The 72089-nt window shown below is 35.9% G+C and overlaps 6 protein-coding genes, 1 long non-coding RNA gene and 1 other non-coding gene across 14 annotated transcripts in view; 3 read left to right on the forward strand and 5 right to left on the reverse strand.

The window, feature by feature from the left end:
• Positions 1 to 1676, forward strand: part of LOC112286218 (uncharacterized) — a 1943-nt gene extending 267 nt beyond the window's left edge. The window contains exons 2-3 of the mRNA XM_024527902.3: positions 221 to 392; positions 583 to 1676. Coding sequence (XP_024383670.1) covers positions 221 to 392; positions 583 to 1467 — 1057 coding nt within the window. The 3' untranslated portion in view covers positions 1468 to 1676. The remainder of the gene's footprint in view (positions 1 to 220; positions 393 to 582) is intronic.
• A 13641-nt stretch (positions 1677 to 15317) lies between these two features.
• On the forward strand, positions 15318 to 18763 carry LOC112287097 (protein LYK5). Of its 5 annotated transcripts, none has more exons than XM_024529758.3 (3): positions 15318 to 15422; positions 15851 to 15935; positions 16041 to 18763. In XM_024529758.3, exon 3 carries the CDS (start codon positions 16181 to 16183, stop codon positions 18269 to 18271), a length of 2091 nt encoding a protein of 696 aa, XP_024385526.1. In that variant the 5' UTR covers positions 15318 to 15422; positions 15851 to 15935; positions 16041 to 16180; the 3' UTR covers positions 18272 to 18763. The 5 variants fall into 5 exon arrangements, with proteins under 5 accessions (XP_024385526.1, XP_024385525.1, XP_073392443.1 ...); XM_024529757.3 differs by having other exon boundaries at positions 15318 to 15350; XM_073536342.2 differs by having other exon boundaries at positions 15318 to 15935.
• Positions 18764 to 21671: 2908 nt separating this feature from the next.
• Positions 21672 to 21757, reverse strand: LOC112287166 (small nucleolar RNA U31b). The gene has a single exon (XR_002971207.1). It is a non-coding gene; the product is annotated as a small nucleolar RNA U31b (small nucleolar RNA).
• A 3981-nt stretch (positions 21758 to 25738) lies between these two features.
• LOC112287098 (calcium-dependent protein kinase 18) lies at positions 25739 to 30980 on the reverse strand. The gene is made up of 12 exons (XM_024529759.3): positions 29846 to 30980; positions 29397 to 29527; positions 28988 to 29029; positions 28562 to 28673; positions 28319 to 28397; positions 27919 to 28088; positions 27578 to 27704; positions 27320 to 27435; positions 27026 to 27133; positions 26724 to 26786; positions 26408 to 26581; positions 25739 to 26291 (listed from the first exon to the last, which is right to left on the reverse strand). The coding sequence occupies exons 1-12, from the start codon at positions 30218 to 30220 to the stop codon at positions 26139 to 26141; spliced, it is 1650 nt and encodes a 549-aa protein (XP_024385527.1). The 5' UTR covers positions 30221 to 30980; the 3' UTR covers positions 25739 to 26138.
• A 2789-nt stretch (positions 30981 to 33769) lies between these two features.
• On the reverse strand, positions 33770 to 40651 carry LOC112286648 (uncharacterized). 3 transcript variants are annotated; one of them, XM_090252947.1, is made up of 12 exons: positions 40190 to 40651; positions 39247 to 39634; positions 38783 to 39003; positions 38428 to 38516; positions 37614 to 37967; positions 37144 to 37422; positions 36809 to 36821; positions 36561 to 36694; positions 36083 to 36181; positions 35787 to 35909; positions 34981 to 35524; positions 33770 to 34664 (listed from the first exon to the last, which is right to left on the reverse strand). In XM_090252947.1, the coding sequence occupies exons 1-12, from the start codon at positions 40338 to 40340 to the stop codon at positions 34435 to 34437; spliced, it is 2625 nt and encodes an 874-aa protein (XP_090109073.1). In that variant the 5' UTR covers positions 40341 to 40651; the 3' UTR covers positions 33770 to 34434. The 3 variants fall into 3 exon arrangements, with proteins under 3 accessions (XP_090109073.1, XP_024384498.1, XP_024384502.1); XM_024528730.3 differs by having other exon boundaries at positions 36561 to 36821; XM_024528734.2 differs by lacking the exon at positions 40190 to 40651 and having other exon boundaries at positions 36561 to 36821; positions 38783 to 39033; positions 39247 to 39380.
• A 69-nt stretch (positions 40652 to 40720) lies between these two features.
• LOC149988336 (uncharacterized) lies at positions 40721 to 41631 on the forward strand. Its single transcript, XR_016504681.1, has 2 exons — positions 40721 to 40862; positions 41121 to 41631. It is a non-coding gene; the product is annotated as an uncharacterized LOC149988336 (long non-coding RNA).
• A 111-nt stretch (positions 41632 to 41742) lies between these two features.
• LOC112286649 (uncharacterized) lies at positions 41743 to 43864 on the reverse strand. Its single transcript, XM_024528735.3, has 5 exons — positions 43507 to 43864; positions 43198 to 43280; positions 42845 to 43057; positions 42501 to 42601; positions 41743 to 42319 (listed from the first exon to the last, which is right to left on the reverse strand). Exons 1-5 carry the CDS (start codon positions 43697 to 43699, stop codon positions 42118 to 42120), a joined length of 792 nt encoding a protein of 263 aa, XP_024384503.1. The 5' UTR covers positions 43700 to 43864; the 3' UTR covers positions 41743 to 42117.
• Positions 43865 to 46905: 3041 nt separating this feature from the next.
• On the reverse strand, positions 46906 to 49140 carry LOC112287036 (uncharacterized). Its single transcript, XM_024529636.3, has 3 exons — positions 48896 to 49140; positions 48543 to 48714; positions 46906 to 48366 (listed from the first exon to the last, which is right to left on the reverse strand). Exons 1-3 carry the CDS (start codon positions 48931 to 48933, stop codon positions 47173 to 47175), a joined length of 1404 nt encoding a protein of 467 aa, XP_024385404.1. The 5' UTR covers positions 48934 to 49140; the 3' UTR covers positions 46906 to 47172.
• Positions 49141 to 72089: the final 22949 nt, after the last annotated feature.

Here is a 72089-nt window from a genome sequence, read left to right on the forward strand (position 1 = left end):
ATGTTCGATGCTCGAGTTGCGATGTCGCATCGTTGTTGTAGGATTGGGCCGTAGCAGGGGATGAATATTGAGCGGGCAACGGTGTTGTGGTGTTCATTTTCCTCCTCCCGGGAACGATCGAGCTGTTGTTCCGACTGGGTTCGGAATGGTTGAAGGGTGCTGATTGGTGGGCCTGAAAGTGGTACAGCTTTTCTCAATTGTGGTCTTTCGTGTCTTGCAGGAAGGCCGATGCCCACAGGACCATGGCGGATGCTTCAAATGCTGCCGCACATGCTGGTGATGCGGGAAAGGCGAAGGCTGCTGAAGCTGCCGACGTCGCGCAGGACTACTCCAGGCAGGCCGGTGACAAAGTTGCGAACACCTACGCCAATGCCAAGGACAATGCGCAGAAGGTGAGCACGATTTCGCTATCACATTCTGGATTTGGGTTTGTCTTGTTCCCTGTTGTGCGGAAGAGCGAGGATCCTCTCCCTGTCGAAGTGCAATCTCGACATCGAGCTTGTGTGCGCTCGAGTTCTTTCCCTTTCTCGTTTTCTTCTAGGGTGGTGTGCTCACAGTTGAGATGTGTGCGGGATTTGACAGGCAGCAGCTGATGTTAGCGACTACAGTAAACAAGAGGCTTCCAAGGCAGATGGCGCAGCCAAATCCGGGTACGAGAGCGTCGCCAACTCGATCCAAGATGGTGCGCAGCAAGGGAAGAGCGCTTTGCAGAATGCGGCGGACAAAGTGGGTGCCACCGCCGAGTCCGCCACGGACACTATTGTCGACAATGCCGTCGCCGCGAAGGATTCTGCGTACTCTGGCGGTCAGCAGACGAGAGACGCGACAGAGCAAAAGGTTGGCGAGGCCCAGGAGGGTATGAGAAACATGGCAATCGCGGGACAGGAGAAGGGCGCGGAGGGTGCGCAGGCCGCCAAGGGATACGTCCAACAGGCTGTAGACACGGTGCTTCAAACTGCGTACGCTGTGAAGGATGCGGTGGTGGGTAAGACCCAGCAAGCCACCAATGCTGCAGTGGATGCCAAGGATACCACGGTGCAGAAATCTATGGAGACTTACGATGCTGCCTCGACGAAGGCTGCGGACACAACCAGTGCCACAAAGGATCAGATCTTGGCCGCCAAGGACGTCACTGTGGAAAAGGCCAACGAGGCATATAACTACGCTGCGGACACCGCCAATGCCGTTGCTCAGAAAGCTGTGGCAGCCAAAGACACGGCAGTTCAGGCAGCCGCTGATACCTACGACGCTGCTGCCACAAAGACGGTGCAAACGAAGGATGCGGCTGTCGAAGCGACAGCGAATGCACACAATGCTGCTGCACAGAAGGCTGTTGATGCCAAGGATGCGACTGTAGATGCCGCAGGGAAGACATACAACACGGTTGCTGAGAAGGCTGTAGCTGCGAAGGACGCGACCGTGAACACCGCTGCCGAGAACACTCACTCAGCCCCCAGCCAATTGTAATTGTAGGTAGAAATTGGAGATCACAACCAGCAAAAACCATGTAAAGCTTGTGTCAAAGCACGCCACTAGAACCAACTAGATGGCCAGGATCACAGATTCATCGCCATAGCTGCGGATTGCAGGCCAAACACAGTCGGTGTATATGTAAGAGACATTTGTTTTTAACAAAAAGAGGACGAGCTACATTTGGAACCTCTCTATTCGGTCGACTTCACTGTTGCCGTTGTTGCTCATCTTTCGCGTAGTATGTGTACATATTTTTCTCATCTTACTACCTGTGCCAGTTTTCTTACAAACCATGTTCTTGCATAAAAAGGCGCTGCCATGGTTAGAAAAAGTGCCCTTTGGTTGTATCCGTTCTTACTTTTTTTGTTTGCATCACCTCAAGTTTTCATTTCATTTCATCATGGGGTCTCTCTCCTCCCTCCAATTGCAATGTTGCAAAGACAATAGATGTCTTGCTTGATGGCAAAAGTAGATTTTTTACTAGCTTAATGTTAGATATGTCTTTTTTTAGTGCCATGGTGTGGGAAAGCTTTTTAATATTAATTTGCATCACCTCTTTGTCTTTAGATACTTTAGATGTCATCATCTAAGTAATCATTGTTTCTTTCTTACAACTTATTTTTTCATTAAATAAATTTAGAAATGGCCATCTGAAGGTCACAATACTGCTCTATAAATTATGGGAGTTAGGATTTTGTTTAGGAGGCGTATTGACGCTGCTTGTTGTGATAGAATTGTCCTCTCATATTATTTTGCATAGCTTCTAACACATATTTTGATACTCACTTCCTTATTCTAACTTGCATTAGTGAATTTTTTAAAAATCGCCTTCTTTTGCTATGGAGATTTAATCTTTGTTGGTATTTTTCCTCAACAAGTTTTTTAGGGTTAGAAATTAGGGTTTTAGGCCATGGCTCTTTCTTAAGCTTATGCAATTTGCACTAATAGCCGACATGTATCTATGTCTACTAGGAGAGATTTCTAAATGGTTGACAATAAGAAAGAAGATCTAGTGGACTCAATTTGCAACCAATGCAAAGGAATGTCACTTAGTCCTACTATACCAATAAAAAGGAAATGTCTTCCTAAAAGAATTACAAGTAATAATGTCAATTTTTTAATTAATTATAAAAAATTAAAAAATTAAAAATTAAAATAAAAATACATTTTGATCCTTCATGATATTGAGGCTGCTCAAATGCAATACCTCAAGGACTATATGGTGGTAGCCAACTTCATAGAAGGAAAGCTCACCTTGCCACTTTTTGTAACTTGGCTCTTCATTCTAAATTCAAGTCATGGAGGTAGATCACTAGTTGTAACTGAAAATTTAGACAGTGGATTTTTCTTGTTTGAAGACCTCTAATAAGGAAGTTGTTTATCAACTTCTAGTGCTTACTTCATATTGCTTTGGTTTTATCTTTTGTATTTTTTAGCAATGGACAATAATTTTCAACTCCACGACTTATAGAGGTATGTCAATACCAACTTGGATGACACTTAAAAAATTACCCATACAATTTGCATGTGTTGCGACAATCATTGCGGGCAACCTCAATAAAGTTTTTGCAACTGAAATGAGTAATAATCTATTTGTTGAATCAAGGTTTTATGTAATTCTTAACACAAATTATAGTTGAAAAATAAAACTTGAGATTGAAGATCAAATAAATCATTATCTAATTACCATATGGATCGACTTTTTATTTACTTATCAAATACAAATTTTGCCTTAATATGTACTATAAGGTTACATTTTGCCCACATAGACCTAGAGCAAGTTACCACATCCTTTGAGATAAGAGACCTATAAACCAAGACATTGGAGGCCCTTGCTATAATGTTGACCATTCTTTGATACACCTTGGATGATGCATATATCAAAAAAGGGTGCATATTGATGAAGAAGATTTTATAAGAGTCGGTTGGCATGGCCATAGAAAAATTTCACATGCATTACCATAAGCTATGCTTCTCTTGGAATCATCTCTTGCGATAGAAACTCGGTCCAGTTATAAGATGGATATCCACTTTATCTCATTCAATTTTATAAATATTAACTTATCTATAGAACTTGAAGCTTACAATAGCATATTGAATAAAGACATACTACCTATGGTTGCTTTGGTACATCTTATTTCTATTAATAATACTAACTAAAATTCTATATTTATTATATATGTCTCTTAGAACAAATCTCTTGACATTGTAGGTCCTACACTTATTGCAATAGCAACAACCAAAAGGCCATCTCTACCACTACTTCAAGTTCTTTTCCACCAAGTGATGAAATTGGTCATTCCATCAATAGGTTCTTACTTCCATGCTATTCTAGAACAATATCCACTTTTAGACTTAATACCACCAACTACAAACCTTGACACCAAATAATGATTAAAAGCTATAACTACTCAAGATGACAATGTCTCCTATTTTGTATCCATTAATACATCAGTCATGATAAAGCAAAACACAATACATCATTGTATACACCCGATGAGTTTAATTTTAGCATCACAAGAAGCATAAAAAATAGTATCATGGGATCAATTAACCAATATTGATTTGAATATCAACCTTGTTATTGTTGAGGAAGTGATCTCAGCTTTAACTTCTTCTTTAAGTACTACTAGGGCAATTTAAGATGATTGGCCTGAATTGAAAAGGCAATCCATTTTGAGATCCAACTCAATATACAATCAAAGCTATAGCCAAAGTCCTTCTTGAGGAATTGGCCAAATACCAAGTATGCCTCAAAATCCTTCTTCTTCATGATTTAACAAAACTTCTCAAGACTTAGGTAGTTTCTTGATTCAAGACAGTGTGTGCCATTCATGATTATTAAATTAGTAACATTCAAATTTTGAGGACTTAATGATCGGCATAAAATAGACTGACTATGGAATTACTTGCATATTGTAGATACCATTGTGTAGCTATAGAATTACTTTCATAGAGTCGATAGCATTTTTTAGCTATGGAATTACATTCATAGTATACTATAGTTAGTTACTATAGTTTAGCTATGGTATTTCATTGATAGCATAGATTCATAATAGAGTACCAAAAATCTTTATATTAGTTTTTTTTTATTGCTTTTTTAGAATGAAAAAAAGCAATAAAAAAGAGATATATAATGCTACAGTGTTTTTTTTATTGCTTTTTTTGGATATATAATGCTACAGTGTTTATATAAGAGATATATAATGCTACAGTGTTTTTTTTGTAAAAAAAAAAAAAAAAAAAAAAAAAAACTTTTATTACTCTTTTTTTATTTTGTTGAAACTTTGGAATTTTTTTGTGAATTATTTATTTTCTTTCTATATAAGTGTATATATATATAGTCTCTTGATGCATTATTGCTTTTTTAGAATGAAATGTTCTCACATGTCATTGTATTATAAGTAGTTGTTTTCAATTTTTCGTTACTGTTTATACAAACTTTCACTTTTAGTTACAAATTCTTATTCATGATTTGTATTATATTGATACATTATCTTTGAAATACTTACTAGATATATAAAGTTTTTTAGACAAAATCTCAATGTACAATGTTTAGATGCAGCCATGATTAAGTAATACCACAGTGTTGTAATATTTTGGTTTCCCCATATTCTTTTGCATTGTCATATGAAAATATTTTCACATGAGCAAAGGAATTGTATGTTGTCCTGTTGTATTATCACGTTTGTTCTTAATGAATAACGTAGAAATAAATCCATAAAATAATTCGGCTTATTGTGATTCCATTTAAGAAATGTATATTAGTCTTTCACGACATTGAAGTATGGTTCTTATTTTTATTTTGAAATATCAAAAATTTTAAATCAAGACTCATCAAAAAATATCATAATTAGTACATGTTCAAATTAAGTTGTTCAGCTTGAAATACCTTATTATATTTCATAGCCTTTCCATTTGCAAATTTTTATACATTTATTGATATAATATCGAGGCAGGAATGAATTTCCAATAATTGGAACTGAAATGTGACAGCATCAAAATTACTTGTTGTAATGCACCACTACTTGATTATTCTTCATTTTCCATTTTCAACTATTATTCGTTTATTTATTTATTTATTTATTTTCATATTAAGTTTTAATATTTAATTAACATTATTATTTGCATGTACTACAAGAAAGCTGCATGTTACGCAACAAAATCTGCAATCACTTCTACACTATAAAATAATTGCAAACACCTGTAATTTACAAAATATAGAGCACCTATTTTTATTAAATGCAATTTGGAATAAGAGGTTCGAAAAATAGATTGAAAACAATGAATCAATTCAATGCAACTATTCATTTCGGCCACTGTAATAGATTATACATTGACATGGCTATGCAGAAAAATTTTATAGATATATTTTAAACATTAAAAAATAAGCGCAAAAATCATGGATTCACCAATCTAACAATAAGAATTATGCTGCTTAAAACTTGACTTAAATCGAAACAATATCTTTTCTATTCAAAGTAATAATTATAATTATGATGATCTAAGTAAAGATTATAAATTTGTGTATTTATGTATGTTACACTTCTAAAGAAAATATTCTAAAGTTTATGTAATAATTTTAAATCATGTACGGTCAACAAATAGGCATCTGTAGTGTATGGTCTTTTACATATTTTCTGCACTGTAAGTAACAACCTCTTTTTCAAGTTGGTGGATTTTACCTTAGAGAATGGATTCAAGACAACCCTTCTTGTACTGAATAAAAGTAGAACGAATTTGATTTTGAAGAGATACATACAATCTCACATGCAAAGCTTTTGTCTTAGTCTATCATCAACCCCCTACCCACAAAGAGACTGCAACTTCCACAGCATGAAGATACTCTCCAACCATAAAATGAGACGGTAAAATAATGTATCAATATTTAGCAAAAGATTACCTCGCCTTTTTACAAAAATCTTATCAGGACTCAGATCCACAAAAGATGGAGTAAAGAAGATTTATACTCTCTTCAAAATATGACAATGTGAAATGGATTCCCACACACACATGATTAGTACAGAATTCAACATTTCAACTGTACACTTACAGACAATTCTCACACCCAAGCATGCGTCTGACCGAAGCACCCACTGACCTACGACATCTGAGCTGGTGTCTCAATCTTAAAGCAAGAGCCTCGATTGTCTAGCTGCTTCGAACACTGTGATCTCTAAGTCTCAAGCACCTCTTCTTCGCTGCCTGTTCCCATTATGCCACTACTCTGAATTATACATATTGGGCTTAGGAAAGCTGCGAATAATTTGCCATCTTTTCTTTCTTTTGATACATAGGGGATAGACCCGTCGCATTCGTTGAGAAGAGAGGCCAAACAACCCATCTTAAGCCCTAATACTGTTGTTGCAGATGGAGCTTCAGAGGACAAGAAAATTGGAAAAAATTGTACAACTTGCCTTTCGCATCCGAATGCGCTGTGTGTGCGATTAAGCCACTAGGGAACTCTAGATTTTCATCTGAATCTATTACCATCTATTTTTCCTATAAATATTACTTGATGTATTTTGCCGAAAATGTTTTCGAAATGGTGAGTTTTAAGATCTAGAATGGGACTATTCCATCCCAGTTCCACAGTCCAGTCAAGGTCTTCCAGTACTTTGTACTTGTGGGGATGTAATTAAGCGAAAGGAACATATTTTTTCCTTGCGCTGGAGATCAACTCATTGCTGATGCCTCCGAATGCAGTCAATGACTGGGACCGGTGTACTTGCATGGCACCGAAGTCTCGAGCTGAGCAGTTGTAAAAATATCCTGCAGAGAAATCATTCGCTCAGGTCCCGTACAGAGACTGCACCGGACATTGAATTTGTGTCTGCTTTACAGTCCCCGTTCATGAAACAATAGAATCTCTGACCTACCCCCACAGGGCCATTCGAACCATACCAGAACTCGTCCTACGCTAGCCCTAGCTGCGTCCGAATGAGGGATGGTCGCAAATCAGTAAGGGCCATCTGAGCGGGGCCCGAAAGTTTGTACAACCCATACTCTGCAGGCACTAGGCGCCGGAAATTCCAACGCAACAACCTTGACAAGAAGAAAAACAAAATGGGTGGCTGCCAGCAGGTTCCACGCGAGCTTCTCCCCAATGCAGAATTTCCTTGCTCCACCGAAAGTCACGCTGCAGTATTTTAGAAGCAGGTATTGACATCCCCACAACTGGCAGCGCCCCGTTTTGACCCGGCATCCACGAAGGTGTGAACCTGGACAGAGGCTGGATGGGACACTTTGGGGGCAGTTGCAGCGATCGACTGTTGTTGACCACATACGGTGGAAACCAGACGGTAAGCACTGCTAGGTCACCAGTTGCAGCGGTGGCACACATACAAGGAAGCACCGATTGCGCTTCCTAGGACCCCGCCGCAGTCGTTCCGCAGCAGTGGCCCCACCCGGACACGATCCCAAAGCACACAAACCATTGTACGATGCTCGATCCTGCACGTTTCTATGGATCAGCGCCGGCCACGGTGGCCACCCAGCGAAGAATGGATTCAGTGAGAGTGACATCGTGATGGTGGTAAAGGACGATTTCAAGTGTGCACTTCGAAGTCTCAATAATCTCTTATGCACCGTAAAACACTGAATCGTATCACCTGAACTTCGTGGACCCGTTCGATGATGCCCTTTCTTCCTCGAAGTTGGGGTGAATCCATGCGTTTTTCTCCCCTCCGATTACAATTGCTTCACCGATCCATGCTTCCATGTGGCCGGTGCTCTGGTGTGTGTTGAACGATGACTGTGTGGTCTTGTAATCGGTATGTTTCCACCAATTTCAAATCTTTGAAGAGGTAGCAAAAGAGGGCAAAATCCATGCATGTATGTAGATATATATATATATATAAATATATATATAGATGTATATCTGGATCGTTGAACAGCACGACTGCCCAAGATATGGAGGATGTCACCAGAAAATAAATAAATAAGGAATAAAGAAACAAAGTACGTGAAACAGGTTGTACACGATCCCATTTCCAAATTCCAAGGGACGTCCTTTATTGTGCCATGTGGAAGGAAAAAAAAAAAAAAAAAAAAAATCAATCTATCTATCTATCTATCTCATGTTTTCTTCTTAGAGCCATTAAATTACTTTCTATGTAAAAAGCCAACTAAATGAGGCCTTTCAATTTTAGCCAATCAAAAGATTTAATAACTATTACCTCTCACCTTCTCTTTTAAGTATAAAGATAGAGCCATTAAATAACTTTTTGTATGTAAAAGAAACCTCATTGTAATTATAAATTAAAAACTATAAAAAAATAATCAAAAAATAAAAAATCTATAGTAAAAACATTTGAAAATGAATGAAGCACATAATTAAAATAAATAAGTAACTTTCATTACATAAACAAGGATCTCAAATGAATAAATATTTGTGAAGATATCTATAGTTTTTAAAAACGATAATAATAATTTATCAACTATGGTTATATATTATCTATCTTAATACACAATTTCCTATCCCCTAATTTAATCAAAATAGATGGATGATTTTTCATCAGAAATAGACAGATATTAATAATAATAAAATGAAATAAAATATTCTTTACATTATTAATAATTTTATTCACATAAATTAAAATGTTACCATTGCATTTAAAGATATTTGTAACAATAAAGTGATGTCATTTATTTATTTTAAATTTTAAATTATTAAATTATATTTTTAAAATAAAAAAAAAATAAAATGAAATAATCTATAAAAAAATATTTACAAATAATGATATGCTAATGTATAATTTAAAATTTTAAAAGATTTTTTCAAAATAAAATTAAAATAAAATAAAATTAATACCCAATTGGTATATACATTGCAAAATGAAATAGTTAAGGATTTATATAAAATATTTTAAATTTACATATTTATATTCATTTATTTATTTATTTATTTATTTATTTATTTATTCAAAGACATAATTATAATAAAATAAATAATGTTTTTTAATTTCAAAGAATTTATGAAAAAAAAATCAGAAATTTTATGATATTGAAATATCAAACATTTTTAGATTAACAGTATAAAAAAATTCAAATAATATCTATCTTAATTTTTAATTTAAATTTTAACATACAAAATTTAATTATAAAAAAAAAAAAAAAAAAAAAAAAAAAAAAACATGTTTGCTGAAAAATTTGCATAGATTTTTAGAAAACTACTAAATTAATTTATTCGGTTGTTATCATGATATTCTTTAAAAAACTTAAAATAATTTTTTCATAAATACTCTCTTTTGGCATTACCAACAAGATATTACCATAGGTTATTAGAATTGTGGCAATATAATGCCACAAGATTGTTGATGAAATTTTGTTTCTTAGAGTACAATCTTAAACACTTCTTCTTCAAAGAAAATGGTGATCGAAATCAAATTTGTACTGAGTAGCATAGATTCAAGAAATTTATCTTTAAATTATTCTTATTATAAAATTTTCTTCACTATTCAAGATTAATCTTCAATTACCATAACTTAAATTAGGATCAAAGCTTAATGCAATCACTTCTAAAGTCTTGTGAAGGAATGATGTAAGTAGAAGTTGCCAACTAAACTTAGATTCTATTGTAGCTATTTTGACATCAAAATTGTTTTTGGATAATAGTAAGATCAAAGTGTGATGATTTGGTCTTTTTGTAGAAAAAAATCTCTATTTTACTTCTTTTGTATATGTAAAAAGGTAAATAATAATAGCTTAATCTTGACTCTAAAGAATTTGTTACAAAAGAACTTTAGAATGATGGAATCAATTTTCTTCAACTTATTCCTATTCTTGTTATCTTTGCTACAAGATTTTTCATATTAAACAACCAATTAGGTTTTTTAACTGATTCCTTTTTGCAAAATATGTGTACCAAGAATTTATTAGTAAAAACATGGACTTGGATTTAGTATTGGTGTTTTTGATGCATTTTATTTTTGTTATTTTTAGGCACATTTTATCAAACATGAAATGGTTATTATTAGGATGGACTATTATACACATTTTTACAAAATTTGTCCTTAAATTGTAAAAAAAAATTGTTTATATACATATATATATATATATATATATATATATATGTTAAATATTGAATTTTTCATCTTCTGTAGGCTTTTTATCATTTGATAGGTAATGATTCTTAGCTGTAAGTCATGTGGTGTCTTAGTTGCATTAAAAATATAACTGAAAATGATCCAACATAGATCCAAGGTTTGTATAGAATGTTTTTTATTTTATTTTATTTAATTCATATTCCAAAAAGAGTTTTAATTTATTTTTTTTTAATTTTAAAAATATTTATTGTTATAAAAAGTTATAATAGCCAAAATAAGTCATTGTTTCAAAATAAATATAAAAAATTATACTTGATATATTAAATTTTTATATTATTTTTCTAATTCTTATTGTTATATATATATATATATATATATATATATAAGATGTTACTAATGCCACCACAATTTTTGTTACTACCATCACAACTAGACATCCATCACATGCCATCACAATTTTTGTTCTTACTACCACAAGCTACTTTAAACTTGTGTTGTACTATAAAATGTATTTTATAGAATACTAAAATACACATCCATCACAAATTTGTACTTTATCCATTGTAGTGCATATCAGCAATATTCTATAAAGTGTATTGTGATATACAACATAAGTTTAGGATAGTTTGTAGTACCATTAGCAAAAATTGTAGTAGCATTAGCAATATTATATATATATATATATATATATATATATTCTTTTGTAGTGCCATTAGCAAAAATTATGATGACATGTTGTAGAGGGTAAGTTATTGAGGCAATAGCAAAAATTGTAGTGGCATTAGCAATACTATATATATGTATATGTATATATTATTTTACTAAATAAATAATTTCACAACTTTTAGTGATCAAATTTTTATTATTAGGGTTTTTAGATTGAAATAAATAAAATAAATAAGAACCATTATTTAACTTAATAGCTTCAATAATAAAAGTTATATTTATTTTAAAAAAACTACTTTGGTGCTTTCGTATAAACTAAATTTTCAAGAAAATGTTATTAAATAATTATTTTTTATTCTTAAATATTCCTCTCTTATTCAATAAATAATTTTTTTATCAAATTCACTTTCTACCTAAGTAATAGTTATAACTTAATTTAAACAAGCATGGTGCTTTAAGAATCTTTTCAATATCCTGAATTCAAACAACACAATCATGATAGCTATAATAATCCATTAAATCCTTTTCTCACATTTTGGAAAAGCATCTGTTATGAAGACTTCAAGAAAATTACATTCTTTTGTATGTAGAAAACCTACAAAGATGTATTAACTCTCAATTTATTTATTTATTTATTTTACAAAGAAAATGTAACCAAGTATAAAGAATCCATATATGAAACCACATTGTAAATATTCACTTTGGTAACAGCAAAAGAATAACAATAGAATTTCGACCTAAAGTTTGTTGGGTTCAAGAGAGGGGAACACGTACTCCACCGTCGTGGGAGGAGGGAACGCTGCGTTCCCCTGACAGGTCAGAGCAAGCATGGTCTCCAATGCCGGTGACTGACCTTCACGCTCTCACTACTTCCTCATCCCTTTGGATGAACGTATACCGAAAAACCTCCACGGACCAGGCATCCAAAACCTTATCTTCGAGGAAGTTTCCTAATAGGGCATCAATTGTCAACAGAGTAGGGGGGACAACTATACACCCACTTGGAATTCACCACGTGGCGAACCCTATCCACACCATACCCGTGAACTTGTTCCCGACGACGTTCACAAGCGTTGGGAGCAAAAGCTCTGTATACGCGTGGACCTTGGTCAGAGCAGGTCAAAGTCTGAGTCGCCAGCGTGGCCCTGTCCACGTAGATCGGGTAAAGAAGCTTCTATTCTTTCACGCCAATCGTGTCGAGTCCTTTGTACAACGGGAGACCAGGCAATCATGGGTCGGGCGCCCCAGGGACACAGGGGCGAAATAACGGGCCCTTTCTGGTCCCACGATCAACCCCCCTTTAAGAAGTGAATTATTTCCACGTGTGAAAACAATGACAAACGTTGTGTTTGCTATCTTTGTCTTGTTTATTTATTTTATTTTATTTATTTATTGTTTAAAACATATTTATCGAGAATTGTTAATGCTAAATCCCCAATTGATATTGCTACACCCCACATGATTTCTACTTTACTTAAATTGATTAAAAAGCATGCTAACATGCTTAGGACACATTTGGCACCCTAATATTTAACCCCCCCATATTGACCCAAAAGTAGTATAAATCAAAAATCAAAAATCAAAAATCATCACCTTCATTCATTTATTCATATATTTATATATATATATATATGCATATCAAAGGAAAAGTGGTACACATATGGAAAGATTTTTAGCTAGTCTTTTAGATACCCACAAAGTCTCACAAGCATGATATTCTATTTTTCACCAACTTGTGTACCATTTGTGGCTTTTGGACACAACAACACGTCATGGTTTTCACCCAACGGGAAATTTGTTTGTATCTTGAGGATTTGAAGTGTCTTTCTAATAAATGTGTTGCATTTCTAACCATACATTGCACATTCCCAATCTAAATAGATTGGCTCGGCAGACATTTTCAATAGGATGCAAAAAAAGACAAAATTACAAAATGACCAAAATTATCACAAACCATGAAACAAATTTTGTGTGTTTCAAATCGCTCTACTTGTCTTCCTCTTTATTTCTGTATATATTTTTTCAAGATAAGTATTTAATCCATTTTAAATATATATATATATATTTATATATATATATATATATATATATATTGTTTTTATTATGACATACACAATTCTGAAAATGAGACTTTATGATGTTGGTTTTTATTCTTAAATGAATCCGCCTGGAGCATTATTATTGTTATTATTAAATATAAACATAAATCTATTATTATTTTTATATAACCTCTTTCTTTAAAGTAGTATATATCTAGATAATTTATTCTAATTCGTCATGGATTGCGTCAAATAAAACACATTAAAAATATTTTTCTCAAAGTACTTCTATAATTCTGCCCAGCCTTTAGATTGTATGAACCATTGGTTGCTTGTTTTGGAAAATATATCATGGATCATGCATCATGTATTGTGAAATTTTGATTTGTACACTATGGGTCATCAGTCACATGCATTACAAAGCTGAATTGGATGAAGAGATTGAACAAAAATGAATTGAATGCTCCTAATGCTAAAGTGTGGTGGACACTTTTCTGCACATTTTCTATTGCATTTGATTTATTTTTTTGTTTAAATAACATTAGAATCTTTTTCAGATGTTTAAAATCCTACTCCACAATGTTTTTGTTCATTCTAAAGTGAGTTATGTCCGTAGTCTATTTTGAAAATGATTCATGTTTTGGCACATAAAATGATTTAAAATATTTGGAATTTAAAAGGAATTCACAAAATGGAATAAAAATGTCCCCAGATATGTATTTTTTTAAAAAGTAAAGTTATGGACATTAAAAATAGTCTAGTTAACATTATTTTATTTTATTCTTATAAAATAAAATTCCTGTTCCTATTTTATGCACATTATTGCAGTTAGGGTGGAAAACGACAAAATTTCATGCGAACTGATAATAATGAATATATGATTTTTGCTAGATAGTTGATAATGTCCTTATTGATTTTATTTGCTTCCACGTACACATCATAAAAAAATGAACAAATGATAAAATTTAGGTAATTGAACCAAAAAAAAAAAGGAATTTTATATATTCAAAATAATAAACAGCTTGGGACATGTTGTAATCTTGCAAAACTCATAATTGCAACAGAAGTAGTTACGAAGTGTGAATTAATATACAAACCATACATGTTCTATTTTCAAAAAAAAAATGTAAAAAATACATTACTAAATTTAATGACAATTTCAAAGCTAAGAAATCTCCCAACCACATTCTTCAATCATATAAACGTATAATTCCCGAAGTTTCCGTACAATTTTCTATTATTATTATTATTACAAAGAGGTCCAATGCTTTTATAATAAGAATAATAATAATGAAATGCACCACACAAGAACCAAAACTAAATTTAGCTCAAAATCAGTCTCGTCCTCATTCCAAACAAAGTGTGGGAACAACAAAAATCCACACACACGACAGTTCAAAAATAGCCGAAGTTTTGCCACAAATGAAATTCTTAGATCCCCTTAAGACCCATTCACCGTTAAAACAAAATTAAAAAAAATCCTCAGCGTGGATAATATGCTTTGCAGGGGGCCACATCAGCATGACCCAAGCTATACTAGTTCGTCAGTTAGTTCGTTAGTTAGTGAGACGATGACCCCGTATTAGTAGAATCCACATTTCCTGTCAAACGAACGACAAGCTCAAATGGACGTCCGTCCATACGTAATGGAAGACGGTCACGGACGAACGGAAAAGCTAGACGGTGGACGAAGAAAGCGGGGAGCAAAGCGGTGCAACATTGCTCAACAACAAGATATCCAAATCGGGCTGCATGGTCACCGAAATCATCCGCTTCTGTCGGTACAACTGCCCCATGAAAGAATGCACACATTGCAGCGGTGGAAGTCTTTGGAACAGACACCACACAGATGGGAGCTTTGGTGATGCCGGCGACTAGGCTGCGCCCACCGCGGCCTGTAGCGTCGCACTTTCCAGTGCCCGGTACAGGCGACCTCACAAGGCCCAGCTTCAGAAAAGGGGGGCCAGAAATGCGTGTTAGTAATTGCTTCTGGAGGTTCGACGAACTATGGGTGGGTGGGGTTTAATTCCATCTTAGGGTGAATACTATGTAGACTGTTTTGAGACCTGCAGGTTTTCCTGTTCTCGTGGTTGCAGCGACTTCCAGGCAGGGTCGGGGTTCTGAGGTGAGTGCCGGCCCTTATTTCCGAAACCGCGGAGTTTTGGGAGCTTCGAGGGTTGTCGTGACGTAGTGACTGGTAGTTTTTTGTCTAGTCTGCTGCAGAGTGGTTCTGTGTTCTGGGTTGTGTTGTTCTTTTTCGAGGTGCTGCTGTGATTTGAATAGGTTATTGCTGTGTGTTGTCATGGAGAGGTGCCGAGTTCTTTGTTTGTTTGAGATCGTGAATGAGTGTTTTTTCCTTCACGTATCCTCGACAACGCTGTAGCTAAGTGTGAAGAAAATCGTTTTAGAAGTTATGGAGATTCTTGACGAGGCGAGGGTTTGCTTAGCTTTCACAGTGCGCATGCGACCCGACGAGCCTACTACAGTTATAGAGGATGTGAGCAGTTTTGCGAAGTTGTTTGAATTAATGGGATAAAATTTGAGAAGGAACTTGAGCGATGACAGATTTGTCGAGATAATTTTTCTCCACTATAGTTCTCTTAATTTCATCCCTCGCTTGTCTAGGCAATCGAACGTTCAGATTATTCGCATTTCTTGCGTGAAAACCTTTTCGGTGTGTTCTGCAAGTGTCTCACTCAGAGACGTTGGGGTGAGATTTTTTTGCATAAGAAACTTTTACATGGCTTTTACACACTGCAGTGTCAGCGTCGACGTATGCATTGTAATCGGCAAGACAGTTTGTGTCTTTTTGCAGCTAAGAGATTGGAGTGCGGCGTCCATTTTTGAGGCGAATTCTCCATTTGATTCATCTGGTGGAGACAAGTATATTCATTAGATGAATTGATCGACTGCTATAGTGGAGCACAGAAGTCGGCAAAAGTGGGTCAGGCGAGGATGGCATACTCACGATATCGTCATGTTTTTGGCTGCTCTCCGTTACATGATATGTCGCGAACCTCCATTAAACGAGTGTTAGCAATATTGATGCTATGGGCAGCGACTATGGGCCCTTTGACGACCATGGCGCAACAGAATTACAACGACACAGAGGGATACGCATGCAATGCAGCACCGTCTTCGACGTCATGCAGCACTTTCGCCTTCTATAGGACCTTCCAGGCAGGGGAGTCACTACGAAAAGTTGGAGACTACTTCAACAAAACTGCTGCAGCCGTTGCCAATGTGAGTGGGATGAACCTACTGTCCACAACTGCTTCTCTTAAGCAGACGCAAGCCCTCTACGTCCCCTTGGACTGCAGATGCCTGAACGCAAGGTCCCAAATGCAGGTTTCCCACACTATCGTAAAGGGGGACACCTTCTGGCTGTTGTCTGTTACCGAGTATGGGGGTCTGACAAGGTACCAGGCCATGATGGCTTCGAATCCGTCCAAGGACGTGTATAACCTCACAATTGGCGACACAATAACGGTGCCGATATTCTGTGCATGTCCAACTGCGGCGCAGGTTGCGAATGGGACGAATTATTTGGTCACGACCACTGTGTACCCTTCTGAAACGCTCGACATTATCAGTGCACGGTTCGGCATCTCGACGACAGATCTCAGCAGGGCGAACAACGTGAACTCGTCGTCGATCCTGGATGTGAACACCACTCTGCTCGTCCCGCTTGCGACTTTACCGCCACTGGCAACCATGGATTGGGCTCCGGTTACCTCTCAGCCTCCGCCGAGTCCACCTGCAACTGTAGCGTCGCCGAATGCTGCACCTGCAGTGATTACGAAATCGGCATCGCAGACACCACTCTACATCGGAATCGCGGTTGGAGCGTTTGGTTTGACCTTGGCGGCGGTGTTTGCATTACTGCTTTTGTTCAAGGCATCCCGAAATTCAGGGACGAAACCCAAAGACCTGTACGAGAGCCATGAGTACTATCATCCTGCACCCACCGGCTCAACGAGAAGCACGGAAGAAATGAAGCGCCCGAACATGGTACATCTTGAGTTGCTCGCAGGCATGTCGGACATGGTCGGGTCAGAGAAGCCAGTCTTGCTTTCACATGAAGAGATTCAATCTGCCACTCAAGGCTTCAGTCCAGAGAATTTCATTCAAGGATCGGTGTACAAAGGCTGTATCAACGGTCAGCTTGTTGCAATCAAGCAGATGAAGGGGAACATGACCCAGGAGCTCAAAATCCTTTGCCAAGTCCACCACAGCAATCTAGTGAAGCTGGTGGGGCTGTGCGTGGGCGGGTCAGAAAATTTGTACCTCGTGTATGAGTATGCCAAACATGGATCCCTCAACGATTGCCTGCGGAACCAAGCCGCAATCGGCCGCACCACATTCTCTCAAAGCGCAGCTTATCTACCGTGGTGTTCACGAGTGCGAATTGCTCTCGATGTAGCTTCTGGGCTAGAGTACATCCACAACTACACAAACCCTAGCTTCGTACACAAAGACGTGAAGACCAGCAACATCCTCCTGGACGAGAACTTCCGTGCCAAAGTGGCCAATTTCGGCATGGCCAAATCCGCGGCCAGCGCCGACGCGGGGCCTTTACTGACCCGCCACATCACCGGCACGCAGGGCTACATGGCGCCCGAGTACCTGGAGCACGGTCTCGTAACCGTGAAGGCGGACGTCTATGCCTTCGGGGTGGTGGTCTTGGAGATCCTCTCCGGCAAGGAAGCAGTTGTGCGCCCGGAGAAAGATGAGGAGGAGCAGGGTGTGAAGGAACGAGCGTTATCAGACATCATCGTCGATGTCCTCAATGCAGGCACCGCGGAGCTGCAAACGGAGCAGCTCCGGAAGTTCATTGACCCGCAGCTGCACTCCGCCTACCCCATAGAGATTGCTTCCAGCATCGCCAGCCTGGCCATGACATGCATCGATCCCGATCCCGCCGTGCGACCCAGCATGAAGGACGTCACATTCGCCCTGTCGAAGATGTTAGCGGCATCACTAGAATGGGAGTCTACAGCTGAGTACGGCTCAGGCATGTCCACCGTCCCCATCGAAGCTCGGTAATCCCACAACCGACACCGTTAAACTCTACGCCGACATCGATCTGCCCCCAACTATCGGCAGTGATGGATCGGCTTCTTCCGCCGGTGGCGCACCTAAACATCACTTGGCTTGTCTTCGGTCACTGCACTGCACTGCACTGCACCGCACCAAGTCCATGACTGCTTTGTAGCTGGAGAGCTGGACTTGGGTAGGGATGCAATATCCTTCCTTATCTATCTATCTATCTATCTAGCTATCTATATACATATCTGTAGGAACTTAGATACGTTGAGGATTTGATTCGACCCCGAGCTGCGCAGTCGATGCGTGCATTCGGCGCTGTGTGTTTCATCATCTCGCAGCTGCCACTGGCGGTGAGGTCCATGACCGCGCGCGGTGATAATTCCTCTTCCTGTCTCCGTGGCTCGGTGGGTTGCAAGGGTTTCGCCGCCGCTGTCGCACGCTGTGACGTCAAAATGTATATTTAGTGTTTGGAAACGTAAAATTCCTCCACACCCCCACCCTTCTACTTCTTTTAAGAAGTAACTCGTTTTGTTGGGTTGTTTGACATTGGACTACTTTTTTTTTTTAAAGTTTTTCTTTCAAAAATCAAAAAATCAAAATTATGGATTTATTTTTTGTTTGTTGGAGGGTGAATACAAGATCTTAAAACGTTTGTGAAGTGTGTTGATTTATGGATGTTGTTAACAATGTTTTTTACATTGAAAAGATTACTATGAGAATGTTGTCAAGAATTATAATAACTAGTGTTGGGAGTACTTGCTGTACCATGGGAGTTATTAATTAAACCAGGTGTCATAGACACTCAATTAATATCATTGTAATTATTTCACCTTCTAATCCAACCAATTCTACAGGAGTGAGTTTAAAGCAAGTGTAAATGTCATATTTTAAACATTATTATGTGATGATTCTTTTAAGAATTATACCTTTATATAGAATGTGTTTTTATTTTATTTTATGTTCAAACAAGCGAGTGATTCTCAATGAAATTTATTCAGTCTTAGTCATGAAAGTGTGGCGTGAATGCAATAATTATTGTTTTTGCTTTGTAATATTTAAAGCTTGAACTCTGCACATGCTTTGTTCAAGAAATAATGCAACAGAGAAAATAAAAATTCTGATCAATAAACATGACACGACTTGGAATATGCTGCTCAATCTCATGGAAGGCTTTATCATATTGATTGGTATAGATATATTCTACAATAAAGAATTACCAATTTTTGCAAGTCTTTTGGTGTGTACTACCAAATGTTGATTTTCTCTTCTTCCACAACTTCCAAAATCTTTTCGATTTCATCTCTTATCATTATACAACATTTCTATTTATTCACAATAAAAAGTTTTATATTTTTTGGATAGTTATTTTATTTTATTTTTTATATAATATCTATAAATAGCAAAAACTCTTTGATATTACTGAATAGAGTTTTAAATTATTTCAAAAAACAATTTCTTGTATGGAACACTAAATAACTCCTTCATTGCTTCTTACACTTAATTCAAATATATCTTTCAAATGTATCAAGGAAAATTGTATTATGCATGCCCAATATATGCGCAACCAGTGTCTGGATCAATTGAGATTTTTTGCTTTTTTTTGTGGCTTAATTGAAGAGAGTAAAATATTGGAGTGGGATAAATGGGCAAAATGTTTATAACATGGTAGAAGATGGTAAGAGCAAAGATGGGTTGATTTAAGATTTACCCACATTGATTTAATATTTTAATTATATATATATATATATATATATTTAGGTGATGATTTCATTATGTTATGCAATGGGTAAACTATGTCTTGTAATGTTATAAGACAACATCTTTTGAGCGCCTCCTTTGTTGCAAATTCTCAAAGTACGCCCACCAAAAAATTAAATTGGAAACACATTTCTAGATTTCTTCACTAGATGGGTCAATTTAGTGTATATATATATATATATATATATATGATATACAACAGCTCATGGGGGACAAATACAAGCATGCCTCATTGTTTTCATCAAAAAGCTGTCATCAAAAGTGAACCAAAATTTTAATTAACTAAAATATTAACCGTTACATGTTGTTTTGGGATGTTGCATCAACATTAGATGCATTCTATGTTTTGTTTGAAATTGTTATAACAACCGGTCTAAATTGCTCATTACCTTGTGCTTTTGCATGAATATCACTGAGTTGGGGTAGGTTATTGTGGCTTGAGACTGTTGCCTGAGAGGATTGAGTGTATGGGAGCAGCAGAGAAGGGATACTGTATGATCACAACACTTATATTGATTTTTGCTGGATTTAGTAATGCGAGAACGTCACAAGGACCACTGTATTCTCGAGCAAAACTACTCAAAACTTACGGTAATTGGCTATATCTTAACCCTTTCGATTGAGAACATGTTCATCCTATCTGGCAGGAGTTTACGGTCACTGTTTTTAATAAAATTATATGTCGCTTACGGAGCCTTCCATTTAACCGATTGGTTATCTGATGAGTTCTACTAGTCCTTTCTCAATAGATGTTACATCATTTAATGTATTTTGTTAATGTTCAGCTCAGGTTTTATCGTACTGGGTTATGATCAGTACTTGTGATGACCAGATCTAATATTGCGCTCTGAGAGATAGGAACGGACAAGGAGATCCTTTGTTCACAGGTGCTCCAGAATTTGAACTAAGCCTCCCGAATTGCGCGTTCAGTAATCAAGTGTTTCTATCTTCTTTTGAATAGTTGAATCGAACTTTGCCTACAAATATGCTCTACACGTTCATTTGGTATGCTTAAGAAAATTTTGCAAGTTCTGCCTTACTAGTACTTAGTTCGAAGGGAGCTTTTTAATTACTCTAATATAATGTCGATAGCAGTTGGTCTTTAACAAGTGTTTGCCCTAACATTTTGCGGTACTTGTGAGGGATACGTGGGAGCGACTGAAGATGCAACATTCTCTCCGTTGTTTCCAAGAGTTGATCGTTTTTGATCACTGAGAGAGTAGTCGAAATGTAGTATCAATGGGAGACTCTAATTTCAACTAGTCACACTTTCAGGACAAATCCTAGCCAATTTACGGAAACTTCAGAATCACGCATGAACGGAAATACAAACGAAGAGCATTGTGGGAGTGAAATGTAGTGATCACCCCCGTACATGAACTATCAACAACAAGTCACATTCTGGGGGCCAAGCACCAGCGTCAATTTTGCACAATTTTGCACAATTTTGGAGGAGTCAATGTGAGGAGGTTAATCTCCAACCCTTGACAGTGACAGATGTGAAGTCTACATTCAGATCAAGGCAGCCGGCTTTCAATCTTCTAGAAATGTCAGCTACATGAATGACAGTGGCTCGATGCTAAAGGAGAACCACCGTTCTACGGTTCATTGAGTGAGCACCATTTCCAGGGTAGTGTAGGAATTAGACTAATAAATAGTCAATCCTCAGCAAACGCATTACGCGTCCGAGTAGGACAAGGGCGACAATTTCTCATCAACACATCCACGCTTGCACATTGCAACAAATAGAGATCAGACAATAGGACCAAGGGATCAGACTGACGTGCAAATCATGAGTCGCAACCCACATGATGAATCGCAAGGATACATTCGGGCAAGGCGAACAAAATTAACTAATTTTTCGCATATTTTTCATGACTAATGGCACAGGTTTCCACTAGTATAGATATATATATATATATATATAAGGGATTAACCTACTGGAATCAATATAATTGTCTTTATACTTCCAAAGCTTATTTTGGATAATAAAACAAACAATTGTATAATCAATAAGAACAACAAATTGTAAAATTGGTTATTATTGCTGCATTTGAAGTAATAGATTTTGCATACACATCAACATTTACATTGCCACTTAGGTATTATTAAATAATTACAGTGGATTCAGATTTATTTAATTTTTTTATTTAATCTCTTCTTTAATTCGTTACCAACTACTGAATCATTGATATTTTGAAGGAGATTTTTGAAACAAAATTTTGATTTGAGATTTGGTTACTGATATTAGATTTTAAAAAAAAAATAAAAAAAAAAAGAAGAAAAGAAAAGAAAGAAAGAAAGAAAGAAAGAAAGAAAGAAAAAATAAGCAGCAATTTAAATTAGTGTTAAATGATATTCTTGTACGAAACATTGTTACTATTAAATAAGTCTAGTGTAAAAATTTAATAAATAAAATAGTTTAGTGATTCATTAAATGATTTGTGATGTGATAATTGCTTGTGATCATATTGAAAAGCTTATGAAAAGAAAAAAAGAAAAAAAAGAAAAACATTAAATTATTAATATTTTTATATTTTGTAATTTAGAATATGTTACAATGGTATGAGAAACTATATCAGATTGCTTGTAATGAGCATTTTTACGCATTGAAAGTGCTAAAAAAAATAATTAAAATCAACAAAAAGATAATGACATAAAATAAAAACAATAATTTATCAATTATACTAAAAAATAATAAACAAAAAATAGAGACCGGGTGTATAATAGAATTGCATAGAGATTGACCTTTGTACATGAAGGTTGCAAAAAAATAATAATTGCATTTAATTGGAAAGAAAAGCATTTGTGTGAAGATCGAGCTTGTAAAATAAATAAATAAATAAATAAATAAACAAAACAAAACAAAAGGGTTAAAAACAAGTGTATGATTGTAATAGTATTAACGATTGCACAACAATAAATAAAATAAATAAAATTGAGGAGAAACATTAAGAGCTTAAGGATTCCAATTATAAAAAGTATTTTTTTAACATCATCAATACTATGGCAACTTATACAAATTAGATTGCATTGCTATGGGGGTTATCCTTCTTTGCTTCTTCTATTATTGATCAATAATTTACACTATTATTACATAAACTACTATTGCCCAATAATATGCATATTACATTGAAATTCAACATTATATATATATATATATATATATATATGTAACTTTCAGAATAAATAATGGCTTTGAGAGCAGATGCCATTAAAGACCCTTAAATACTGGACAAACATCATCATCTTAAAGGCAATCTCAGTTCCTTGTAAACAAAACCAACCAATCAACCGTTCATTCACAAAGTTTAACATTCATTTAGGGTTTGTAACCAACTATAAGCCAGCTTTTCTGACTGGTGAAAGCCAACCACATGGATAGGAAGGAAGAAGGCAATGAAGCGGCTGGTTCAGCATCGAGTTTCTTCGGCATGCTCACCGACTCCATTTCTCAATGCTCTTGCTGACAGCTCTTCCTCGCATTCACACAATTCCGCCGAGTCATGCACTCTAATCTCCTCGGTAGCCTGCACAGCTCAGCAATTTCATAGCCAAACCTGCGTGAGTCTGGCTCTCAGAGCTGAGTTGGGTGCCGTAGACCAGCGTGGAAACCTGATTGTGCTTGTAACCACTGCATGGGTGTGGTAGTGTCCTTGGGATCTCCTCCATCACTGGCTGCTCAGGATAGGTGTAAGATTTCTCAAGTTGGTCATGTAGCGACGAGACTAGAACCTGAGCAACCCCAGTTTGGTGCCAATGTGTGAGTCCACAGCGTCTCGGATGTTTCAGATGCTGCTGCAGGAGCTGCTATCGGATGTTGGCCACTGACGACCTGAAGAGCTCCCAGCATGCTTTGGAACGGCTGTGGAAGTGGCATCTCTGGGTTGCGAGCAGGCCGTTCTGGCTCTAGAATTCAGTGCATGAAGTTGATCGAATTTTCTGGAATGAGAAACTCGTTTTATTGTACTATGACCACTGCTGCGTGCGTCTACAGACCGCAGCATCGGTGGATTTCGATACCTGGTGTAAAATCTTCTTCTGGTCGAGTGCTTCTTCTTCAGCAATGGCGACGTTAGGGTGCATATGGAAGGCTCATTCGAGAATGATATGGCAGCGCACCCTATCAACTTGACGAAGTGGTAGTAGTTCCTGGCGGATCTAGCATACACCATGATATGGACCAATCTTTTCGAAATACACCTTGCACGCCCTGTTAAAGTCGAAGTTTTCGGCATATGCGTCAATTTGAGATGCCGCTCCATGATTTTGGGGCACCTTAAAAGCTCTTCTAGACAACTTGCATTGATCACATTTGTGCTGTAGTCGACATCTCCAGTTTCCATTAATCCGTTCAGACCCAAAGTCAGGACAGTTTCCACCCATTGCTGGTACTATTCTGTCGTTGCAACCGTATTCCTTCCAGCCATGATTAAGTAGAACCTTCCATGGCTCTGAACGAGAACAAGAGCTGTTATGTATTCTGACACACTTGTTCTCGTGATTCCTGCAGGCCTGCCCTTGGCTCTATACAACAGGCTGCAATGCAAATGCGTCCAAAGATGTTCGAATATTCCGGTTGTGACAGTGTTGCCTGCAGCTCGGTCACCCGCTTCTCGAACTGACTTTAGTAGAGAATTTTTTTATCACTTTCCTCGTCAAAGATCACAATTCTTCGAGTTTGCTGTCGCAAGCAGTTTACACTGTATAATGAGACTCTCTCGTGCGGTTGCTCGATGTCACAGATCCTGTGCATTTTCTCGAGACTTACTGCACAGGAAAGCGCACACACCCATCTGAAGGACCGTTCTGAGGAACTACTAAGAAGTTTATAAATGATCATCCATGATTTACCATATAGTTTCCTTCGTTGGAAGAATGACGCAGGGGAAAGGAAGATTGTAGTTGAATGAGCCAAGATACTGTGCTTTTCAAATTCAAACGGCAGCATGCTACTTTGCCTCGGTTATAGCCTCTCATTTTACTGCATACAGGGTATTTTGGAAAGCTTTAGCCCGCATGTTAAACTTTGCATTATAAAACTAGATATATTGACTAGATCGATTCTACGCCAACTGTGTGTTCTCCCCGTACATTGATCAACGGTCAATGACGTTCGATTTCTATCGAGAAGTTGCAGCATCCTGTGCAACTCAAGAGAGATCATCAGAACGGCACATGCAGGAAGAGGATTTCCCGTCTCATTATTTGGGGAGGTGATCGAGGTAGCCACTGCAACTTACCGAAGTTGTATGAAATAAATCTCCATGGTAATGATTGGAAGAAAGTTCACGGACTATTTGGGGTACATCCTCATCAACTCAGGATCAGATCCACATCAAATTCACCTGAATAGTACTTCGCTGCTAGGTAGTATTGGAATTAGAAATTAATCGTTACACAACCTACCCACACACGACATCGGTACGCAAGGGCCAATCAGAAAGTCCTTGCACAACGCCAATCGTAAATTGTGGAGGTCAGGGTAACACCAAAATGGTTCTGTTTTGGAAAACTCTACAAAAACGGGCCGATTCGACACCCTGCCACACTCTTGCACCCATTATTTTAAGCCTTGAATACCGGAAACCAAGGTCTGAAATATACTCTGACACTAAAAAGCACATTTCTCTATGTTGCAACTTGCGAGTGAGGTTCTATAAAAACATCTCGACGGTTTTGGAATACAGTGGCACGTTACATTGCTTTTACAAAGAAGTAATGGAACTATATTGAAATCCTTAAAAATATACCCAGACAAATCCCTGAGCAACTTCCACTTATGTTGGGATACAAATAGGTGGCTTTCGCCTATCATACAAGTGCATGCCTTATACACAACAAGCTGAAGCTTGCTTCTAGTGGATTAGACTTATTAGCTTCATGCGAATAATTAAAATCTCTGACCACATCTTCTTGCCTAATCCACTAGGAAGGCGGTGGAAAGACCATCACAATGCGCTTCTCTCAAACATTTTAAACATTCTGTTGTGGAGAAGGGACACATCGCCTTCATCCCCAGTTCCATTTGTGATGAAAAAAAATTAGTAACTCAAGCCCGGGTCTATTGCTTCACATTGGTGATTAGTATCCCTATTGCAGACGGTTACGTGCGATGCCGGTTGTGGTCAGTATTGGTCCGAGATCCAAAGCTGGCTTGATGCAGCAATTTCTGAAACTCAGGAAGACTAATGCGCTTATCTCCATCCACATCGGCTTCTTCTAATAACGTCTCTACTGATCCTTTGATCCCTGTAGCCTGCATATTTCCCAGGGGGTAGACAGTATGAGAGAGGTAAACGTGTGTACATGTTCGGAGATCAGGAATGATTCGGCACAGCAACGAGAGGAAAAAAATCAAAGGTGTGCACTTACGATCTTAAGTTCTTCGGCTGTGATGTATCCGTCGCCGTCTACGTCAAACTTGGAAAAAGCGGCTTTAGATCGGTGCTGCCATTTTGTAGTATTAGACTGCTCCAGTTGATGAACATGCAGAGTTGCTGCAACAAACTCATCGAAGTCCACAATACCATCCGCATTGCTATCCATCTGTAGATTCAGCGTCAATCCACTATGAAACGTAGTCTTATGATGAAGTCCAAGACTTTGGCTACTGTATGCTGAAATCTCCCGCTTGATAATATGTAAGAACAGTTAAAAGCATAAAAAACGGTTGCACCAGCGCTCTTACCGCTTGGAGGATCTCCAGCACTCGGGACTCCTTCACTGCCCAAGGCCTGTCCTTTTGAAGAGCCTGATCACAAGCCCACGAGTGAAAAATCAATATGAAGGAAACTCAGCATTTACGAATACAGCTGGGTGTAGGTTTTCCAACCGAAACCACATAAACGCAGGAGTGCATTGACTTGAATAGTATTTACGGGGGAAAAAAAAAAAAAAACAAAACAAAACAAAAAAAACAAAAAAACATAAACATCAACAAACAAACAAACAAACAAAAAAACAAACAAAAACAACAAAAAGGGAGCATACATGTCTGATTTCTTCTAGGGTGATGGTGCCGTTCCTATCCACATCCATGGCATCAAATTGATCACGCAAATCTCGAATTTCTTCTGGCTCCAAGGTACTGGCAAGTGCCTGCGAATCAGAACACAAATGTGAATACGATGAAAAGAGACATAAAAGGGTCAACAGTACTCTTGATGATACCTGTCAAGAGAGCAAAAGAATTATTTAAGCTCAGACACCAGGTAGGCATTCTTAAAGAAGAAACAACTTGCATTGAAAGTACGACGCCATATTCAAAAGGGTGGAATCACTTACCCTTAGAGCCAACTGCTTCAGACGTGAATATTTCACAAACTCACGCATATTTGAAAGTACTGAAATATCTAGAGGCATGTCGGAAGCATCACCTCCTTCCTTTACCCATGGATGAGCTGTAACCACAAATAGAGCTCTCAATTAGCCACTTGTGTTACACTGAGTGTTACGGAGGCAAGTTAACAATGTTCGTGCATAAACCATATCAACGGTTGGATGTAGAGCACAAGTCAGCATGGCAAAATGAATGTGGCGTACACAGGGCTTGAGCGGCAGTTAGCCTCATATGCGGATCCTTCACCAACAGCTTCTTAACAAAGTCCTGAGCGCTAGCAGTAATTGATGGCCATGGTTTTTCGCGGAAATCTGGTTTCTTCTTCAAAACCTGCTCACATCCCAAGTCAAGAAATAAGAAACTGGAATTCTTAGAAATGTTCAAAAGGGAAAACACGCAAACGGTCTGTAGCATCTAATACAAGTGAAATTATACTCAGACTACACACGATGACGTAGGGATAAACTGAATAGGTTGCAATCGATAATCCCGTATCCACAAGGTACTGTCTACACCAATCTAAAAAACCACCTTCTGTGGTTACCTCGTTGAATATCCCAGCTTCTGTTTTATCCCAGAATGGACGTCTTCCACACAACAAAATATAAGTGATGACTCCGATGCTCCACACATCTGATTCAGGACCAGATTTCCGGTTCAAAACCTCTGGTGCCACATAATAAGCGCTTCCCACCACATCACCAAACCGTTTCCCTGGCGTCATGACAGAGTCAGAAGGGAGAGTCAGAACCATCTGAAATTAAAACTTTGGAGGTTCGACACGTTTCTGATCACAACGAAAAATTACCGACACTTAAATAAGTAAATTTCTCCTTAAAAATCAGCTTGAGTAAAATTCGCAATGTACTCAGTAAAAGAGTTAGTGATATTGAGTTAGACAACATTCAGGTTCAGAGCTTTATCAACTAACTCAACGTGCATACCTGGCTTGATGTAATCAGACAGTCCAAAATCAGTTGCCTTCAGTGGCGAGTCTTCTTTCGGGGACTTAAATAAGAAATTCTGCATCGCCGCATTCATCAGAACGATTACTTAATACCGTCAGAAAACGTTGGAGGTCAAATGGGATTGAGAGTCACCATCAAATCAAAACAAATTACGACACCAAATCACTCATCTATGTGCAAATGTTGCAAATAAGTGAAGTTCCTCAGCAAATCAGATACCTCTGGTTTCATATCGCGATGGACAACACCATTCAGATGACATCGCGCAGCAACATTGAGCATCTGTCTCACTATTTTGGCAGCATCCTTTTCAGAATAACGGCTGTCCTTCCTGCTTGAAGGGAAATTTCAATGTAGTGACTTTAGGACAATTGCCAAAAACGGAGTGTAACAAAATTCATGACAAATATTCTGGAGCACAGCGAACTAATAAAATGCAAAATAAAGACGATAACCCCAACTGTGACTGGAACATTTGTGCTCGAGAGCATAAACCAATATGAGTACATACTAGACACATGAATATCTGATTTCTCAATTTTCCTTGTAATTTTTCAGTTACCAATAGCTTGAAAATCCCTTGCATCCTTTAATTTGCAATAAAATACTGCACACTTAATGCTATTCGATTTAGTTAGAACTTACTTGGCAAGGATTCGATCAAGAAGCTCTCCACCTTCGCACAATCTGCCCAGGTAAATTAACTCAGAAATTCCGTCTTGAATAACACCTCAAGGACTTCAAGTACATCGTTTTTAGCAGGCAGACACAGCTAATCCAGAATTAGCCAGATAGTAGGTAAGAACGCTCATCTGCTAAGACAATGCATGGGAAAGTGCAGCAAAGAGAGAAATCGAAGGCAGGCACTTCGTCATGAATACTGGTCAATCTTAATCGGGAAACTAGAATGCCGAACATTGCAATTCCCCACAGGTTACTGAATGCTTTGAAGCTTCACGATAATTTCCATAGTAATTCTGAGAACACGTATCGATTACCTCACACCCCCACTACTTCACATAGGGCATTTGGAATAGCGATACCGGTTACTTACTCCATTACAATGTAGACTAAATCGTCGTCTTCAAAGGCAGCGTAGAATTGTACAACATTCTCATGTCCGGATAAAGTCCGTAAGATCTTCACTTCCCGCTTCACATCTTCCACAGAGATTGGAAGGGTCATCTGTATTAACACAAAAAATATAATACCAGTAAGAACTTGCAATAAAAATCCTCGATTCTTGTCTATTTCTTTCTTTACTCTAGAAAACAGAAAGAACATCAATGGGTGCACGAGGAATACAGACTACCAGCTTGCACAATTTCTCTTAGGATATGATATTAAAAATTATATCGTCAGCTCACTTGCACATACATTACCCGACGACGAATGAGTCTAATTCATGGTCAATCGAAAGAGACGAAAACTGAAAATGAGCACAACGAATCCCAGTCCGTGATTACCAGAAACCAGAACCAAGCAGTGCAACGATTCTTGTACCTGTTTTTTCTCTATACACTTAGCAGCAACCTTGTTGCCAGTGCTCTTTTCAATCGCAACATAAGTGTAGCCGAACTGGCCATGACCAAGGAGCTTCCCAAGCGTATACTTCTCCTTGAAATCTCTCTCATAGCCAAAGTTTGTTCGCTTCCCGAGAGGTTGTGAATGACTTTGGTTATTCTTCAGATGCTCAGCTGGGATCCTAGATTGCTTGCGCTCGGGAACTGGCCTCTTCGCGGGATCTATTTTTTTCGCTGGCGGGTGTCTTTCTCCGTTCCCATTTGCGCCCTCTTTCTCTCTACCATTGACGTCTTTTCTGTGGGGAGCTTTCTTCCGATCCTCAACAACTGGAGTCTTCGAACAAAAACCTCCCATCTCGCGCCACTCACCAAGGCCTACGCCCCTGCGTCCACTTGATTCACCCTCTCCAATCCCCTGCACCTCTCGAACCTCACCACACCATCATACTCATCATTGTCCACTAAGAGAAGCTTGCCTCAACCCACATAAACCTCTTCACTCTCACATACCCAACTAGATGAGCGCGCAGCACTAGCCATTCCCTTCTAACCCACCCACCTGCGAACCAAATCTTATCCTCCAACACCACAAAAAAACGTTTTCCCTGCACTCCGCTCGTCGCCTTCTACCGCCCCTCAAATATCAAAATTCCGCTCAATCTGCCCCAAAACTTCCAAACTAGAATCTCCGTTACCTACACAAACTGCCCTCGCACCCGCATCCGCATCCGCATCCAGCTGCTAGAAAAACCCGAATCTCCCGACAACAAAACCTCCGAACCCACCCACAATGCTCACCAAAAACCCAAAACGCAGGTCTCAAACCTCAAACTCGTGACTTCTGACAAGAAGTCGTCCGACAGATGCCAAGCTCTACAGCTGCGCGTCGAAATTGCAGGGGACACGAACAAACGCGAATACCGAAGTGGCTACAACGACATGGACAGAGGCGGGAGACGTAGTAGAATGAGGGCATCAGGGGACGTCGACCAGAGCACGGGGGATGACGGACACCGTGCGAGCCTGCTGCCATGCACATGAGCTCGGTGGATTCAGGGCACTGGCCAAGCCAAAGCTAAAGCTCCGCCCGAAACCAACTACTTACTACGACGAGGAGGAGCAGGAAGAGCAGTAGCACCCCGCCCCCAACGTCACCTAACCCCCTCCCCGTGGCCGCCGTGCTTCCTTTAGCCCCGTCTCTCGGGCAGGGTGCCCGGGCGGGCGAGGGGGTGGATGCCTCGTCCACCCGCGCCGGGGACGTAGGGTGGGCCGAGATTAGAACGCCGACAGCAAGGGAGCCGGAGGGGAGCTGGAGGGGAACGGAATCCTCGTTCGGCCCCCAGGAGAACTTATGCTATTTACTATAATTAGTTGAGCACGCGTCCGCTTCTCCTCCGTATTAACGCGGCACCAGCCCCACTGGGGATTGGGAACCAGTTTGGGGAGAATGAATGTTCACGTTCCCATGCGTTCCCCGTCGTCTCAATTTTCTCGACACTGTCGAACAAATATTGTTTATTCTTCTCTTCATCAAAATAGCACGTAGAAATGCGACAAAAATATCAGTGCTATGAGCGAACGACAAATATAACGAAGAGATGGAGATTTTATAATGTATTCTATCAAACCGATGGAGTTTCTGTATTCTGACGACTTCGGACTCTTCATTAGTTACTTAACTACTGAAAGGCCAGGCAATGATTCTTCATGTTGTGTTTCATAGTGAGATGTTAATTCATCCCATGATCACGCATTCCATCTATAAAAACTCACAGGAACTTGTGTTTTTTCTTATAAAGATTTCATCTTTCTTCTCTTTTGGTTGGGACCGAAAAAGCTAACCGTTGTTCATATGTGTGTGTGAACACGTTGTACTTTAATTAACGACGATTCTATTTTCATAATGCACGCAACTAAGAACCAGATGCGTTGAGATCAATCAGGCTAATTTGTTGGCCACGCAAAAGGAGCAATTCTTTTGTCTCTTTTTCATAAAGTTCCAAGATTTTTCGTTGAGTTTTTCGTTTTCTTAAATGCTATAACTTTTGAGTGTGTCTACTTTGTATTGGTTTTTGACTTAATTAATAAAATTTTGACACGTTCATGAATTAATATGATTGCTGATCATGTGATATGTTTGCATGACCACGGAAGCAAATATTTTTATCCTTTTCCAATCTTCGTAAGCAGCGTATCTTAAAATTTTGAGTCTATTCTGTGCCATTCATTGTAGTGTATAACTGTGGAAATTACTTTTCATTAACACAATAAATCAAAATTTCAATACCGCACGCTTAACAACACCACCATTTTTAAAAATATTTTTCTCCTTTAGACACAACTTTACTAAGAACGTACAGGCAGTACTGTTGAGTGCATTTGTTTGTTTATTTCCCAGTATCGACCAAATAGAATTCCAGGTCCCAATTGGTCAGACCCAACAGAAACTTGTTGCCAGCTTCAGCCCATGCCATGTCATTGCTGACAGGGCAGGCGAGCCCTGCCTTGTGCCAGGTCACGTAGCTTGTGTGCCCACGTGGTTGCAAGTTTGGCCCCACCAAATGCCACCTCGGCGCACACACGCATTTGAACGTGTGATGACGTGGCATCCAGCACCTCGGTACCATAAATGGCACATGGGGAAAAAAAGTAAAAGCAGACACAAGTTGGCTTTAGCTTTGAAGCACGGGGATGGAAGACCGTGTTGGGCATGGAATCTTCTAGACCGTGGTAAGGAATGTTCCGGAGGACGTCGGATGGATTCGTCTCTTCCTGAGCACAAGACCGAGTTGTTCCAGACCACCAGAGCATTTGGCTATGGCGACAAAAGCAACGTTGCGGAGCCGCAGAGCCATCTCCACGACTCTTTCTACTCATGTGCCCTCCGTGTTCAGACTCCCTGCTGTGCTTCCGGAGGGTGACAGTGGTCCTGGTCACGAGTTATTGTGGTCACCGAGTCTGCTCCTGGCGGGGCCGGCCAAGGCTGGGAAAATGATGCTGTGCGGAATAGTGCGAGAGAGAGAGAGAGGGTGAGAGCAGCGATAGAGAGCTTCCATCTCTATGTGTGCGCAGGCGCAGGGCGGCGGATGCACGACTTTGAACCGGAGGCTGCATTGAACGGAGGTTGGGAGGGAGAGAGTATGCGGGGATGGTACATTCCCGGAGGTCGTCGATGTACGTAGTGTGAGGGCTGATGATGTAGTTGTTGCTACTTGGCCCTTGTTTCGGAGGTGCTGGCTCCCTGGATTCCCTCCCTCCTTGTGGAAGCTTCAAAGCCGCCTGTGATCCTGCTTGTTCATTCATGACGTGGTGTTATTTTTGAAAACATAAAGTTGAATTTAGATGTTAATAGGTAAAATGAAGCCAGAGCGATGTTTTGAGTATGATTTGACGAGTTGTTGTAAGTGAGAATCGGCACTACCAATTTTAATGGTATTTTTGAAAGTACATGTAATCTAATTGGTCAAGTATAGACTTCCAGGTGTGCACTTATGAGAATGCAAGGTTAAAAACTTATAAACAAGTTCATACTAATTTCTCACACAAGTTGATGCAAACAGCTAAAAACAACTTTGTAGTAACCGTGAAAATTATCATGAAACATTTGATAATCACGAGAAATAAGTTCTAACGATTTCTGGAACTTGAAAAAAATACCAACAAGAAAACGATTGCATCACAGAGCGGTGCATTGGTCGTTTAGAAATAAAGAAGCAACCCTCACAGCAAATTATATAGGTTTCAGTACAGTTGCTCAGTATGGAAAATAGAAAACTATTAGGTGCCAACGAAGATTGTTTTATTCTATTTTTCTTTATTTTATTTTGCATATATATATATATATATATTTATATATGTCATTGTTTTCTGTAACTGTTGAAAAAAATGGTTCGTTAGAAAAGAATGAATAAAGACAAACGTGGTAAAAATATATGTTTTGATGTCCACCTACATAGTTATTGAGGCCACCGTCAAAGCTAGCTATATCTGAATTTGATGGCCACTGTCAGATATGACATATCTAAATGAGCCCCAGATCTGAACCTGTCATATAAAGACAGGCATTGGGCCCACTATTTAAGCTGACAAACAGACAAGGACAGCAATGTATCAAACAGCAACTATATTATATTGTAGGCTTTGTGGTTTCCAACTCAGCTAAAAAGAACCCTTCGATGGAAAAGAGAGATTCTATTCCCTATAGATTCGCCAGTTTACTACTGACCCACAGTTCGGCCTTGGCTGTATTAAGGCTACAGGATGTTAACCAGGCAGAATCAGTCACTCATCAGAATGGTCAGAAACATACAAATCAGTACGTAGAATGATTCTGAGTCAATTTTCAAGTTGTGTATGCAACACTTTTGACGAAAGCTCAAAAAGAAAGGGGAAGCAAATTAATCCCTGCTTGGATGATGAGAAGCTGGATAGTCCATACACCAGTTTCGGGGTGAAGAAACCTGAACCGCTTGGGAATTTAAACAATTTGTGTATCCATCTGTTCTCAGGAAAAGTTCTGAGCATGTGCATTTTGTGCGAGTATCTGTGCAACGAGCGGCCATGTGAAGTTTAATTTCCTTGAGTCCGCTGTTGATTATGCTTAAAGAACTTGTGCAGTAGCTTAATAACTTCTCCGAAACTTGATGTTACAGGGACTAGTCTTTCCAAGATCCAATCTGGCAGCTTGGAAGCTGGTCCCGATGGTTTGGCGTTAGGTCCTGGAGGTCCAGATGTCGATGTATAACGTACATCAACAAGCAAAATTGCTGCATAATCTCCGATATGCCTGATCGCCCTCCCTGCACAACAACAAAATAAGGTAGCCAAACAACATAAGTTGAAAATTGCGCCAGCTTCACAAAATAGTTGATGAAATGTGTTCTGTGTTCTTCATCATTGTGTTGTTTGAGCTCAGCCAGGAAAACATAATCTGCGATACTGCACATCATCCGCAGAAAGAAAATTCCAAAAAGTACAGGAAAAGCTGAAGCTAACAACAAGCTTCTTATACTTCAGAACAGATTCCCATCTAAATCATTCAGCATATGGAAAAGTAAGATTAGAATATCTAAGCCCTAGAATGCGATGAACAAAAGTTGGTTAGTGTGAGATTACCTATGGACTGATTAACAGCTTTCATACAAAGATTTTCGTAGTATTCTCTTCCTCGTTGCCCACATCGTTGCAGTACATTATTGCCGTTCAAAGCAGCCCCGTCGTTTCCCACACCAGCCTCGGCTGCTGAAAGCTGCTCAATATACCTTATCCTTTCAATAAGCTCCGGATCAGATGGATTGGGATATGGTAGACCAACCATCACAACGCAACGACCCATCCCATCACTAAAGTTGATGCCTTCGGACATCTTCCCTCCTACGACACATAAAAGCAAGGCTCCCCTTCGATTCTCTGTGGTTATGTCGGCTTTATCTGAGGTCTTGGTAATGCTGTTTCTGTACTTTTGTAAAACGTCTTCAACTTCAGAAGCACTCCGAGGCTCTCGATACACGTGTTTTTTCATCTGGATGGAAGCCAGTATGCCTTTATCTGTCCAGGTTGCATGTACCTGACTCTCGTACTCGAAAGATGGGAAAAAAACTACAATACCCTCTGGGACTATGGATGAAACGTTGTTGATCAAGCGTCCCAACTCCTCTATCTGACCAGAGGAGGAAAGCTATTAGTAAAGGAGTGTTGTTTACAACAAACTAATACTCTAGCGTCGGCAATCTGTGAGGTGAGCAGAAATGTATTGGGTTACATACTAACTCGTGATAGCCAGTTCTGAAAATCTGGTCTAATGACAAAGCTTTCATGGGCTTTACAGATGTTCTTTTAAAACCAATGTAAACATTTCAACTCCAAATAAGTCAGCTTCTATACATGGCAGAAGGCATGCAGGCGAATAAATTAAATTATACCGTGGTCTGGCAACTACGAGACTGGTACGTGAAGTCAAATGTATGACCCCCCGGTCCTTTTGCAATAGCAATCGGCAGAATACTTTCGCGAGGTACGATGTGGCCACATGAAAATAGGTGAACCTGTGATCCCCACAGTTGCAAAGTGCTGTGGGTTAAGAAAAGAATTCCGAGCCCTAGACGAAACAATCGTTGGAGTCATTATTCGGTTGACAAAGTGCAAGGACAGAGGGATGCAATATAGATAATTCCTAAAGCATCCAGCCAAAGGAATTGGGATTCGTCTAGGAATATACCTTCTCATGTGGCAATTGGGGAAAGAGCCGATCGCGGAGCTCAGAAATAGGTTGTAGAGTTCCTCCTGCTAATATTACAGTTCTGGCTTCCTCAACGATCTGGAAGGCACGCATAACCAAGTGCTGTAACTGAAATAAATGTTCTTCCAGTCGATATCCATGACTTCAGTAGTGCTTATTAGATAGGAGAACTGTTCGCTTAGATAGAGCTCATACTGAAATTGCCCGTAAGCTACACAATCGTAATAGGAAGGGACTTTTATTCATACTATATGGAGATGAACATAAAAGCAACCGCAACATACACAATCTAAAACGCTAAAACCACACTTGAAGAGGTGGATTATGATCAGTGATTACGTGCAATCCACAGATAAGGTCATGTAAGCAGCAGATTATCAACATCTAATTCTATTGAATGACGTTCTAAGATTGATGCTATTGTACATACACGTCAACATCCGTTCACACCACTTACCTCAGTGAAGTGTTTCGTGGCATTCAGCATGATAAACTTAAGATGTCCATCCCACAACTCTAGGCCTTTTCCAACGCTGGGCACAACGAGCACACGGCCGTCCTTGTCGGCATTTGTGAGGGCAAGCACGAAATCTGCCAAAGCATGGAAGCCAGTTAAGGCATTATTGCTTTGAGGAACTGACCCTTTTGGAACACCACTTCTTGACTGCGAAGTTGATACCGTTTGTTCCAGAGTGAGTTTCTCACCGTAGCTGCTCACCTATAACGGAGAATGTTTCGAAGTATTAGCTTAACTAAGCTAGGAGGCAGGGGGGATCGACTACAAATAAAAAGAAGCAGATGATATTGACAACGTTATATCAGTCTTGGCATTGAACTAATTTTATCAGCTTTGCATAAAATAGAACAACTTCAGACGCTCAGTATGCTGGTAAGTGGGTTCCAAAAATAATCTAGAAGCGCTTTGAAGTACTGTTGATAGCTTTACGTGAATTCAGTGTTACAAATGATGAAGACCACCACATCATTAAAAAAAATGCAGAAATGAGCAAAGAGAAGGTAGTAGTGCAACCGACAGAGACCTTGTGCACTATGTTGCTCTCCTTGATGTAATGACGCAGTTTAAGTAGATTAATGCTGTCAATCTTCAGAGAGAATACGAAATCATTAATGGTGAGCATTTTAGAATCCGTTCGACCATTTTGACGTTCCTTGGATCCGCCTTGTTGAGGCACGGCAAGACAATCTAATAAGGCCTTAATGAGCAGAAGCAGAGTCTCAATGTACCGCCGGTTCGACTCAGCCAAACGGTTCTTAAATTTTTCAAGATACTCTGAAAGCTGTGAGCTTACTTGTTTTAACTGCGCACATTCGAAACACAAAGCATATAAGTGTTGCAGTTTGAGATGTGCATCTTAATCCCTGAAAGCCTCAACGCACGCAGTGTTGAGGTTGGATACAAAATACACCGGAAAGCAATGCCTCAGCGTTCAAGAGTTAAGTTAACATTAAAATTGACGAAAATATTAACATGAGTAGCGGCAGTACCCACTTGCGTAACGGAGACCTGACAGCTGTAAATATTGCTAACAGTATCAACGAGATTGTGTGCCTCGTCGATGATGATTACACAATCCTTGAGCTTCACTCCAAGAGTTTCACGAGTTGCACTGTGCAACAATGATTGATACGGAAGAACAACTACATCAGCTGCCGGTACTGCACGACGGGATCCGTAGTAAGGACATGTTCCAAGTTCTTGCCCTAATTTAACAAGGTCCTCCACATCCATGGCACCAGACAGCTCTAGCTTCTCTTTGAACTGGCGCTGAAGACGTTGTTTCTTGAGCATTGGACAGCCAGAACTCTTCACTTTTCTCTTCTGCATTTGATTGTCTTTAACAGCCTGTCGAGGGTAATGAAATCCGGATAGGTTAGACTCGTATAGTATATTTGACGTTGCGAGAAAAGCTTCTAGTCCTTTACGTCCCATCATGACACATGGAAAAATTGAAATGGTAAAAAATTAAGTCATTGTGTAATCCTACAAGACATTCTTCATATTCACTCTGTAAATTATTTTACAACAAATGTACGTCAGAGCAATTAAACTGCTGTGATGTGATAATAAGCATCTTAGTTCGTTAAGTCCAAATGACTAGTTGGGCTCTTAGATAAGCAATTTCATTTTACTGCGTTATCTAAACCCTGAACCCAAAGCCATTCACCAAGCGGGTTGTAGTATCAAGCAGCAAATGAAAGCATGTAAGAAAAAAGTTACTGAGAGAACATCCTGAAATGCCAACAATGTAGGGATTCCATCTGAGACAACAGAAAAAAAGTCTCGGTGGAGGTTGAGGAAATACCTTAGATCCTGCTTGGCCGCTGCTTTTGGCCTTGTGCAATTCTAAGCAGCGCTCATTGATGCGTTCTGAACTTTTCAGTTTCGCCACATCTGCTTACAGGTAAGCATTGCTTAACATGTATTGTAGGCATATTTTGAGACATCAAAAAATTGGCTTGGTGGAAGATTTTTGAATTAGAAAAGTGGAGATGATCATAGTCCACCTTTCCGACAGGACAACACTTTCAAAAGTCATCGAGATTACTTTGTCAAAGTTGGTCGACGTTAGATTGTTGGGAGAAATCACAGACCTCGCTGACAACTTCGCTAGAAGGGAACTGTGAGTGCATGTGAGTTTTAAACCAGTATGCGCATACCAGGATTAATGCATAAAGTCTTTCGCGATCCTAGAGAAACAGTTTGCAAGGATGTTGCAAACTTTGTGCGCTTTAATTCCCCCACAAATTGAGACAGTTGGGAATGTGTACGGCTGCAAAAGAACACCTTCAGGGGCTCTTCCTCTTCATCGTCGTCCTCCACATCTTCTTCGCTGCTACTAGAAATATCTTTCTCTGGCTTCCGCTTCATGGACTCTCCACTGAATCAGCAACTACCATATGGTAAGAACCTACGACGGAAAATTAAGTTTATTTCATAAGAGGGTAACGATCCCAAGAGGGTTTAGGCTAGAGAAAACCTTGAGAGCCAGACATCAGATCGTTAAAATATCATGCATAAGCAATATGTAAAGCGAATACACTATTAAAGCAGGGGGCAATTTGACATTCACTGCAAGCAGAAAGGGACGCATTATATGCGGCTGCAACAAATATAGAATCACCTTTTGGCATTATCATCACTACAGTAATCCTCCACAAGAAATTCGTCATCTTCGAGGGCACCAACAACTGGCTTCACCGGTTTCTTGCGATTTCCATATCGGTGTTTCGCTCCAACGTCTTCGTCTACATCTCCAAAAAATGACCGCGAGCTGTTCACCTTTTTTGCACTTGCACTCATCAACTGTATTTTCCGTTGTTGTTTCTTCTCTTCTTTTTCTTTGAGCTTCTGCTCCTCCTTGTTGACTTCAAAATCTCTCATCCAATCTGGTTCCTCATCCTCTTTGAAACATTGAGCGTCAACTTTGGGTCGGTTGGCTAGACGAAGGGTGTGTTCGTCTTGAAGCCATTGAAGAGCACTACAGATCAGACTCAAGGTCTTTCCAGTCCCTGCATGTCACCATTCCAGTGCTCAACCATCTCTGAAACATAAACTACTGACCATGAGCTTTCTCACTCCAAACTCTACTACACGGATTAAAAAATCTAAGGGTCTGTAGAAGAAGCAAAGGTCAAACAGCAGCTAAATTTTCTTAGCTACACCTATTCTTCAATCTGTATTACCCGGGATCAAAAACTCTTCAATTGACCCAAACTGAGAAAGAAAAATCATTCAAAACCAAGTACTGCGATTGGTAACACATAATGCACTATCTAGCCAGAATTAAGAGCATTGCGAAGCATTAGAGCTAGTGAGAACCACCAGATAGGACGTGATCACGAAGCACCTAAGTTAGTATCAAACCAGAGCCCATTCCTTCCAGACAGCGTTCAGGAGCCCGTGCATTTCAAAAGCATTAACGAGTCCCACTCAATCCAGCCAAATTCCTGCTCTAGAACAAAGCTAAACAACCCAAGCAAAATAATACACAATTGGCTGGAATCAACACGCTTCGCTACGTAAACCAGAAAGTAAGTCAAAGGCCGCGAGGGACTGGTGGAAACCTGTCGGGCTTTCAACAATGCACACCCCGCCCTTTTGAAGAGCGCGATACACCACATTCATAAACTGCAGTTGAATAGGATAGGGCGTAAACGGAAACGCAGGAAATTGGAGCTCTGGATCCCCCATCGCTCCAGCTTCACCCTCTGCCATGCTTTCGCTCTCGCGTATCAAATCCCCATTGATCTCCCACAACAGATTGTACTCAATAATCTGGTCGAGCTATTCCCAATAACTCAAGAAAAAAAACAGCATTGGAAACTTCACCACCCTAACTAGGTTTAAGAATGGAAATCAACAACATCCTCCTCGCCGCAACAGTAGCGGAGCTTCAGAAGAGCACACAGCCACAGCTAGAAAATGGCGGGAGAATGTGCCAGCTCGGCGATATCGCCCTGCCACCTCGGATTTATTCCGATCCTGCCAATGAGAAGGGTTCGCGGCCGTTTGGCGTGCGTCTTGACGTTGCGGATCGTGGCGTTCAAATGCATGAGTTGTGGGCCGAAAGATGGAGAGTTCAGTGGTGGTTTTTATTTGTACGTTGGAATTGCGAAGGGAATTTGAACGGTTGCAAGGATGAAGACTGCGGCAATCGGACTTCACCCAATTTCATTTGTGTCAAGGGTGTGATCGCTGCGGTGCCAACTTTAGTAAGCGAATCCGCGCGGCGCACTGGTGGATATCTCACTCAAGTCCTAATTTGTGCTTCTACATGTGAAGTTTTTCCTCTACTTTTTCAAGGATTCGAGGTCCGCTTGTCGTGATAAGTCTACACGGACACCCAAAATGTTGTAGTCCTGCCGAATACTCTTCCAGCCTGTGTTGGAAGAAGTACATTAGGTTACGAAGTTACAATCTGTGTTGAGAAATCTTTTGCGCAATTTGGGTTGTAATTGGTGCACATGTTCAGGTTTTCGCCATCTTTTGCTGCAGATTAGTCAGGTGCGGATTCCAATCGAACAATTGAAAGACCGCAGCTATTAACGAAATCAATAATCCTCCACCCTGAAACTGAGAAGGTGCAACCTGGCAACACGGTATTCAACATTCAGCTGCATGGTGGTTTCTACTCTGCATGATGGAGCGTTTTTACCCACAGAAGCATTGGTTGCCACCACAATTTCACAGATGAGCTCTCCAAAAGTGAACAATCTCGTCGGTGAATCTCGATCATATCCTTTTTGCTGCGTGAGTGTTGACTTTCAGATTGCCATCCTGAGCATGGTTTTCATTTTGGTTTACATTTTTTTTTTCAATAATAAGCCAAATAACAAAATCAGCCGACACATTCATTGCTTAAGCGAAGGGAAATAGATGCTAGGGATTCTTAATCATGACGAAGTATCAATCTCTAGCCAGGACCCCGAACTCCAAAAATATCGCCAAAATATTTAAGATTAATGTAACTTAGAAGAAATATACCGATTTACCTTATTGACTTCGACACGAAGTGCCTAAACCAGGGGAGCTAGAGATTAATCCATGCTAACAAGCTTGCTAATTGTCGACCATGCCTCAATTTCACGAGATTCACTGTGATGCAACAAACCACGGATAGAGTCTATTTTGAACAGTTGATTACAAGTACGTTTGTACACGAGATTTTCAATGCCACTCACCAGACCTAAATAACGCATCTAAGTAAACGAACAAACTACTCGTAGATTTCGCATGCCTCGTATTGCAGCTAGATCTTTGCCAACACAGCTCAAAGTAATATTTTAGAGTACTGAAAAATTCAATAAAATTAGTGCAAGGATCAAGCACATGATATAGCAAAGCTGATATACAACTCACATAACATCCGGGCTACAGATCAATGCAATTGCGAATAAATTAGAAATTCTGTGAGCTTGTAGACCCATTCGAAAAGACAACATGATAACTTGCATGCACCAATGCAAGACGGGTTGCTGGCTGCGTTCCGGCATCAATTGGTTGTTGGCTGTTGGTTTACAGCTGGCCGTTGCGCCTGAAGAGGCTCCGAAGCAGATGCTCTCGATTTTTTCTCTTGCTCTTTCTGAATCAAAGCCTCGGCGTCTCTCAAAGCTTTATTGCGCTTCTGCTCCTCTTGTTGAGCAGCAATTTTAATAGCCGAGGCGAAAGTGAACAAGGCTTTAGCTGACTTGTTCCTGGTTGGATAGGCAGACAATAGTGAACGGGTGGTTGAAAAAATAAAATGATTTAAAAAATGAACTGAAGAGTAAAACTCCCTCAATCGACCATGAGGTTGCTTGTTCAGCAAAACATAAATATCATGATTTGTGACATTTGAAGACAACAAACTTCCTCTGTGAATAGGTAAAAACTTACTGCAACTCATGATTTGCATCCGGTGCAGTCCTCATCGTTGCCACTCGCCGCACAACTTCCTTGCAAATTCCTTCAAAGCGTTGCCAGTCACCTCCCACTTCCTGAAATTGCGAGCGTATCAACCCAACAAGTTACCAATCTATCCTTGGTGCCAATTCTACATTCAAAACCCGCTTGGCATCCATTACCAAGCACAAAAGATTGCCATAAGGGAGGGTATGGATAACCCGTAATATTGGTTACAAAGCTCATAGAGGTTCCATTTGTCATACATCTCTAACATTGCTGAATTCGTGTAAACAAGTTACACTTATCAAAGCCGAATAAAAGGCAGAGGAACACACCTCTGTGCACAACAATATTGCATAATAGAATTCATGCACCATGGTATCCCTGTCATAGTGGTCCTTCCCCATCCTAGACATGTTAATGTATTCTTGCAGTCCTTGCAGTATTGAACTCTTCTGGAAGTCACCAAACCTCTGGGCTTCTTCACTCATGGAGCCTCCGAGCACCAAGACCATCTCTAGTGGCACTGAGCTCTTCTCAGGATCAAGCTGAGATAAGAAAACGTACAGATCTCAGTTAGCCATGAGCCAATTCAATCGCTACAATACAAAAGCCAGAAGAGCACGATGCCATTAAACGGTTTCTGGAAGATCGACTGAAAAATCTTAACACAATTGTACTTACTGACCAGCCTCTTTGCAGTCTGCTGCGACACAAGAGTGACTTCGTGTTTGTATCCAGCCAGAGAAAGAAAATCAAGCTTCTGCAAAGCTGCGACAACAGATTTGATAAAGTTAATCGAATGAGGTAAAAACAGAACTGAGAACAAAAAATTCACTCTCTCGTCACATCCCGAACTCAGTCAATATCAATCACTAACAAATTAGGTCATATCATGACAATTTAGAAATTGCCAGGATTTTCATCGAAAACGAGCTCGTCCACCGGGACGATCACATGCACGCCAATTGCAAGAGTCAGGGAGCCAAGAAATCACATTGAAACATTAGCTCGCTGGGAGGAACGTTCTTCTTCTTAAGCTCTGCGATCACGTCGGCCTGGTGCTTCGAGGCGTACTGCTTGCGCACCTTGTCCAAACCCCCAGACAAGGCTGCCATGCCTTGCTTGGAAGCGTTCATCATCAATCCCAGGCCCTTGAATGCAATCGCTCCGGCTCCATCCGAACTCATCTTCACTCCTACGATATCCCCTGCACAACCTCGATAGGAAAGAATGCTCACAACACAGATCGGAAAAATGCTACCAAGTTCACTCTCTCGCACTAAAGCTCTGCGGTATTCGAAATCCCGAAGAGTCTCTGACGATGAAACGCAAGATTTCTACCCAAGAGGACTAATTCAAACGCTTTCCTGCTTGCAACAGAGGCGATCTATATCGGCGCAGAAGATGCCCTTGGGAAGCTTATTCGGCGACGCGGTGAACTACGAGAACGGGGGGGGCAGTGTCCTCAATCGACATCGCAATCTCTATCGGAGCCACGTTGGCACACCGACACAGCCAAGAGGCTGAGCTGGCAGGTACTGCCCACGTGGACCGCGGGAAGTTGCGCAGAGCGCGTCATGGGTTCGAAACGTGTTACGAGATGCGCTCATGTCCAAAGAATCCAATCACCGTTTCTGAAGGCAATTTGGTAAATATCAAATAAATAAATAAGGAAATAAAAACACTGAAGTGGCAATGCGTATTATAACAAATGCACTTCACATAGTGCTTTCCGAATCTTGCTTTTCCGGGGTCCAAAAGTGTTTCATTTCCTTGCATGTTAAAATATATTGTAATGTGATTTTTAAGCTGTAATTTGGAAAACGGATGTTTGATGATTCTTTAAAGGAAATTTTACGTGATTCAATTATGCAGTTGCAGTTATTTTATTTTGCTGATATAATTCAATTTATTTTAGTAAATTACTATTTTACTATATGTGTGTGTGTGTGTGTATATATATATATATATGTGTGTGTGTGTGTGTGTGTGTACATATATATATATATATATATATATGTGTGTGTGTGTGTGTATGTAATAAAGAACTGATTGTGTTTGATTGCAATGATATTGTAAGAAAACGAGTGGTTATTAATAGTTTTTATTATTTTTTATTATTTTATTTTAAATTTAAAAAATATATATATATATATATTTATGACGTGTATTGTAAGTCAATCCTTTGTGTATTGAGGCTGCAAATAAATTATGTGGTTTTCTAAAGGTATTTTTAGAAAATTAAATATGTTTTTGTTTCAAAGGATTGAAATGAAATTTGAAACATTCTGTATTTGTGATAGATAGAATGATAGATTTTGTGAGATTTTTCAACTATTTTTTCTCTAAACCATTTTTACTAATGTTTCCACTAAAGAAATGTTCTACTACTATCTTGCTCATGAGCATTAATACTAAGTGCTAATTACTCTATTATCTGGGAAAATTGGCTTATCCATAATTGGTGAGGGATACTCAATTGATTGACAGATTCAAGTAGTATTATCATCTTCCACTTATTCTTTACATTATACTCATCAAAAAAAATCAAATCAGTTACATTGTAGTATAAGTTAATGAGTTTTTATTTAATCACAATCCTAGTTAGTCTAATAAATTTGTAAAAGCAACTTGATTTCAAAAACTATATGTTGACTGTTTACGTTTACAAGTTATATAATTTTTTATTGGCACATCATCACAATTGCTATATTTTCTATTTGATTGCTTGGTGTATAAATTTAAATACTGAGACAAAGTTAAATGATTCTCTAAGAAAAATGACTAATTTTTTAAAATATATACATTTGAATAAAATAACAACTTTGTTGATAAGATGTTGATTGATTATTTAGGTTTATTAAATAAATTTACCAACAATGTTTTTTTATTACAAAAAAAAATAGTATGTAAGGCTTATAAATATTATAAAGAAGATTTCAATGCAATTGAAATAATTTACGATTTTTTTGATGATGAAATACAAGTAAATATTTATAAGACCAATATTTAAAGTAAATATTACTGAAAATTCATTTGCATATTAAATATGTGTATATATATAACCTATGCAACAATGATTTTTAAAAACATGTTGTATCTATTAATAATTTAAAACTCGAATTTGAGATCTAAGTAGCCTTTCAAATCTATCTATCTAATGTGCTTTTACTTGTTTTTTTTGAATTTTTTATTAACATATTTTTACTTAAATAAAACATATATTTTGATATAGATAAATAATTTAGGTGTAAAAATAAAAATGTCAAAAAAATTAAATCAATATTAATGTCAAAAAAAAATTATGAAAATTAATTAACAAAAAAGATGGTTTAGATCTTGGATACAAAATTTTCATATTTTTTCAATATTCTTGTTTTGTTAAAATACAGATACAAATATGCTTAAAAATACTTATTGTTCAAACCCTACTAGAGTCATACTTGTCTTATATTAAGTAATATTAAACTTTTTTTTATTTTTTATAGACAACATTAATAAGGGACATGAAAATAGGCTTTAATTCTTGTGCATGCTAGAGTTGCATTGGAGGGGCAGCCTAATAGATAAAGCTCAATAACTACTTGATGCCTTCCTAAACTATAGTGCACTTAGAAATGAATTCTTCTATATTAGAAGGGCAATTAGATAGGACAATATCCTACTTTTTAATAAAATTTCTTACATTAGTAAGGCCTATTAATGTGTGACAAATTGGACTATTTTTATTAACATCTTTTTGTGCTTACAATTCTATTACAAATATCATTCAACATCTTGTTTTTAATACTTCTAAAAGAATTACAAGGATTGTAAAACTTCTTTTACCTTATTTAATATCAAGCAATTTGTTTTTATGTCACTCCACAAACACACTTTCTTCTCCATTATTTTGTATGGTTCATTGAAATTAAGACAATTATAAATCAAGATTATTTACATGTATTTGTACTTGTTCATTTAATGGTGATTGCACATTTACTTATACTCATTTGTATATTGCTGCATGAACATCGATGTTGTTGCTTTGCTGCAAAAATACTTCACTAAGTTCTTGAGAATGTGTTTCAACGTAATCAATTAACAGTTGCTTCACACAGATAGTTTTACACAGTACATTTTCGCTGCTATTAGTTCAGAGTAAGTGGTTTGTAAATATCACGGTTTTTAACTTCATTCAGCTTTTTGTCTCAGATAAGGGTGGACTTCACGTTATCAAATCATGAAACTGCAAGAATTATCACAACGGGATAGTGGACTATATGTGTATTATCTAACAAATTTCACGACACCAGTGAACTGACTTTGTTAATAAGGCAATCCTAAGCAACAATTGAGTGAGATAAAACATCACAAACAAAGATAGACCAAGACGTATATTTGACCAATCATGTAAAAAGAGAAACGATTGGAATTTTCGGCAGAAGAATTCATATGTACAGCATGAATAAGCCATGCTTTCATAATTTCACGACCGCCAATCAATGTAATCTCCGCAAAATCTATAACCCTCAAACCTAACACCGACATTTCTCAGAAAATAAATGATTCTGCCACTTCAAAACTACTTGGGTGCGGTACAAATGTACCCTCACAATCTACACATCACCCACTACTTTGATCTACTTTGAAATGTTAGGCTTTGACTAATGGCGTACATCTAGTTCACTGCATTTTGGGCATCCACAGATGTTTTGTGAGCAGCAGCCTTGGCATCAGCACCAGCTGCTTGCGTCTTACTGACAACGGATTCTTTCAAACCCTGCAGTGTGTTTCCGGCATTCTGAAGGAAACCCTTCCCCTGCTCTGCCATGGTGTTCGTAGTATCACTTGTTTTATCAGCAGCTACACGGGCATCAGCGGCGGTGGCATCCATGGCTGCAACAGTGTTTTCAGCAGCAGTGTTGTAACCATTACTAGCTGTGTTCAAGGTCGCATCCTTCGCAGCTACAGCCTTCTCAGCAACCGTGTTATATGACTTCGCTGCGACATCTACAGTCACATCCTTGGCATTGACAGCCTTCTGTGCAGCAGCATTGTATGCATTCGCTGTTGCTTTGACAGTCGCATCCTTCGTTTGCAGTGCCTTCGTGGCAGCAGCGTTGTAGGTATCGTCGGCTGCATGAACAGCGGTGTCCTTGGCTTGCAGAGTCTTGTCGACAGCGGCGTGGTAAGTGTCCGTTGCCGTGATTACGGCAGTGTCTTTGGCCGCCACAGCTTTCTGAGCAGCGACATTGGCGGTGTCTGCAGCGTAGTTGTATGCCTCATTGGCCTTCTGGGCGGCCATGTTGTAAGCCTCGTTCGCCTTTTGCACAGTGGTGTCCTTGGCGGCCAAGATTTGATCCTTTGCGGCACTGGTTGTGCCCGCTGCCTTCGTCGAGCCAGCATCGTAAGTCTCCATAGACTTCTGCACCGTGGTATCCTTGGCATCCACTGCAACATTGGCGGCTTGTTGAGCCTTACCCACAACCGCATCCTTCACAGCATAAGCAGTTTGAAGCACCGTGTCTACAGCCTGTTGGACGTACCCCTTGGCGGCCTGCGCACCCTCCTGTCCCGTAATTGCCATGTTTTTAATACCCTCCTGGGCCTCGCCAACCTTTTGCGCTGTTACGTCTCTAGACTGCTGACCACCGGAGTACGCAGAATCCTTGGCAGCGACAGCATTGTCGATAACAGTGTCTTTAGCGGACGCGGCGGTGGCACACACTTTGTTCGCTACATTTTGAAAAGTGCTCTTCCCCTGCTGCGCAGCATCTTGGGCCGAGTTCGCGGCACTCTGGTATCCGGATCTGGCAGCGTCCTGTGCCTCCGAAGCCTTCTGTTGACTGTAGTCGTTGGCATTTGCTGCAGCCTGTCAAATTCCAGACACATATCTCAACTCCGGGCACAAGACTGTCGAAGAATGTGCAAAAGAAAAAGCAAACACGATATCAAGATTACACTTCTCCAGGGAAAATATCTCCTGCTCTGTCGCATGACATCAAAGACCGAATGCGAACAAAGCATGTAACTGCGAAACCTCCTCACCTTCTGTGCATTGTCCTTGGCATTGTCATAGGTGTTCGCAATTATGTCACCAGCCTGTCTAGAGTAATCCTGGGCGGCGTCAGCAGCCTGATCCGCCTTCGCCTTTCCGGCATCAGCAGTATGCGCGGCAGCATTCGAAGCATCCGTCATGGTCCTATCGCCATCAGCCTTCCTGCAAGACACGAAAAAGACCACATTGAGAAAACCCACATCACGATCAGACCCAGAAATCTCAACACTCTTCAACCATGAAAGAACAGGATCATCACACTTCGCCAACACTGGTAAAGAACCTTCTTTTAACCCCTATTCTCCTCAAAAATCCTCCAGCGAGTCCACATTATGATCCTCACCCCTGATTAGCAGCATCACCGACAGTGTGGTTGGCCATTCTCCCAGTCGTTGTTTGAACAAATAAGCAAACCCGAGACTCAAAGTCGAACTGTTCGAAGACACTTTCACTCACCACCTGTCGCAACCTCAACTCAGCGTCTCAAAAACGCTTTTGGCTACAAAACCCGAAGAGAAAGATGATGATGGTAATGAGACAGAGAAAGATACAAAGTAATGGGGTGAATACAATGTGATGGAACGGGAAACGAGACGATATGACGAAACGATGGGGTGTTGAAATATTTATATCAGCACAAGAAATCTCCTCGTTTCCCTTCTCTCAAGAGGATTAGTGGGCTAGGGCAGAGACGGGGCCGGGGAATGCGTCAGCATGGACGCGTGTTGTGGACTCAGGTGACCGGTACTCCAAACGTGGCCACCAAGGGATTGCCACTTGGCTTCATGAAAGGGCACCAGATCAGCGAGTGACACGTGTTGGCCATTGGGTGTGGTGGATGACGGTTGTTGTGGGTCCAGCCCATGTTCGTATTTACGTGAGGATTGTGATTTTTAGAGCTGCGTGGGGTTAACAAATGCTTGGTATTCTATTCTAGTTTTCTATATAAATGTATATGTGCACACATATCTATATTAATGTCTCGCTATTTGTGTATGTGTGTGTGTCTCTATATGTATACACTATAAGTTGAGGTTGAACAAGTTTTGAAAATAGTGGAGACTTGAGGTTGACTTTGAAGTTTTTCTGGATGTTGGAAGTTGGTTTGAATATAGAGATGGTTTGGTGTGGCTGTACATATAAGTAGCAAAGATATATATATATATATATATATATATATGGAGAGAGAGAGAGAGAGAGAGAGAGAGAGATGTGTGTATGTATATATTTTGAAGCTTGGTATATGGGGTATATTTCAAGATTTTTTGTATGAATATGTGAATTAAGTTTTGCACTTTATTTGAGAATGAAGAATAAGGTCTGTGAATGCTTGGTTGTTATGTACTGATAACTATGTACAACATGTATAAAAGAATTATTGTAAAGGTTACTGCTTAATGTAATCTACTCTTGGTTGAGTGCAAATCAATTTTAATAGCTTTTGATTGTATTCTAAAATTTTAAATCTATTGTTTTTAGTATTTTTAAATATATTAAAGATATGATTTGAATCATGAATACTGTAACAAACCACAATTAATCATGCATTACCAACCAATTTCTCCCATTCCTTTTGCATGTTGCTTTTTTGGAACAATGTCAACACTATAGTAACGTTGAATTAGGTAAGGTAAACTCTAAACAACCAAAGGATGGACTTTAAATGTGTACAAACTTTTTAGTACAATCAGGCTTTTGTGAAAGCACGATATCTATACAGAAACTAGACATCTTTACTGTTTTGTAACCGTCAGATCATACAAATTGACCTTAAAAGTCTTAAAATACAAGCAGCAAATCTTGTCGATTACTTTTCATACAATTTTCATATTTTTAACGATAGTTAGTATAGACATGTTACAAACACATTGACTTCTATTAACTAACTCAAAACATAGTGTCAAAATATACCCCCACATTCAGAGACAGTGAATACCGACAGTTCGATAAGCACTGTCGGTACTAGAATGACGACCAATTGGCCGCTCCTCATCGACACGAGGAAGCGCACACTTCCATGGACTTGTCGACGCCGCGTGGCTCTTCCGAGTTGCTCTGCCTGGATTAACACTTCCATCCAGTTGCCAGGTGGCATTCATCTTGTGACTACAAAGCAGGACTCAGGTCTCTGTGAGCTTCAAACTGTCTCAGTGATTTCAAAGCCCTAACTCCTAGCTTTAAGGGTATTACTCCGCCACCAGATCTCCATCGTCGCAGGCAACCAGGTGGGCTGAATCAGCGGATGGTGCACAGCTACAGGCTGAGATATGGTGATGCTCTAGCATCTGGCGCATGCAGTGCGTCAAACGGAGGTAAAAACTCCGCGGTATGGACACACTCCACCCCGAATTGTATCAGATTAGCTCAGTCTTCCAGCTGTGATCAAGGTGGGTCCTCGAAGCATAGTAGCACCGCAGCCTTGTCGTCGTGGAACACGTGAATTAAATCCAGATCAATAAAACCAAAAACAGAAACTGTCCTCCCACAATCGATGGGTTGGGATCGAGGTAGCCTGGTGCCGTGTTGCCTTGCTTCTTTTCAAGGGAGCTGGATCAGCACAGGCCTTGGAAGAAGCGGCACCCCAGTTTCGATGCAATGCGAGGCGGCAAATCCAGTTGCTGGGTTTTGTGAAAGTTCCAAACCTGAGACAAGATGGCAGCTCTAAGTGTCACCTTTAATACTTTATTTTGGAGGAGGAGGTGGATTTTTGCGACGGGGGGCCCAAGTCGTGAGGTCCACCCGGTCCTTGCTCTACAAGTGCTAGCTCAGCTACCTCTCTTGTCTAATTTACCGATGAAAACTATCTCCTCATTGATAATTGATCTCTTATTCCCTACCATATTTCTTTATTATTTTTCATTTTATGGTTAAGTTTTTATCGCCTCATTCAAATGTGTTGTCGTCCTTTTATGTTTTATATTTATTTGTTGTTGATAATAGGAGATTGCTTCATTAAAAGCTACACACAATTAAAAAAAACTTACATTCACGTGTGCAAATAAGATATATATATATATATATATATTTTTTTTCCTACAACATTTTTTCATGAGGTAAAAATTTATGAGGTAAACATTTGTTGCCATAAGTAACTAGTCATGAAGTGTCTACTTTAATCGTATTAAATATTACATTCTATTAAATATTAACTTGAATGTATTATTTTAAAATAATATAATTAGGTTATATGTGTATAGATTTATTTTCATAAAATATCCAATTAGATAAATAAAATAATTATATTTTTTTTACAAAATCATAAATTAATTTTATTGAAATAAAATTGTGTGATTTTTTTAATTTATTAATTTTTATATTTATTTTTATAATTATTAAAAAATATTATATTAAATTATATATATGTATATATATAAATATATCTTTTTAATTTATAATATTTTTGGATAGAAATTTTATGAATTATGTGAGGTTTTATACTTTATACAAGGTCATGAAATTTCATAGTTTTGAAGTCATCTTGTAGATAAGATATATAAGATTTATATTGTAGCAGCAGAAGGATTTAAGCTAACAATGAATCCTTCTCTCATTAGTTGGTTAAAAGTCACTAAGAATAATATCATGATATTATTAAAAAACTACATAGGATTAATTGAAGTTTGTGAAAATCAATATAATATGTTATGTTTATTTCAAATGCTCTATAGTATCTCTATAAGATTTGATTCTTGAATAATCTTCAAATTTATTTAATGGTAGCTATGACCAATTTATATATACAATAGCTTCATTTAATCTCTTGAATTTTAAACTTTTTATTCAAGCACATTTAGAATGTAAAGCTATATTAGTGTAGATCTTGGAAGAGCAAGTTTCAATGTGTAAAATGTATCAATTTTTGTTGCATATATAATTGATAAAAAAAGAACCAATTTTAATATTTTTTTATAGGTGTTACTTCAAATATATTTATTATCTTTTATTTAGGCTCTGAAGTAAAAATTTTCAAGTGAATTTTTTTAATTCTATGATAATATTTTTAAATAAATAAATATATATATATATATATATATATATATATATATATATATAAGTTAATTTTATTATAAAATGAATACTAAGATAAATGATTTATTTTTAATAATTTAATTTTTTTAATATATATGTAGTAGGTAAAAAATAGAAAACAAATACTTCCATATAGAAAAATAAAAATTAAGAAGATTTCAAGTCTTTTCACACAATTTGGTCCAATAATAAAATTTATATAAATTTTTTTTTAGAAGATTCTCTTCTACCTATTTTGGATATATAAGCCTATCTAATTCTAGTTGGTGGTGAATTACAAAATCAAGAATCTAACTCTTACAAAACCATGATGTGTAGCACCTACTAATGCTACCAAACTTCACTTGATTTTATGTTACTTATGGATATAAAAGTGTAGACGAGGCCAAAAAAATTTCAAATATCTAGTTGTAACTAATTATCAAGGACAAGAACTTGATGAAAGCAAATAAACAAGTAAAACTTTCTCAAAGAAGTATGACAAAATAGAAATAAAGAAGTATATATATTAAAAGAAATTGAAATAGCTATTGATAAAAAATAAGAAAATTAGAGATTCTTAAAATTACACTAGAAATAAGAAAGGAGTTGACAAGAATAAAGAAGGCTTCATTCTTGCCTCAATATATAGTATCTATCTAAGAGATACATGACAATGTTCTATAGGACCTCCAAAACATGTTGACTTTGCACAACATGTATCTTAATTTGCAAAGCAAGTTTTTTATATGGGCACCACATAGTTAGCTTATTCCACAAGCTACCAATATGTCTGGTCCATAGTTATCTTATTGACTAAGTTTCTAATCTACTAATCAACTACAAAGACATATAAAGTCAAAACAACATCTATGAAGCTTCTAGGAAGTTTTTCTAGAAGACATTATAAAATTAATCTACTTTTACATACTTCTATCTATTCATAATATCTTCGTAATAGTTACAATAAATATATGTCCATAACATTACCTCTTTTTCTAAGAAAGAGTTCTATAAGGAGCAGTAATTACATATTAAGGAAGTCTAAGATATAAAAAATTATATTTATCATGTACTTTAATCTTTGTTTTCTTTCAAGGTAGTTGATAAGTCCTCTAAACCATTGGTAATGTCTCATTCTAGGGCATGAAGACCACTTTGTTATTTGATAATTTTTGTGACCTTTGTAATTTCCTTCAAATAAAATATTTGTAACACCATTAGGAGTTATTTTTACCTCTAATAAAATCACCAAATATTAAGACTCTCTTCTTAGGTTGTGATATCAAATGCATTCTATCTCACTATATATTCAAGGAAGAACATGTCATTCTTAAAGGTCTTTATTTCTATGACATCGTCTTGAAGGTTGTGATAATTGCAATGTCTCATTTGATAAGTCAATAAACTTGATTCATATGCTTTGTTTGTCCATCAATTTGAGAATAAAAAGCCAAAGATAAATTTATGTCTACCTTTAAAATCTTAAAATGTATTCTTAAAAATCTTGATATAAACTGAATTCTCTTATCCAATATAATATCCTTAAACAATCCATAGTAGTAATAGATATTATCAAGAAAAAGCTTGGCTATTTCTTTACATGTAATAGATTTTGTACATGGTACAAAATATGCCATCTTAATGAAACAATCTACTATCTCAAATATAGAGTCATAAGAAGCTAAGATTAGAAGATTCATGATAAAATCTATAGAAACAAAAAATCATAGTTGTTTTAGAATAATAATGGTTCAAGAAGTCTATAAGGTCAATGACAAGGAGTTTTTAATCTTGAATAAATATCACAGGATTGTACAAAATCTTTGACTACCTTCTACATTTAGAGCCACCAAAAATCTTTGGACATTAGTTCTAAAGTCTTATTCTATCCAAAATAATTTACTATTGAAAAATTATGAGAAATATAAAGAACACATAATCAAGCTTCATCTTTTGGAAGATATAAGTACTTTTCAAAATATAGTAGATTGTTCTTAAATTCAAACTTGAAAGTATCATAAGACTTTGAAGGATTTTTCTTAATATCATGAATAAGAAAATCAAAAGACATATTTGATTGAACTTGCTTAATAAAAGTTGAATCAATAATTAATATTGATTTCATTGCTAAAAAATGAAGATGCTCTAGCTTCAAGAAAATTATTTATTATTGATCAAAAGTAACATTTTTTTTTCTTTAATAAAAAGTAAAATTATTTAAAAAATACATCTAACATACTTTGTTGATTTTTAAATTGATAAGTCATTTTGAATTCAAATCTTGGTAAGAACATATTCTAGCAGGCTTGGTGATAATTCAAAATATATGTTGACATAAAATATCTAAGATTCTTGTGATCTAAAAATACGGTGACTGGATTAAGACTATTTTTTAAATAAAGTACCATTCTTAAGATAAATCCATGATTGCAAGAAGTTCTTTATTGTGGATCTTGTAGTTGATCTCAATTACTAAATATTTTTGGAATGAATAGTTATTGAGTGAAGTTTATTATCTATTCCTATTTATAATAATATGACACCTAAAATAAAGTGTGATGCATCTATTTTTTTTAAAAATAGCTTAAAAAAGTTGACACAATACAAAATTGGTGTAGAAACAAAGATTATTTTCAAAGCTTCAAATACTACTTCCACTTCTTAATTCCATTGAAATTTGTCTTTATAAGTCAAATGTGTAAGTGGAGCTATAATTTCAAAAAAGTTTTTGATGAAGATTCGATAATAATTGGCAAATTCTAACAAAATATTGGATATTTTTTATTATTTTTGAGATCTTTTAATCTTATAATTTCAACTTTCTTAAGATCCATCATAAGTCCATCATTTGAAATGATATATCTTAAGCAATTGGCTTCAATAGTATAAAATATATATATATATATATATATATATATATATATATTTATCTTGGTATAGAGTCTCATATCTCTTGATTTTTATAATATAAAACAAATATAAAGTTCATATTCTTCTATTTTTTTAGAATAGATTAAGATATCATCTAAATAACAGACAAAAAAATCATCTAAAAACTCTCAAAAGATAGCATTAATTAGATATTAAAAAAGTACTGGTGCATTTATAAGTCCAAAAGGCATGGCATTATATTCAAAATATATGTACTTAGTTTGAAACACAGTCTTTTATTCATCTCTTTTTTTGGTACGTATCAAATTGTATATCCCTCATAGATCTATTTTGATATAGATCTTAGCTTGATTCAACTGATCTAAAAGTCCACATATCAAAAGTAGTAAGTACCTATTTTTGATGGTGATCTTGTTGAATTCTTGATAATGGACACACATTTGCAATGATCAATTTTTTTTCTTAAAAAATAAAATCAAAGCTCTTGCTAGAAATTTGAAATGGCATATGAATATCTGTATTTTGTTTTTGAATAGGTTTTAAAAATCTTAATATTGACTAGAAATACCATTTGAAGTCTTTTTACTTTTAGAAATAAGTGTGGCATAAATAACAAAAGGTGATCTTTTTTTTGTAGTATATAAAAATATTCTTGTATCTATAAATATAGATTTGATTATACTAGATTTATGTCTTTTTATTTGATTAACTATATTCTTATTTATACTTTCAAAAAAATTAAGACTACAAGAAATCTAATCTTTTCAAGGATTGTACTTTTTTAACTATAATAAATCTAAAATGACTGGATTAGAAGGAGATTTAATGATATTAAATATCACAAAACTACTATGACCATTAATTACTACTTCTAAAGGAAATATTTCATCAATAACATCTCCAAAGGACAATAGATGACCATTTATGATTTCTACATGAACATTTTTTTTTTCTTTATTAAAGTTATGTTATGTCTTTTAACAAACCCTTCATATAAAAAATAAGCTAAAGCTCTTGAATCTAATAAGGCAAAGGCTTTATAATATTTAGATCCTTAATAAAATAAGAAGAAGATTTCAAGGGAAAAATAGGAAATTCATTAGGTATTGTGTAATATTTAAATTACATGCTTCCAATTGTAGCTTCACAAATTTATTTTTTTGACATACTATCATTTTTGACAATTTTACTTGTTATTTCATGATTGCGTTGCTTCTTTGAATAATATTGAGCAATAAATTTTGACTCTTCACAATATAAACACAATCCTTCTTGATGACAATGAATCTTTTCTTGCTCAGTAAAATATAGATCTTTCTTATTACAATAAAAATTGCATTATATTCTCCATGTATAGATCAAAATTCTACCAAGAAAGCTTCCAACTTGTTCAATATTGGATCACATGGTTCAAGAAAAGATAAAAAGCATAATAATATATAATCAAAAAGTAGTATTTCAATAAATATAACTTAAAATCTTAGAGTTGGATAACTTTGAAGTTGAAGTTTAATTTCTATTGAAGCAAAAGAATTTTTTAAGCCATCAACACATAGCATCAACAAGATTTTTTATTAAGAGAGTATGTAGTAAGATATCTTTCACTAACAATATCTATTACTTAGAAGTGGTGGTTGCTATCTTAATGGACAATTTCTATTTTTTTATGAATATATCTATTCAATATTCTACTAAGATTATCTATAGCTATCTTATCTATTATAAGAATATATTTTTAATATATTTTTTATATCCTTAATATCTTTTTTCTATTAATTTATTTTATATCTTAGCCTTCTTATATACCAAGAGCCAACCCTTTGATTAATAGCAACTTACTTAAAATAATATCATCTATAATATAATTTATTCTATGTTTACTTTTGCTTATTTATTTTAATACTTTTACATTTTTATTGATCAAAGGCTTTCAATATTAATAGCTTTGTTAACATGTGATGTCTATCCTTTATTAATATCTTTATCAATAAATCAACATACATGTCTTTTGTTGCACAATATTTCATATCAATCACTCCCATTTCAATCTTTTTTCTTATGAAGTGATATTCAATGTCAATGTGCTTGGTCCTTGAATGATGCTTTAGATTCTTTGTAAATGTAAGAAATCTTTGATTGTTACACTTCATTAAAGTTGCTTCTATTTGTACTACTCCAATATCCTCCAAAAGTTGTTTTAGCTATATTATCTCTATTATACCATGGCTTACTGTTGTATACTTTGCCTCCATTGTTGATCTTGTAATTGTTGGTTTTTTCTTACAATTCCATGAAATAGCTCTGACTCTAACAAAAAAAACATATTCTATTGTTGACTTTCTATCATTTGCATCTTCAATCCAATGTACATTACAATAACCATGTAAAATAATGTTATCACCTCCAAGATATAATTTAAAAAATAAAATATCTTTTAAGTACCTCATGATCTTATTAATGGTTATTCAATGGATTGATCTTGCCTTTGACATGTATTGGCTTACAACATTCACTACATATGCAAAATCCACTTTTATGCCAACCATTGTATACATAAGTAAGCCCATTGTTGCCTTGTATAGAATACCTTACATTGGATCTTCAACTTTAGCAAATTCTTCATCCGTGAGCTTCATCAACTTCAAATTGGCTTCCAAAGATATACCTATAGGCTTAAACTCTTCCATGTTGAATTGTTTAAACATCTCTTCAATGTACTTGCTTTAGCTCATTGTAATGCTCTTTTTATCATAATTTTTAATAAATTCTTCTCTTAAACAATAGTATTGCTCTTCCAAATCACTCATTTCATACTCTTTTTTAAACTTTGCTTTCAATCAATCCATCATTTAAATGTGTTGGTTAAAATAATCAAATCATCAATATAAAGGATGACAATGAATATGAATTCACTTGATTGTATCACATACATGGAATAATCAGCCTTACTTCTTTCAAATCCTTCATTTAAGAAAAATATGTCAATACGTTGATACCATACCCTTGATAATTGCTTGAGCCCATATAAAGATTTCTTCAACTTACAAACAAGGTGATGTTTGTCTTTTTCAACAAATCCTTCAAGTTGATCCATATAGATTTCATCTTTTAATTTTCTATTTAAGAAAGCCATCTTGATATCCATTTGATGTATCTCCAAGTCTATTGCTGCTCCAATTGCCACAATGGTTCTAATGGTATTGAATTTGGCCACATGACTAAATATCTCATTGAAATAAATACTAACATCTTCTGAATAGCTTTTAGCAATCAATTTAGCTTTTTATCTTACAATATTATCTATTGCATCCTTCTTGATTTTAAACACCTACTTACAATCAATTAAAAATCAATTCAATAGAAGTTGAATCAATTTCCATGTTTCATTGCCCATAAGTGATTTTTATTCTTTTTTCATAATATTTTCTCACTTCATAGCATTTGTGGACTTTATGGTATTACACAAATTTAATAGATCAATAAGAAATACAATATTGATATGTTTTTTTATTTATTTAAAAAAAATTATCACTCATCTATCAATTATCAGGTTTTTTTCTATGTCTCAAAAGATATCTCTTTTCACTAAATGACGATTTACCTTCTTGCATTCTAAGTTCTCTTGTAACCTCCTTCTTTCTTAAAACTTCTCTTCATAGTTAATGGTTGATACTCCTCATTATCATCATCTTCAATATTTGAACTATCCTTATTGCTTGTTCTAGCAATTATAGACACACTTTGATCTACTTACTTTGGCTCTTTATCTTCACTCACATCTTTATCATCTTCATTGTCATAATCTTTTTTTTTCTTTCTTTGTTAGAAGTAGAGATGTGTACACAAACACATTATTATTTCTACTTGAATACATCTCTAAGTATTCATAAGTACTCTTATACTCCAAAAATTCTACATCACAACTCTATATGATCTTCTTAGTTTCTAAACATATAAGCCTATTTATCTTGGTATCTTCACAATATCCAATAAACACATATTTTGTACCTTTTGTATTGAGTTTGGACCTTATACAATCTAATATTTTTGCATAAGTAATACATCTAAAAATCTTTATATGTGAAACATAAGTTTTTTTGTCATTCCAAGCTTCTTGTAGAGTTATTGATGTGAATGCACTTGTAGGGCACTTATTCCTTGTATACACTGTTGTAATCATGGCTTCTACCTAATATTCATATTCAAATTTTTGTGCTTGAAGCACACTCCTTAATATTTCTATAATAGTATAATTTTGAAACAGGACTAGACTAACTCAAAAACAAAACCCAAGATCTTTTTAATCCTCAACTACATAAAGCCTCATTACAAAATAGAACAAAATAAATAAATAAATAATTAAATGGAACTAAATAGAATAGCACATGAAAGACAAATTGAGCAAACAAAGGCAAAACAAAATAAAATAAAACTGAACTGAACAGAAAGATACAAAATCAAACTTTACTAAAAAAAATGATTTGAAGCCATATCTAAGTAGATGCCCCAAAAGACCCTGGCCAGTCCTATTTATACCTTGTCCTACCACTCTAGAACTTTTAAAATATTTCTAAGTGGTAGGCCTCACATATACAATTACATTAAATTCTTTTTTTAGAAGATTCTATGGTAGATTCTATATAAGAAACTACTCTAAATCTTTTCTCAAATGTTCCATAGTGGGTTTTATTTAGTCCACTAATCTAACTTCAATTCTAAAAACTTCTATGGTTTTAATTATCTATATAATTAGCTTATCTATACTCTATTACAAATTTTTTCTTTCAGAAATTCAATTTTGTTGTAAAATATAAAGAATAGAGGTTTATCTTGTGATGCCTTAAATCTTTAAAAAATCATCAAAATACTTTGATATATACTCACTTCTATTATTTATGTGCAATACTTTGATCTTACATTTATATTATTTTTTTTACAAGTGCTTTAAACTCTTTAAACCTTGAGAAATATTCATTTTTAGCTTTAGGAATGTAAATCCATACTTTTCTTAAAAAATAATCAATAAATATAATAAAGTACCTTTCTTCTACAATTGATGGTGTCTTTATTGCTTCATAAATATTAGAATGTAAAATTTCCAATAATTTGCTAGCATGTGTTGCAATTTCTTATAGAAATAAAATACTTTGTTGTTTGCCTTGAATACAACCTTTATAAGCAAGTGTCATAGCATTGCAGTTGAATTGACTAAGATCTAAGCTACTTATCATGGATTGAAGCTCATTCATACTTTTGGCATTCAAATGTTTAAATTCTTGATGCCAAATTTCAAACTTATTTTAATTTTGTAGAAACTAAGCAAATGTAGCTACTTCAACTCCATTCACCTTTTTATAATTGATGAAATAGAAGTTTCAATATTTTAGGCCTTTGGAAAGATATTGTCTATTCAATGTGTGTACAAAATATTCATTCATATCAAATTGAATCTTATAACTATGTGATATAAGTTTGCTCACCAAAAAAGAGTTCTTCATCATCTTTGGTACATGTAAGACTTCCTTTAATTTGATCTTCTTCATTTGGTTCTTTACAATGATTTCTACTACAATGGAGCAAATTCTAATGGCTTGTACTATGCTATTGTCTACCAACCAAATATTTTGTTGCTGAAATTTCTTCATAAATATCAAATGAATTTTTATATGGTGTCATGTGCTTAATAGCATCCATATCTATAATCTACTTGAATATGGCAGTTATGCAGGCTCATTCACTTATTATGAAAGTATAATCATTTCCACCAAAACTATTACTAATATTGTTTACATTCTCCCTATCTTCTTTCTTGGCTTTGTAACAATTCCTAATAAAGTAATCTGATTTTTCACAAATATAATAATTTTTCTTGTTACTTTTTGAATTACCATGTTGGTGAAAATAACTACCTTTGTTTCATCTTTAAAATATAGCCAAATCATTACTTAGATTTTTTTTTTTTTTTTTTTTCTTCCTAGTCACTTTATGGGTAAGTCTTGATGTCACATTATTCATTGTAAGATCTTTTATATTGATAGACTCTAATTCCACAATGAGGTAGTTTTAGAACTCAAAAAGGTTCATGAGCAATGTCAATATAATTTCTATATCATCAACTAGCTTGACAACAACTCCTAATTGATTTACAAGTATTTTTATCTTGTTGGCATAAGCCATGAGGTCATCTCATTCTTCCATCTTTATTATTAAGAATTTCTTCCTTGTCTATAGAATGTTAGTAAGGTTTCTATTGTCATAGATATTGCAAAGAGTCTTTTATACTTTTGTTGATCCATTATAAATAATTACATGTGAAAAATTGGCATCATCTAAATTTGATGCAATCGTGCCAAAAATCTTCTTTTTACAATGTTTGTACTTCTTTTTTAGCTTGACATTAGGATTTTCAATTGGAGGCTCTTCACTTTCATCAATAATATTCTAAAGATGTAATGAAGCCAATAAAAGCTCCATTTTTTTCTTAAAGTAGTAGAAATTGTCACCTCTAAATTTTTCAATTTTTCTCAAGTCCTCACCTTTACTTGAAGCCACGTCTAATGAAGAGATATATCAAAGAAAATCAAGAAAAAAAAAGATAAAGCTTTTTAAATAAAAAAGAAATACTTGCTATCTTAGAAACTTAGAATGCCTCTTTTGTGAGTAAATTAGTGATAAAACATTCTTTCATCATTCTCAACTTTTACAATAATACTTCTAATTTCACAAATATCTTCTCATCACTATAAGAAAATCTCTTAAGAAATTTAGCATACAAAAGCATAATATTAATATATCAATAATGTAATTTAGCAAAGAAACATATTACTAGTATTCTATAATATCATTCTAAAGTGATTGATATCTTCGAAGATAATGAATGCACTTAATAATAAATAAGAGAAAAATTACATCAACAATTAGATGCAAAAGGGAGTTTAAAAGATATCAAGCCCTAATATTAGCAATAATCACAAGATTTTTCCTCACAATAAAAAAGGCTTCAAAAAACTTCAAATCTCATAACTAAAGGTGAGTGGATCCATAATCTATTGAAGCAAAAGAACTTTGAAGTCACCAATATTTAACATCAACAAGGTTGCTTACAAAGAGAGTATAGAATAAGATATCTCTCACTTCCAATACCTATTACTTATAGGTGGTGGCTATTGTCCTAATGAATAAATTCTATCTTTTGATAAATACATCTATTCAATATTCTACTAAGACTATCTATAGCTATCTTATCTATTATAAGAATATACTTTTAATATATTCTATATATTCTTAAGATCTTTTCCTTATTTATTTACTTTATTTCTTGACCTTCTTACATACCAAGAGCCAATCTTTTGATCAATAGCAACTTACCTAAAATAATATCTTTTATTATATAATTTATTCTACTTTATTTTTACTTACTTATTTTAATAATTTTTAGTTATATTTAATTGATGCATTCTTAAAACTTTGATCTTATATCATCAAACTTCTCAAGTAAGATAATTCTTGGTTCTCTAGTACTTGAATGGTGTTCCACTATAGAAAAAAAGATATGTTTTGGTGCAGATATTGAAGCAACTCCAATCATCTCTATATTTTTACTTTTTGTCATTCTTATTCTTCTTTATTATAGTAAATTGAGTTAATCCATTACAAACATTAATTTCTTCAACTATTCTTACATTTGTGCCATTGTACTTTTCATTTCAGCAAGCTTTGTAATAATAAGACTTAGAAAAAAAAAAGATGTCTAATATTACTAAAGACAAATAAAAAAAAGACTTGAAAATAGAAAAAATACTAAAAAAAAATATTAATTTAAAAATAATAATTTATAGATTCTAATATATTTACATTTTATTATGAAAAAGAATAATCTACTTTTAATCAAGAAAAGACAAACCTTTGATATTGTAAGTGTATTTTTGTCAATCTTTCAAGGACAAGAATTCAATGAAAGTAAATAAACAAGTGAAATTTTTTCAAAGAAATATAAAAAAATAGAAATAAGAAAGTATGTATATTAAAAAAAAATTAGAATAGCTATTATCAAAAGAAAAAAAAATTAGAAACTCTTGAAATTAGAGTAAAAACAAGAAAAGAAGTAATAAGACTGAAGAAGACTTCAGTCTAGCACTAATATATAGAATCTACCTAGGAGCTATATAGTAATATTTTATATGACTTCTAAAACAAGTTAATTTTTCTTAATGTATATTTTAACTTGTAAGATAAGTTTTTCAGATAAATGCCACATAGTTAGCTTGTTCCGCAAGCTATCAACATGTATTGTACTTAATAAATTTATTGAGCAATTTTCTAATCTATCAATCAACTATAAATACAAATAAAATCAAAGCATCATCTATGTAGTGGGATATAAATAAGATATTTATATTGTTGATACATAGGAATAGATAGTTGGAACCATATTTGAGAAGTTTATAGAAAATTCTAGAATTAGAGCTAGATTAGTGGATTATGTAGGATCGACCATGGAACATTCTAAAAAGAACTTATGATGATTATTTAGGTAAAATGAACTATTAGAAATATTCTAAAAGATTTCAAGATGGTTGAATAAAGTATAAATATGATTAATTAGGATCATTTGGGCATCTAGTCAAGTATGACTTTGAATCCTTTCTCTTAATAAAGTTTAACTTTGCATCTTCTTATTTAGTTTTATTCTTTTTTTTTATTTTATTATAGCTTGCTTTGTCCTATGTTGTCATGGAATTTATGTTATTGTAGATTAGAAGGATCCTAGATTTTTGAGATAGTCTGATTCTATTTTCATTGGTATTAAAGCAAGTGTTAGATTATTTTTTGGTAGCATGTCAATAGCCACCATCTAGTTTGAGGTCAATTGTTGCAGTGACATGGATATTGTATTAAGGCTAGTACAAGCTGCTTTTAAGAAGTCAGCTAAAAGGAGAGAAGACATTATAATAGTAGAGTCCAGTAAAGAAATTATAGCATAGGAGATATGGTGGAGCAATCTTAGATGGAAGCTTAGATAAACTAACTCCTAGGCTGGATAGCTACTCTACAAGGACAAATAGAAGCTTCTAGGATAAGAAAATAATATTTCATAGATTAAAATTGAATAAGCTTAGTACATATTCTAGGACTTTAAGGCAAGAAGGTGTATACCAATGACTCTTCAACATGCAATAATACCTCTAATTATCTAGGGCAAATACCAACAAAGGAATTATATATGCAACCAGCTATTTGAGAGATGCAATAGCTATTTGGTGGCAATATCAAGTTCAAAGCTATGGAGCTAAAGGTGGATTTTATGATTGAGAGGAGTTTGAAACTGAGTTTAGGAATCGATTTTGATTAACCAATGTGAAGAAGATAGTACAAAATCAGTTGGCAAATCTTACATAATCTAGATTGGTGTAAGATTATGTCTCTCAATTTAAGTTCTTATATCTTCAAATTGATAATATTTTAGAGGCAAAGATGATGGATTGGTTTCTGTAAGAATTGAAACCTAAGATTAAGTGAGATATGGAACTAAAGAATCTACAAATATTTGAAGAAGCAATTAAGATTGTAGAGAAGGTTGATGTTATAGATTTCAAAAATCGTAGAGTACAATCGATAGAATGAAGTTGTATGCTGCTATCTAATACTATAACACAACAACCAATACTATTGAAAATTGATATCTTACATAGATCATTAATATTACAAAGACAACAAATATTGATACAAAAGAGATTGTATTTCTATTCTTAGAAGTTAGGCCATCAGATTGGAGGTTGTCCAAAATATCAAAATTCAAGTATCAACAACTTAAGGCAGGTTCACAGTCTCGAAGCTCACCAAGTCAAAAATGAGATGGAGCAAAGAAATAAAGCTCTTTAATAAAGGTAGCAAGGGCTAATATTAGAGATAGCTACAGTCTCTCAAATACAAACAACATGGCCTTGAATAACTATAAAAAAGGTGGACTCGTATATCTAATGGAATGACTAAGAGAACAATCATGTCAAGTGCGTGTGGATTATAACTCTACAAAAAACTATATCTTAACTAAAATTTTCAATCGATTTAGGATTAAATTTAAGGTAATCAAATAAGGGAGTTTATATCTTATAAATGACGAAGAGAACGTTATCATATTACATGCTATCTAGCTTGCGAATGCATCGAGCATCTGGCTGTGGAAGATAAAATAATGTTTTGCAAGTATCCAAGTAGTCTAGTGGATTTCAACCATCTAAATACAAATTATTTCTGATTTCAATGTAAAAGCTTAATCCCAATACAAAGTGCTTAAAAACACTATTTTTAATAATATCTAGATATTATAAGGACAAATTCTTTTTTTATTTGTTAGTTTTATTTATTTATTTATTTATTTATTTATTTATTAGTTTTTATTTATTTTTTATTATTATTATTATTTTTTTTTTTTTTTAATTTTTAATTTTTAAACCTTAATCCTAGATAACAAGCTTTGGCAAGCTATAATTCTCAATCTGACTATCCAATTATTATAAAACTTCTACTACTAGTGTCTTTGCAAGTCTTCTAAATGTTTAAGAAGTTTCAATCCAATCTAACTTACAGATTGCAAGAAAACGCAGTAAATCTACACTGATGTCCCCTGACTGCCGCCTAGAAAGTTGATGATGAACTTTGACTTACAATTTCTCTTTTTTTAACTGTTAATTCTCATTCAAATCTTGTGTGTAGCTCCGCTTTTAATTCCTCGACTTACTATATTAAAATTCACCTTATTCTAGCTAATAGATCTCTAGATATTACAGAAACCCTAAACATCTCCAATATATTAACTTCTGATACCTCTTTATACTAATGATCAAATATCCTCTATCCATATTGTTAGATTAACACAAATTTTTGCATACACTTTGCATATTCAACCATCTAGATATCTCTAAAATTTCAACTGTAGATGTTTTTCTAATTTCACAAAACAGTTAAGAGTACTATCTTTAACTTTATTGCAAAAAAAAAAAAAAAAAACCCAATTCACAATACAAACACTGACTTTGAGCAACAATTCCCAAAATCTTTCCAAACCTTCTAAAAACTAAGTCTTACATCTTTTGAAGGCACTTGAAACTAGCTCTCCGATCCCAAAATCCCGATCTCCAGATGCCCTCTTCTTTTTCCTCCTCTTTCCCTTTAATTTCGTGAGGTCTCCTATTCTTCCACCCTGGACTCTGAATTGGAACATCAGACTGCGCTTCCATGGAATTCTCGCCTCTAAGAGGATCTTCCCACAAAAAGGACGTTTTTTCAAGATGACATAGAGAATGAAACAGCTTGAAATGGAACCGAAGCCTCCGTAATCAGGACCTCATTAGGTTGCCTAACCGAGTCAGGTCTCATATTGAATAAGAGGCCCGTAACATGACCTGAATTGGATGTCCTCGTAATTGGGTCAAATTGGCCCTTTGCATCAGGTTCATCCAAATGTTGAATTGATCATTTTTCCTTTTGTTGACTCTTAGTAAGAACGGCTTGGACACATTCCACCCGATTTACGATAATATCTTGAGAACCTCGATTTATCTCCTCAATTTTTCCTTGGCATTGGATCTGCTGATTCCTATTATTGAAATTGAATAGAGCATTACATTGCTAATAAGTATGCCTCGACTCTTTGTAATTTCCACACATTGGCGTGTAATCGTCATTGGCTATGGGATTGGGACATTCACTAGAATAATGACCAATCTGTCTGCAACGAAAACAACAAAGTGGTCTTCTTGCACTCTCCATCAGGCATATTGGATGTCTCCACCAGTATATACCTACTAAGCTTGTTCCATGTAGGATTAGAAAATGATCCTACTTGTCTTGTTGGTATGGAGGGTACTTGGTTCGATAATGCCGGTAGAGCATATTGCTGATATCACGTACGGTGGTATAGCTTGTAATTGGGTGACATTAATTGGCCCCTAAATATTGGCACTAGAATTGGACATTGTTCCTAACATCCAAGATGACTAAATATTAGTAAAATCTTTTTTATTTATATTTTCACCATATATTCGTGTTACAACACGACAACGTATTGAATGACATATGTGAAGAAGAAACCTTGAGGTTGAATGACATCTACATCTTAAGAAAGAAATTCAAGATAACAAAGCGAAGATATGATGTTATCATTTACATGTTATGGCTAGAAGTGAGAAATAAGCAAGTGAATTGGCTAATAAAGACAATCTTCTTCAAAGATAGTAGATGCAAGGTGACTCTTTGTACCTTGGCATCCACTAAAGAAAAAAAAATTACAGCTAAAGACTTACTTATAAGGATGATCTTTATAAAGAAGTAAATACAACATAAATTATCTATATATATGGTGGTATATATCTTGCATTAGTGGTGGGAAAGACAATCAAGGGAATAGAATAAGCAGAGCAAATCATACAAGAATATCTAAATATATTTTCAATCAATCTATTCATGGCATGTCACTTGATCAAGGTGCCTCCTTCCAAATAGATCTATTATTTGGAGCCAAATCGATAAGTCGGCCAATTTATTACCTTGCACCAAATGTATTTGAAGAGCTACAGAAGACATGAGATAAACTCTTAGACAAGGGCCTCATTCAAAAAAGCACATCACCATAGAAAGTACATGTATTCTTTGCACCAAAGAAAGATGGTGGACTTCAACTTTACATCCACTATAAAGGCCTTAATAAGCAGAATTATTAAGAATGCATATCTACTTCCATATATGAATGAACTTGACTAACTTCAAGGTCCAACCATTTTTAGTAAATTAGATCTTGAGAGTGGCTATTGGCAGATACCTATTACAAGAGAGAATATAGAAAAGATAATATTTTGTACATTCTATAGATATTTCAAATAGCTTGTTTTACCTTTTGGTCTTATCAATGCTTTATCATCCTTCATGATTTTTATGAATAGATTATTTTGGGACCTTTTGGACAAGTATGTAGATGTCTTCATTAATGATATCCTAATATAAAGTAAAACTTTTGAGGAGCATGAGCAACATCTATGAGAATTATTATGTTGAGTGCAAGATAGTTGCTTCTATTGCAAGCAATCAAAGTATAAATTTTAGAAGTCAAAGGTCACATTTTTGGTGCATGTGGTATCCTCTAAAGACATGTACATGAAGTAGAATAAGATAAAAGTAGTGAAAGATTGGCCAACTCTCAAAGATGCTTCTAAAGTTTGTTCATTCGTAGACTTTGCTAGATATTATAGCCATTTTATTTGGTAATTTGCACACATTGACAAGCTTATTATATAAAGGTGCCTTATTTGAATGGAAATTGGAACAGCAAAGTATCTTTGATAGGTTGAAGGAGGCACTCATTACTACTTCAATATTGCAACCATATGATTCCAACTTTCTCTATATACTTCACATTGATGCTTTTGACTTTACTATTACAGTAGTCTTTCAATAAGACTTTGGTAGAGGCCTTCAATCCATGGCATATGAATCATACAAGCTTAAAAAGGTAGAGTGTAATTATTTTACACATGATTTAGAGCAATTAAAAATTATACATATTATGAAGGTATGATAATATTATTTTTTAGAAAATCTAATGATTATTTAGACTGACCATTGACCTTTGCTATATGATTTGCATCTGAAAAATATAAAATCATGATATCATTGTTAAGAAGAATAGTTGCAATTTTTTGACATTCAGCTTAAGTGCAAGTAAAGGTGAAAACATATTATTTTAAACAGCTTATTGTAGAGACCAGACTTGAAGATCAAATTGGAAGACAAGGCAAAAGTTGCTACTATTAGTAAAGACATTTCAAACCTAACTAAAGAAAAAAAAATAGAAAGAAGCTACACATTGAGATGTATATTTTAAGATGATTAGCAATTGACTAAAGCTGGACAAAATACAATATCAAGATTACAGTCTTAGTGATGGCTTATTCTATTTTAAAAAATAGATTTATGTATCTAATAATATTATATTCTGGGTATGTATACTTTAAGAGGAATATGACATTTCAATATTTGGACATCTAGAGTATGAAAAGACTCTAGAATAGATCTCAAAGACATGCTTTAAGATAGGTTTGGATTATAATGTTTGACCTTTTGTGTGTTCTTGTTAGTTATGTCAATATAAGAAAGCATGTAATGCACCATTTTTTGAACTATTGTAGCCAATTCCTCTACCTATGGTATATTAGGAGTAGATGACTATGAATCTCATTATATTTTTGTTATAGATGCCTCATAATTATACTACAATTGTTATCTTTGTGGACCAATTTTCAAAGCAACTTCACTTGGCTGTGATATATTTGAATATTGATGCTCTAATACCTGGATGGATCTTCTTTGATATTGTCTTTCATCACCATAGATTACTTCATGTCATCATTTCAAATCAGGATCCATACTTTAGGAGAAGTTTTTAATAGGCCTTATTGAAGCTATTGGGCACATGATTTATCATGTCCATGGTCTTCTATCTCCAAATAGATAGATAAATACAGCATGTAAATCGAACTGTAGAGGATATATTAAGAGTATTTGTGGCAGTTCATTATAATGACTAGTATGAATATTTGACGTAGTTAGAATTTTCTTACAATGATAGTATTCAAGCAAATATCAATCATTTACCATTCTTCCTTAATACTAATCAACATTTGTTTATGCCAACAACTCTTCATTATTCCATTAATACCAATAATTTAATAATAGAGGAGTTTATATAATAACTTATAACTGCCTTATAGAATGCATGGCACCACCTTCTTATTACACAGAATTGACAAAATTAGTATGCGGATAACCATCAATAATATAAGATCTTCTAACATGGTGATTAGGTATTATTCTTTAATATCAACTTGCCATTTATTATATCAACCCAAATGTGTAAACTAACACTTCAATGGCTTAGATCTTTTCATATTTTTGTAGTAATTTTTAATGTCATTTATTGCCTCAAGCTTCCACTACATATTTGGATCCATTAAATCTTCCATATTTTATAACTCAAGGAATTTTATACCAAGCTAAGGAACTTTTTGGACTGACATCAATCACCACTACCACCAATTGTACTTGATAACCAACAAGAGTATGAAGTAGACAACATTTTGAAGCATTGCTATCTTGGCCATGGCAATGGATGTCTACAATTTCAATACAAAGTCCTTTGGAAAGGTTATCCCATCCATGATGCAATGTAGGAATCTATATATGACTTTACGCATTGCCAAGAAACAATTTGGAGATACCATCAAGAACAAAACGAGGACATTCTACATTATTAGAGGGGAGTTAATTGTAACGAAATATAGATAAGATATTTGTATTGTTGACGCATAGGGATAGATAGTTGGAACCATGTTTGAGAAGTTTATAGAAGTTTCTAGAATTAGAACTAGATTAGTGGACTATGTAGGATCTACCATAGAATATTCTAAAAAGAACTTAAGATACTTATCTAGGTGGGATATACCATTAAAAATATTCTAGAAAGTTCTAAGATAATTGAATAAAATATAAATAGGACTAGCTAGGGCCATTTGGGCATTTGATCAGGTATGGCTTTAAATCCTTTTTCTTATTAAAATTTGTTTTTGAAACTTCTTATTCAAATTTTTTTATTTTTTATTTTTTGTTTTTTTTTAAAAAAAATTAGTCTATTTTGTCATATTTTGTGATAGAATTTATATTATTTTGGATTAGGAGGGTCTTAGATTTTTGAAATAGTCTAGTCTTGTTTTAATCTATGAAGCTTCTAAGAAGCTTTTTTAGAAGTTATTATGAAATTAATTTATTTTTACTTATTTCTACCTATTCATATTATTTAGGTAATAATTATAATAAATATATGCTCAAGACTTTAATCTATCATGTCCAAGTTGGATTTTTGCTACCATTTTTTTATTATTATTCATCTTCAAACAATATTTTATATCTTCTATCTTCTAATTTCACTCCAACATTTAAATAGAATCACTCAAATAAGACCTCTCTTATAATACCTATGTAATATTGAATTAGGTGAACTTCTTTCTTTTTTTTCTCCCATAGCACTAATTGAGGCTAACAATTACTTCTATGTGCTGACCTAAGCCAATGTCCATTTAGTCAAGCAAAATTTGATGAAGGACGTCTTTCTTCTCTCTCTACATTAATCAACGCATGGTTTTTGGTATAAGACCATTTTATAGTCTTAAATTTGGAGATTGCCCTCTACTTCTGCCTAATACAAATTCTATTTTATTGAGAGACCTCTTTGCAGTGCTAAAAATAATATTTAAAAAATTACTTAAAGTATCAATATCATTCATATATATTTTTGTATTCCATATGAAAATGAAGATGTTGAATCACCTAAGTAGTCTCTTTAATCTTCTTACCAATTATAGTATGTAAGACTTGGCTTAAAAGGCTAAACAAGCTTCTTGCAACAAATGTTAATATTCTTGTAAATCTTTGCATTGTGCTTCCTTCATATATACAACTACTTTGAGTGCAATTAGAAGTAAGAATTTGTACTTAAGTACCTTATAGGTATGCTCTTTTACAACAACTTTTTATTATGTAGTCTTGTAGATCTATTCTTTTCTCATTGCAACTTAGTAAGCTTC

Source organism: Physcomitrium patens, chromosome 9, assembly GCF_059467195.1.
Source record: "Physcomitrium patens ecotype Gransden chromosome 9, ASM5946719v1, whole genome shotgun sequence".
In the NCBI taxonomy this organism is placed as follows: Eukaryota; Viridiplantae; Streptophyta; class Bryopsida; order Funariales; family Funariaceae; genus Physcomitrium; species Physcomitrium patens.

Coding starts and splice junctions, on each gene's coding strand:
- LOC112287097 (XM_073536342.2), top strand. CDS start 16,181: ATGGCATACTCACGATATCGTCATGTTTTTGGCTGCTCTCCGTTACAT.
- LOC112287098 (XM_024529759.3), bottom strand. CDS start 30,220: ATGGGAGGTTTTTGTTCGAAGACTCCAGTTGTTGAGGATCGGAAGAAA. Junction 28,674..28,987: donor CTTGATCGAATCCTTGCCAA/GTAAGTTCTAAC, acceptor CCCTTCAAGCAG/GAAGGACAGCCGTTATTCTG. Junction 27,436..27,577: donor AACTGCCGCTCAAGCCCTGT/GTACGCCACATT, acceptor TTGTGGTTACAG/CTCATCCATGGGTAAAGGAA.
- LOC112286648 (XM_024528730.3), bottom strand. CDS start 40,340: ATGGCAGAGGGTGAAGCTGGAGCGATGGGGGATCCAGAGCTCCAATTT. Junction 39,004..39,246: donor AGTGATGATAATGCCAAAAG/GTGATTCTATAT, acceptor TTGCTGATTCAG/TGGAGAGTCCATGAAGCGGA. Junction 37,423..37,613: donor GTCAGGTCTCCGTTACGCAA/GTGGGTACTGCC, acceptor GAATGTGCGCAG/TTAAAACAAGTAAGCTCACA.
- LOC112286649 (XM_024528735.3), bottom strand. CDS start 43,699: ATGAGTTCGGATGGAGCCGGAGCGATTGCATTCAAGGGCCTGGGATTG. Junction 42,602..42,844: donor CAATATTGTTGTGCACAGAG/GTGTGTTCCTCT, acceptor TCGCAATTTCAG/GAAGTGGGAGGTGACTGGCA. Junction 42,320..42,500: donor GATGCAAATCATGAGTTGCA/GTAAGTTTTTAC, acceptor CTATCCAACCAG/GAACAAGTCAGCTAAAGCCT.
- LOC112287036 (XM_024529636.3), bottom strand. CDS start 48,933: ATGGCCAACCACACTGTCGGTGATGCTGCTAATCAGGG. Junction 48,715..48,895: donor GGTGATGCTGCTAATCAGGG/GTGAGGATCATA, acceptor CGTGTCTTGCAG/GAAGGCTGATGGCGATAGGA. Junction 48,367..48,542: donor CCAAGGACAATGCACAGAAG/GTGAGGAGGTTT, acceptor GGAATTTGACAG/GCTGCAGCAAATGCCAACGA.